Below are 71873 nucleotides of genomic sequence, written 5' to 3'. Positions count from 1 at the left end.
AAGTCCTGAGATAAATGTGCAGGACGTGCAGGCTTGTTACACAGGTAAACATGTGCCATGGTGGTTTGCTGCCCCACTGTTGTGTCTCTCTCTCAAAATATATCCTAGGACCCTCTAGCCATCTTCTCGTATTTCTTTGGCCAAGGCAGTTTTTCCCACTCTTTCATACTCATTCGGCAGTTATATGAAAGAAGAATAGGAACAACTACAATTTATTCTAGGCCACTTACAATCAAACCCAATTTCCAGATCCACATTCAGAAAAATGGGAAATTGAATAGATTGGTATTGTGTTCCAGACAGGCACTAGGAGTAGAAGGGGTTGTGAGTCATCTAGTCAGTAATATCTACTATAAAGCCGGGAGACTCTCTGTGTGAGATTTTTATTTTTGTTACAGAAGAAATAGTTTGCTGTGCTTTAATGAACACTGTCAAGAGAAGAAACTATAGCTATCACTTATCTCCACATGTTCAGAAGCTTTTCATCAACCCAGACCCCAAAATGACATGTTGCTCTTTCTTCCTCAGAAACATGAGTTCTGGAATCTCTCAAGTCTTCCAGAGGGAACTCACCTGCCCCATCTGCCTGAACTACTTCATAGACCCGGTCACCATAGACTGTGGGCACAGCTTTTGCAGGCCCTGTTTCTACCTCAACTGGCAAGACATCCCAATTCTTACTCAGTGCTTTGAATGCCTAAAGACAACACAGCAGAGAAACCTCAAAACTAACATTCGATTGAAGAAGATGGCTTCCCGTGCCAGAAAAGCCAGTCTCTGGCTATTCCTGAGCTCTGAGGAGCAAATGTGTGGCACTCACAGGGAGACAAAGAAGATATACTGTGAAGTGGACAGGAGCCTGCTCTGTTGGCTGTGCTCCAGCTCTCAGGAGCACCGGTATCACAGACACTGTCCCGCTGAGTGGGCTGCTGAGGAACACCGGGTAAGTGATGCCTCTGAAGATGTATTTCTATAAAGGACACGTGAAATTCCTGTGGGCCTATTTTCTCGGAGATTGGGTAAAGCCAACTCTGAGTCCCTTTAAGCAACTCTCTTTTGGGCTTTCTTAGCTTCAAACCTCTGAGTTTTGACGAAGCAGAAGGGAAACAGAAGAAATGCCATTTACTAGGGACTTATTTGTCTCTCATTCTGGGCCCCCTCCCTATGAAACGGTCTGCATGTTACTTTATTGTCCTCACTGGTGCTTCAATTTATGGCTCTTTTGCAGGAGAAGCTTTTAAAGAAAATGCAGTCTTTATGGGAAAAAGCTTGTGAAAATCAGAGAAACCTGAACGTGGAAACCACCAGAATCAGCCACTGGAAGGTTAGTCCTGTACTAGTCTACCTTCTCCAGGAACTTATGGTGGGCAAATGGGTGACTCTTAGAATAGGAACTTGATATCAAACCGTAGTGTTTCTGGGAGTCAAAAAAAAAAAAGAAAGAAAAGAAAACATTGAGAAAAAGTGGCCTCATTTCTTATGTAGAATAGTGTGACTGTTAGATGGGATTTCTAACAAAACCGTTGATGTTACCCAAAGCATGCTGGTTTGTTTTCATACAAACCTGTAGCTATACACCAACAGATACAAGATACTGGGCCATCTCACAGCATTCTATATGTGCTGGTTGGATAAATGCTGGGCATGAGAGTTATTTGGCAGTCATGGAAAGCTCAAGTGAACCTTCTGAGCCTGGGTCAGCATTACTCTGAATGCTGGTGGACAAGTAGTATTTGGAATTGCATGGAAAATTTGAGGCAGAAAGAGTGACAGGGGAAATCTAGGGCAACCATGAAATTAAGAATCTCAACTAATTAATATTGAATACTACATAACTTATGATGAGAAAAGTGGTGAGAAATATGGATTTGTGTCTTGAGGGAGACATGCAAACATGCCCGAAATATGGGAACTAGTATCTAAATATAAGGAGAACTCTGAGGACTTGAGAAAAATATTAAAAATGATTTTCTCTTTGTGGATGTATACTCTGAGGGTATGATAGCTAATAGTAGTGTGTTGAAAAGTATTTCATAAGAACCTAGTCTATGTTGAATATTAAATTAGAAAATTTGCCAGTATAGAAGAAAGAAAGCATCTTTGTCCTCACAAAACGTATAATCCAAATGAGAGGCAAAAATGGTCAACGTGCAAATATGTGCAATACATGATGTGTTCGAGTGTGGTAGGTTCTTTGTTGGAGAATAATCAAGCAGGGAAGTAGAAAAGGACAATAGAGGCCAGAAACTGGAGATTAGTGTCTGATTTTTAAATAGGGTGGTCAGAAAAAAGACTCACTGAAAAATTCAAATTGAACAAAGTCTCGAAGCGGAAGGGGAGCACGAAAGTGTGTATGGATATATGTGTGGACCATGAGTGTGTATACATGTATATGTATATGTGTGTTTGTGTGTTTGTGTGTGTGTGTGTGTGTGTGTGTAAAATTCCAGTTGGAGAGAACAGTATATGCAGTAATTTTGAGTTTGTGTATATTTGGAGGCCTGGGGAACCACAAAGAAGTCTATGTTTCAGATTGGGTTGACTTAGAAAAAGAATGGAAGGAAATGAATTCAGGCAGACAAAGATGGCCAAATCATAAATGCAGCCTTATTAGGATAGGTTTTCCTGGGCGAAATGCATTTAGCTGGACATGTTAGTCTAAGGTCATTTCACATATAATGAGTTTAAGCAACTTGTTACGTATCTCAGAAATAGAAATAATTATTTCCTTTCTAGTAACTATAGCTCTATACTCCAACTCTTAAGCATGAACTGTTCTTACTTTTCCATAAATATGGGTTGGAATAGAGAAATTCAAATTGTGGTTTTTTTTTTTATTTCCAGCTATCTTAGAACACTCATTATCTTGAATAAATTTAATGTAATTGGTCAGATACGTCTATGTTGATCTTTATGCAGAAAGAAAGGAAAGGAAAAAAATTTGTGGATTCTAAGAACTGGCAAGACTGAGGTTTAAACTATTGGATGTTCGAGAGACAAAAGGAATCAGTGAGATTTAATAGGAGATGGATATATACATTTCTCTCTTGACTAACCCATTATAACTGCAGGATTATGTGAATGTAAGGCTAGAAGCTATTAGAGCTGAGTATCAGAAGATGCCTGCATTTCATCATGAAGAAGAAAAACATAATTTGGAGATGCTGAAGAAGAAGGGGAAAGATATTTTTCATCAACTTCATTTAAGTAAAACCAAAATGGCTCACAGGAGGGAGATTTTAAGAGGAACGTATGCGGAGCTGATGAAAATGTGCCATAAACCAGATGTGGAGCTACTTCAGGTACAAACTCACAATGTGGTTTCAGGTTTTTGAATATTCACATGTATAAGTATTTTCCTCATGGGTGAAATCCATCTCCCTACCTTTATTTCCATGATGTGTTTCCAAAAACACATTCGCATAGCTAATGCTACTTTATTGGGAGAGTATAGCCCCGCCAAGACATTCTACCAGGCCAAAGATCCCTCCTACTTTATCCACCAGCCACAAAACTTTGTGGAATGGTCAAGGTAACAGCCCCAATAACTATTCCCCAACTAAGTCAATAATACATTTCGGGTTGTCAAACATGTATAAAATAGTGAGTGATTCATTTACATTTAGGTTAATTTGAGGATATGGCAAGATCAGAAGTTTTGGGAATCTAGGCTCACATTAATATTATTTTGGGATCCACTCATTTGGGTAATAGGTTCTGGGAAAGATGACTGAGTAGGTTATTCGAGGTTACCATGGAGCATAGACTCTCTGGGCCTCTTCTCCCTTCACTTCTTTAGAGAATGTCTTCAAGACTCAGACTTTCCCAGGACATTAATTAGTGACAATACGACTGACTGGGTTTTTCGTTACAGAAGAAATAGAAAATGCTTTGCAGAAGAGAAGATGGTAGGGAAATAATATCTTGAGGAACTGACTCCAAATTTCACACTGAACTTAATGAAAGATGCATCTTGTGAACTGCACTAAATCTTTCTATTTTTTTTTTTTTTACAGGCTTTTGGAGACATATTATACAGGTGAGAGTGTACCTGGATTTTAGCATATGTTCTTTCACTTTCCACGAATATCAAAGCAGGCTCTACCAAAGTCATGGCATAAATGATTAAGATATTGATACTACTTTATTTCTTTTTTGCATCTACTTTTGTTCTCACACCAGAAAATACAAAACCACTAAGTAAATAAATACATAAATAAATAAATAAATAGTGAAGTAAAATTTAAAAAAACATGTTTATTCCTGACTTTGTTTTATTGCTTAAAAGCCTGCATAGGTGAAAGATGAAGTTTTGTTTTGTGGATGGTGAGAAAGTCACCAGAGGAAGCAGGAGAGAAGTGGGAGAAGTATTTTAGCAGTGAAAAAGTTGATGATTTGTTGTTCATACCTATACACATATCAGTTAACAGTTCTGAAAAACAGATTGAAAAAACTGTGGAGTGTTAGAACTGTATAAGTCTCTAGGGAAGCTTGTTTCTAAAAGGCAGGTCTAGCTGCCTAGAACAAGTTTCACATTCTTTATCTTGAAAAGGAAGCAGCAGATGCAGCAGTCTCCCCAGAACCCCGCTATTTCAGACAAAGGTGTCAGGGGAGTCTGCCAAGAAGTGGAACTCAGAATTTCATTTCTAAATATTCTCAAGGCCATAAGGCTAAGGAACCTTAAACATTTGGGGCAAAAAATAGGAAAGATCAGACTGAATTCTGACTCAGACTCTCCCACTGTGCTTTACAATTCTGAAACTGTAAATCGAAATTAATTTCAAAAAGGAAGGAATAATTTTTGAATTATCAAATTTGTGGGTTCAAAGGATTCTCATGAAATGTCTTTTAAACACAAGTAGTGATTTTTATTTATTTTATGGCTGTAGATGTTGTAACTGCAGGTTTTTCCTTGCAGGAGTGAGTCCGTGCTGCTGCACATGCCCCAGCCTCTGAATCTAGAGCTCAGTGCAGGGCCCATCACTGGACTGAGGGACAGGCTCAACCAATTCCGAGGTAAGTCTCCACCCACAGGCAGCACTCCCACTATCTAAATTTTCTTATTGTTAGGATCACATAGGTAATAGTTCACCCTTTATCAAATATTTTACTACTTTATAGACATAAGTGAACAATATAATCATGCAACCCTTTTGTATCTGTGTCTGTAGAGTCAGATTTATAGCATTAAGATTAAAAGATAATGAAAAACAAATACATTATGGCCTCATATGTACTGAGTAATGTAATGGGAAAAAGGAGTAGTGTAGCAAATCTAAAAAGGAGCAAATGGAACAATGCTCAGAATGAAGGTGAGTTATTTAATGTTAAATACAAAATTTTACATTTCTTTGGTGTATTCATTTGAGTAGCTAAGAACTGTTCTTTTGGGGAATATAGTTCACTGGAGATTCTTGGGGTTTTTAAATTTTTTTAATGGATATATATTATGTATTTCCAAGAACATTAGTTAATGGGTAAAAATAAAAAGAAATCATTTTGTGAATACAAGTAAAATTACAAACAAAAAGAACTTCAGTTTAATTGCAATATGAAAAGCTACATGTTAAGTCTAAAATCCAGCTTCAGCCCCAAGCTAGCATGGAGGGCCACAGAGAGACTGGTAAAAGATTTTGCAGAAATCTGCTTTAAATGATCACTTATGACATGTACTTATGGATTTTTATCCAGTTATCTAGAGCAGTTCTTGAGTAACTGAAAATCTTCACATTCTTTCCAAAATGATAGCACTAGTTTTTAAGAATAAGAAACATTTCTAAATAATGATCTTGATAACAGCATAGCATTTAGGGCACATAATGTGCAAATTTTGCTTTGAAAATTGGATTGAAAGAAGTTGGTCTTACATTTGGCTCTCAGTATGTAAGTTTTCAAAACATCTTTAATATCTGTAGTTAGCATTTTGTTTGTCTTGTAGATAATATTAATCATCTCTATACTTTATTAGAAGTTACAAGCAAAAGTGTCCTTGTGACTTTACGTTTCCTGGTAAATTAACTGCTTGATAGAACAATTTTTGCTTATCTACACATGCCTATGCATGTTTTCTTTCTTTCTTTCTTTCTTTTTTCTTTCTTTCTATTTATTTATTTATTTATTTATTTATTTATTTATTTATTTTGCAGTGGATATTACTCTGCCTCATAATGAAGCCAACAGTCATATCTTCCGACGTGGAGATTTGAGAAGCATTTGTATTGGATGTGACCGTCAAAATGTGCCCCATATCACTGCAACACCTACAAGTTTTCTTGCGTGGGGTGCTCAGACTTTCACCTCCGGCAAATATTACTGGGAGGTCCATGTGGGGGACTCTTGGAATTGGGCCTTTGGTGTCTGTAATAAGTATTGGAAAGGGACGAATCAGAATGGCAATATACATGGAGAGGAGGGACTCTTTAGTCTTGGGTGTTTTAAGAATGACATTCAGTGCAGCCTCTTTACCACCTCCCCACTTACACTGCAGTATGTCCCAAGACCTACCAACCATGTAGGACTATTCCTGGATTGTGAAGCTAGAACTGTGAGCTTCGTTGATGTTAATCAAAGCTCCCCTATATACACCATCCCTAATTGCTCCTTCTCACCTCCTCTCAGGCCTATCTTTTGCTGTATTCACCTCTGACCAGAGATAGATCAGATATGTGTTCATCTGCTGTGGGAACCCCTTCATCCCAGAAAGCCCTCTTCCTTGTGCCTTATCAAACAGGACAAATAGGTTCTGTTTTATGTCTTGAATTGCATTCTGTTATTAAAACTCATTTATTGTGTTACTATTAAAGGTGGTAAAAACACTAAAAGTATATGTATTGGTTCTTTATTAATTAATTTTTGAAAAATCATTATTCATGATCATGGCATGAAATATATTCTCTGTTTTTTTTCCTTTATTTCTGACTGCCACTGAGTGAAATAATAGTTGACAGACATGTCTGAATGGAGTTAAAATCAGTGGAAGAGAGTCGGGATCTTTAGCTTCATGCAAAAACTTGGAATGAAGTGTTAATGATAACTGGGAAATGTTGTTTTTCTTTCTCTTTATCTAACTATATTGCACTTATCCATCATGTTTCATTGTACTAATCTATCCTTTGAGTTAATATCATTTGACCTTCCATGCTGGGCTTCATTTTGGAATTCTCGCCACATATATAAATAATCCCGCATTATTAGTGTGCTCTTCTACATTGAAATACACAAGGTGATCAGAACAATGCTGGATTAATTGAATTTTTTTTAAAAAAGTAACTAAATATTGACTCCTACCTCAAAACACACAGTCAATTCCAAATAGATTCAAGTCCTGAAGATTCAAGTCCTGATACAATATTCTCATAAGGATTTCTTAACCAGGACAAAAATTAACAATTAAAAAAAATTAGTTGGTTTATATTCATGAGAACTTCTGTGTTTCAAAAAACATGATACAAGAATTGAAATGCAAACAATTAGTGGAGAAAGATATTCACCCGAACATATATAAAATAAAATGCAATACATGTGCATGATGAATACTTAAAATGTATTCTAAGTATTTTTCCAGATTCTTCCAGAGTGGCCTAGAAGAAACTCGGATGGCAGAGTCAATGATGAGATTAGCTGTGGAAATGGGAAACCGTTTTTTGGAGGACAGTAGTAATGCTGTGAACTTATGAAAACAACCAAGTATTCAGTAGCAAGTAAAATGTGTCTCCATAATGTTATTTTACAGACGCGTATCTGAAATCTGAAATTTGGGAGAACATTCTACTACTGTTCTCTAGTGAGAAAATACAGCTGGAAGGAAGAAGGGAGGGAAGATGAAGGAGAGAGAAACAATGCATTTGAGAGAAAATGCTATGTAGACTAAAATCGAATACTGCAGATACCACGACAAAGTGGTTAAATTGTGTCTTATGGAGCAGAAGTGGCAGAAAATACCACAGTGAAGAGATTTACTATTGGATTGTTAGTTCTGGCTTTTATCCTATCAATGTTGTGGCTTCTAAACACCTCAGTGCTCTCCTTTGATCCATGTGCTAATTAACAACCAACACTCTGCCCCCTCTCCCAGATTCTTTCATCATTTTAAACCTAATCTAATTCTAATCCAGCTGGTCACTGTAACAAATGTAATCATCTAAGAATTTAAAAAATATTTTTGATGAACTAGTGAATATACCTCATTCTCAACAAAAATACTGTTTGAGAGGAAAAGTCGATGGTATTTGCAACCATTTAAGTGCATCCACACATGGAGACATATACATATATATGTATGTATTTATGTATCTGAATTAATTGCATTAATTAGAGTGGCTACCTGGTTTAGGATTACACTGGGCTTTGCTGATGAAAGAATTTGGAATCTTGTTTGGTTACCCTGTAATACCTATATGAATATATTAACCCTGTAATTTTACTACCGCCGAAGCTCCCTTAGATGTAATCAAGGATGATTGTATAGGGATGTATATTGTTGCACTCTTTCCAATCATGAAAGAGAGAAAAATAAATATACAGTAACGTGGAAATTGTTTAGAAAATTAGAATGTATTTTACTAAACCCTGTAAGAACCAACACCACCTATATGTGTTAATATATTGATACTAACAGATTTTCTTTTATCTCTTACGTGACTATAATTCCTACTTTTTTGTGGAATTTGTGATATTATTCGTACTATCCTAGGGGATGTTACTCCAAATGTCACAAAAGGTGTAAATGCTGTGATATTACTGGAAATGTGTCAGGGAAATGTACTTGTAATGTCAAAGGGCATGTACATCATGTGTGCACAGCCCCTGTGATGTTCTTTGTGATATTCTCCAGGGATGTTAATCCTAATATTACATATGTTGTTAACTATGTGTGAACACCTTTGTGGTATTATTCCTAACATACTGGAAGGATGTAACTCCTAACATCACATGGGGTATACGCCATGTGTGTACACATTCTGTGATATTATTCATAATATCTTAGTGAGATGCTCGTAAGTTTACAATTATTCACGTAATATTTTAGCGAGATGATACTCCTAAAGTCACAGGAGGTGTAAACCCTGTGATATTATTCAGAATATTCCAGGGGGATGTTACTCCTAATGTCACAGGTGTGTATACCCTGTGATATTATTCACACTTTACTCGTGCGATATTACTACTAATGTCACAATGTGTGTACACCTTCTGATATTATTCGTAATATCCTGGGAGGATGTTACTCCTAACGTCACAAGGGAGTACACCCTGTGTTATTATTAGTAATATTCCTGGGGGATTTTAATTTTAAAATCACATAGGGTGTCAACCGTGTGATCTCATTCGTAATATCCAAGGAAGATGTTACTCCTAATGTCACACGTGGTGTACAAACAGTGATTTTATTTGTAAGGTTTTTTGGATATGTTACTCCTAATATCACAGGGGCCGTACACCCTGTCATATTATTCGTAATATCCTAAAGAAATATCACTACTAATGTCACAGGCAGTGTATACCGTGTGGTATTATTCCCAATATTGTAGGGTGATGTTACCCCTAATGTCACAGAAGGTGTTCACACTCTGATAATATTAGTAATATGCTAAAGGGATGTTACTACTGATGTCACAACGCGTGTACACAATGTGATATTATTTCTTATATCTTAGGGCGATGTTACTTCTTATGTCACAGGGGGTGTACTCCCTGTGATATTATTCATAATATCCTAGGTGGATGTTACTTCTAATGTCACATGGGGTATATCTTTTGCGATATTATTCATAATATTTTAGAATGATGTTACTCCTAATGTCACAGACGGTGTACACCCTGTGAAGTTATTCCTAATAGGTTTGGGGGCTGTTACTCCTAATGTCACCCATGGTGTACACGCAGTGATATTATTCGTGATATTTTATGGAAATGTTACTCCTAATATCACAGGGGCTGTACATTTTGTAATATTATTCATAATATCCTAAAGAAATGTTACCTCGAATGTCACAGGGAATATACACCATGTGATATTGTTCCCAATATTGTAGGGGGATGTTACTCCTAATGTCACAGGGGGTGTTCACAGTGTGATAATTTTCATAATATCCTAAATGGATGTTACTGCTAATGTCACAACACATGTACATCCTCTGCATTTGTTCGTTATATCCTTGGGGGAGGTTACTCCTACTGTCACACGGAGTATACTTCCTGTGATATTATTCATAATATCCTAGGTGGATGTTACTCCTAATGTCACAGGGGCTGTATATTTTGTGATATTATTTGCATTATCCAAGAAAGATGTTGCTCCTCAGGTCACAGGGGATGTACACCCTATGATATTATTCGTACTATCCAGGGGACATTACTCGAAATGTCACAGAAGGTGTACACTCTCTGATATTACTTGTAATGTGTCAGGGAAATGTACTCCTAATGTCACAGGGCATGTACGTTATGTGTGCACACCCCCTGTGATGTTATTTGTAATATTTTTGAGGCATGTTAATCCTGATATTACATATGCCGTTATCCATGTGTGAACAATTTTGTGGTATTATTCCTAACATACTAGAAGGATGTAACTCCTAACATCATATGGGGTATAAGCCATGTGTGTACACATTCTGTGATACTATTAATAATATCTTAGGGAGATGCTACTCCTAATTTTACAAGGTATGTACATTATGTGTGTACACCCCCTCTGATATTATTTGTAATATTCTAGGGGAATGTTGCTGCTAATGTCACAGGGGGAAGACACCATGTGTCTTACATATATATTACATTTTTACACTACTTTCCAGGAGTCAATCAATTTTGTCAATCAATTCATTATTCTTGTTGCCCAAAAGGGTAGAGATAATTACAGATCACAGATCTGTCTAGCATTAGCTAAGGACGTTTTATTACAGCGACAGATGCATGTGTGTGCCTGCACGTGTGTGTGTGTGTGTGTGTGTAATTCAATCATAAATCGAAGGTTTAAACGTTGTGTGGGTGGTAGATAATTCGTTCTGACTCCTGGCTTCAGAGTCCCATGTTTATTGGGAGAAAAGAGAGTCAAGCTGGGAAGAATAGTAGCCCTGTGCCCTCCAGAACTGCAGCATGCTTGGGAATTGTGAGGCTTCCTGCTTTCCAGGAGATTCTGGAACTAGGAGGATGTCACCAGTGACTAGCACAGTACCACCTTCCTTACATCTGCCTGTCATCCCTCCTCAGGGCATCCAAATGTGGCCCTCTCCTTAACTCCTTCCTCTGCTTCTCTTCTCACAACCCCGGGATCTGAGCTCTCTCTTTACCTGTGCACAGTATCTACTTAGGGAAGCCCTAGCACCTGCTGCAGTCAGGGCTGCAACCCTGAGCTGAGTCTAGTAGAAATTTTGTGAACTAAAGATAGAGCAAGAAATGTAAATTAGTGCACCCACTATGGAAAACATTCTGGAGATTTCTCAAAGAACTTAACACGGAGCTACCTTTTGATACAATTATCTCATTACTGAGTACATACTCAAAAGAAAATACATCGTTCTAACAAAAAGACACATACTCTCCTATGTTCATGGCTGCACTATTCAAAATAGCAAAGACATAATCAACCCAGGAGTCCATCAATGGTAGACTGTATAAATAAAATATGGTACATATACACCATGGAATACTATACAGCCATAAAAAGAATGAAATCATGTCCTTTACAACAATGTGGGTGGAGCTGGAGGCCTTAATCCTAAGCAAATTCATGCAGGATAGAAAGCCAAATGCTGTATGTTCTCACTTACATGGGGAGCTAAATATTGAACACACATAGACATCAATATGGGAAAAATAGACTCTGTGGACTACTTGAGGGTGGCGGGAGAGGGATGGCTTGAAAAAATACCGACTGGGGGCGGTCTCTACAGCCTGCCTTGCCTGTCTGTCTCTGGGATCGCTCCTCCTCCTGCTCCTCTCCTGCTCCTGTTGGGCCTTGTGACCACCTGGTTACCTGTATGTAGGCCTCCATTTAGAGTAGCATTGCCACAGGGATGGATCCTGTCACTCCACACCCCACCCCCAACCCAGTTACCCACCCCTGAGCCCTAGTTCCCAGTTGAGGTCACACAGTGCAAGGAGACCTGCGACCTCGCGGCCCGCTCGCCCAACCCAGAGCCTCTGCCCTGGCATGTGAGGCACCACACCCTCCTCTGTCCTGTGCCGGGCCTGAAGGGGCCCCTTCAGATCACAGCTGCCACCACAGCCGCTGCCTCACGCCGGAGGGCATGACACAGGGGTGGCTTTCCCAGCTGGCTGCCACACAGGAGCTCTAGATGCTTAGCCAGCGCCGTGGAGAGACCTAAAATTAAGGCACGACTTAACAGCTTATTTTGTAAGAGAAAAGCTCAACCCAAAGGCAGATTGTTAGTTTGGACTTTATTGCAAGCAGAACTGCTATGATGTGCTTTTAGCACTGAAGTGAGTTCCACCCTAAGAACAGAAAGTGGCTTCTCTGCTTTCCGTCCCAAGCACAAGTGTATTCACCTTGCAGACTTGAATCACTGAAGATGTAAGTCAGCTGTTACTCTCATTTTGGGAGACATCCTGTGGACAGCATGAAGACTGTCCCTGATCAAAGTCTTTAGTAAGCAGGAAGGAGTCAAGGTTAAAGAATGTGTTTGCTTACCCTGGACTACAGTATTTTGGAAAACGAACCAAGGCTTGGGTTTTGCTCTGGAAGCCTGTCCTGCCTGCTTCTGTAATCTGGCGCTCCGCATCCAGATCTTGGCCCGTTATGGACACCACCGTCTGTTACTCTTACGATTCTCTGCTCTTTTGGGAGTTCAGACATGGCACCTTATTTCACTTTTGAGCTACCCTCTGCCGTCCAGAAACTTAGTGGACCTGTAGAACTATATTGTTCTGCTAAACCTGTGACCACTCACATCTCAAGGTCGCATAATGGAAAAAATAGAATAGAAACATGGAATATATTAAGATTCATCAGGGGACTTTGACAATTTTTTTCTCTTAACTCCTCCCTTTTGGGTTACTACCAATGCATTCTCAACAATAGGTCAGTGTTGTTGTAAGTGGCCCTGTAACAGTATCCACAGCAGTTCTTGGTGATTTTGATTCACCCACAAAGCATTTTATTACAGCAAAATAATAAAGGTGCTGGTTTCATTGGCTGCAGGGTACCAGAGAGTAACCCCAAAGCTGACGTGTGCGCTAAAATCCAGGGGAAGTGGCTGAAGCATTCCACAAAGAATTACTTAATCCCTCCACAAGAACATCTTTAGATTTTGAATGTATCCTCAGAGGACAAGGGATCACACAAATGTGCAGCTTATAATCCGGCCACACATGAATTAAGAGTTGAACCCATTGGCCAAAAGCTCCTTGTGAGTCACCTTTCTTCAGATGATTTTGGCATTCTTCCCCTGCTCGTTCACAGGTATTAGCTGTTCATTCACATAGCCCTGTAACTTTGGAGTGTGTGTTTAGTGGGGTCCTGGCTCCTCAAGTGTGTTGGCTAAAGAACAGGCAGGATATTGCCCTGGGAAGCAACTGGAGAAGGTTGTGTTCTCATCTTGCCATAGATAGCATTGACCCAGTGGACTCTGGAAACAATTCCTGCATGGTGGGAAACAACTCTGGAGATGTAAAATATGTGGCATACATGGTTAATGTACTTGAACACGCTCCTACTCTAAGGGACTACAGGATCAGATAGTGTCTCTATTTTCCACAGTACACTTTATCTCTGATGTTTGTAGGAACCCACCTGCCAACCATAACTGGTTTCATAATTCACAGCCTAATCATCCTTCCTCAAGACATCGAACTGCAGGAAATTGACTGAAATTCAGTGGGGTTATTATGCAAGATAGTAGGCTACATCAGTGTTTAGCAGATAATGAGGCTGGATTTATGCAGTCTACTGGAAGACTTGAAATAGAAAAAGGGAATGGATTCAAGCAAGTTATAATTATGGCACCGGCAAGCATAGAAGTGGTAGATGGAGACTTTGTTTACTCTGTCCTACAGTGCTACCAGGCTGCTGGGTCCAGTCATTTGTTGGTATGACATCCACGGATTGATAACCAGCCATCTGTCTTAAGTCCTTAGATCTAAATCCCAAAAGTCACACTTATCAAGACCTGGAATCTTGGACCCAGACCCTGTCTATTTCATCATGTCCCAAGCTGGCTTGAGCTCTCTCCATACTCAGGCTGTGATGCAGGAGCATGTGGAGAAATACATCTGCGAAACTACAAATGAACATGGTACCATGCAGGCAGAACCACCTCTCATGGTTGTTCCTTTTGAAACAAACAAAAGCAGAAACAGTTGCACTTTTTGATGTTACTCAGAAAAATGAAAAAAATAAGAGATGGTTCAGAAAGTGGATTATTCAGCTCATTTCCAGAGAAAGTACATCTCAGTGCAGTGGAATCACCATCAGAGAAAAATGCTGGTGGCATCTCTGTTTCTGAGGTCCCCATCAAATTGAAACCCTACAGACCCCCATAGCAGATACATACAACCTGGTGTGGAGGGCAGGCAAGGAAAGTGGACTGCCCATCAATGCCTATTTTGTGAAGTATCAAAATCTGGAGTATGAAGTTGGTGTGGTGGGAAGTTGGCACAGGGTTTGAATCCCAGGAGGTGAAAGTGAGCTTCATTTAGCTGAAATAGAGCCATCTAGTCTTTATGAACTCTTGATGGTAGCAAGAAGTGCTGCAGGTGAAAACCCACCTGCCATGCTTACCTTCTGAACCAGCAAAGAAAAAACAGCGTCATCAAAAAACACCCAGGCATCCTCTCAACCCACAGGCACCCCCGAGTATCCTGTTGTTTCAGAAGCTTCAAACAACAATTTTGGAGTGGTGCTTACAGATTCATCTAGGCACAGTGGTGCTCCAGAGGCACCAGATCACCTGATTATCTCCACTGTGTCAGAGAGGTTGGTCTATGTCACTTGAATTCCTTGGGCAGATGGGAATTCTTCAATCCCTGGCTTTGAGGTCAGATATAAATGGATGAGGACCAGTGACTGGCTGGTGGCAGCTGAAGATATCCTTCCTTCCAAAATTTCTGTGGAAGTTTGTAGTGTAGAAACAGGTTCAACATACAAATTTAGGGTCGTTGCTATCAACCATTATGAAGAGAGTTTTCAGAGTTCAGCGTCTCATCCTTATCTGGTGACTGGGTTCCCCAAACTTTTTTCCAACTGTCCAATAATGGACCTCACATTGTGTACACAGAGGCGGTCAGCATTACTCAGATTGTGCTAAAGCGGACATACATTCCGTGAAATAATAACGCTTCCATTCTTTTATATCTATTACCGACCCACAGATAATGACAATGACAATGTTTATAAGAGGGATGTTACAGAAGGTTCAAAGGAGTGGCACATGATTGGCCATCTGCTGTCAGAAACTTCCTATGGCATTAAAATGCAGTGCTTCTGTGAAGGAGAAGAAAGTGAGTTTAGCAGTATGATGATCTGCGAGACTAAAGTAAAATGCGTTCCTGGAGCTTCTGAGTATCCGAAAGACTTGAGTACCCGTCTGAATTCCTCAGGAAGTGAAGGAAATGTGAGGCCAGCAACCAGCCCTGACAGAAGCAGTGACCTGTTCTATCTGATCCTTGGCTGTATGCTGGGTGTCTTGGGCCTCATTCTTATGGTTTTCATTGAAATGTGCCTGCGGAGGAATCGCCAGCAGAATATCATACAGAAATATGACCCTCCAGGATACCTCTATCAAGGATCAGATATTAATGGGCAGATGATGTAATACACCACTCTCTCAGGAGCAAATGAGATAAATGGAAGTGTTCATGGAGGTTTACTGAGCCATGTCGGTATCAGCAGTGGCTGTTCCCACCTTCACCATAAGGTTCTCAACGGAGTCAGTGTAATTGTGAATGGGGGCTTAAATGGAGGACTTTACTCTGGGCACACCAACTCTCTTACAGCAATGGGAATGGAGCTGGAGGTTGTAATCCTAGGCAAATTAATGCAGGATCAGAAAATGAAATGCTGTTATGTTCTCACTTATAATTGGGAGCTAAGCATTGAACGCACAGAGACATCAGTATGGGCAAAATAGACTCTGTGGTCTACTTGTGAGTGGAGGGAGAGGGATGGGTTTAAAAAACTACTTATGGGAGGCGGCCTCTACAGCTGGCCTCGCTTGTCTCTCACAGGATCCCTCCTCTTGCTCCTGGCATGCTCCGGGCAGCCCTGAACACGCCCGGTTACATGTCCACTCCCCTCCGCCTGGAGGAGCGCTGCCGCGGGGGCGCGCCCCAGGTCCCATATCCAGAGCCCTGATGCCGGGCTCCAGAGTCAAGGCGCCAGAAGAACCAGGACCCAGCCCCCGCCTGACTTATCCAGCGCCTGCGTCATGGCCTGCAAGACACCGCGCCGTCCTCTGCCCTGCGTGGCGCATGGAGGGGCCCCTTCGGATCGCAGCCGCTGCCACCATAGCCGCTTCCATAGTAGCCGTCGTGGCGTCGGAGGGAAGGACCTGAGGGTGGCTTTCCCAGCCGGCTGCCCCACAGGAACTCCGGATGCTTAGCCTGCCCAGCCGAGAGATCTAAAATCAAGGCATGACTTAACAGCTTATCTTGTAGGAGAACAGCTCAACCCAAAGGCAGATTGCTAGTCTGGACTTTATTACAAGCAGGGTTGCGGTGATGTTTGTAGCACTGAAGTGAACTCCGTTGTAAGTACAGAAAGTGGCTTCTCTGCTTTCCCCCCGAAGCACAATCATATACACCTTGCAGACTTGAATCACTGAAGATGTAAGCCAACTGTTACTCTGAGTTTTGGAGACTCCCTATGGACAGCATGAAGACTGATCAAAGTCTTTAGTAAGCAGTAAGGAGTCAAGGTTAAGGAATGCGTCTGATTACCCTGAATTGTAGTACCTTGGAAAGTGAACCAAGGCCTGGGTTTTGCTCTGGAAGCGTGCCTTGCCTGCTTCTGTAATCTGGCACTCTGCATGTGAATCTTGGACCCATATGGACTCTGCTGTATGTTACTGTCATGATTCTCTGCTCTTCCATGAGTTCCGACGTGGCACCTTATTTTACTTCCGAGCCACTCTCTACCGTCCAGAAACATGGTGGACCTGCAGAACTACATTGTTCTGCCAAACCTGTGACCACTCATAGCTCATGGTTGCATAATGGAAAAAAGTGGGGTAGAAACATGGAACATATACAGATTCATCAGGGGACTTTGACAATTCTTTCTCTTAACTCCTCTCTTTTGGGTTTCTACCAATCCCTTGCCAACAATAGCGTTGGTATTATTTTGAGTGGCCCTGTAACAGTATCCGTGGCAGTTTTTGGTGATTTTGGTTCATCCACAAAGTGTGTTATTACAGAGGAGGAAAAAAGTGCTGTCAGGATAATAGAAACGATGTCAGCTGTGATCGCACAGAAAATCCAGAAGAGTTCACTAGAGGAGACAGCTGTGTCTATTCAGAAACAGACAGCAACAATTTACATTGGAATCCTCTTATTTTGCCACCTATCTCAGAGGACGGTGCTGAAAAGACAACATGGCCTCCGCCTGGTGTTCCTTTGGACAGCCCCTCAGGGGTCCTCCAGCAGCCCCAGGAAACCGGAGGATGTGCAAACAACCAGTCATCTTCTGACTTCAAGCCTGTAACCAACTGCACAAAACAGGCCTGGGAGTGAACTGTGTGAAGGATCTTAATTCAAATCAGAGAAAATCATTCTTTTTTTTTTTTTTTTTTGCAGTATAATGTCATGTGAATGTGTCCTAAAAATGTGTGCCCTTTTGTATTATTTATGCCTTAAAAGTTTTCTTACCCATTGCTTCCTTGCGCTCAGTAAGAAACAACCTTGTTTTGCCTAGCTTTCAATCACCTGGAGGGCAGAGGGATCATTCCATATTTTCTAACAACTGTAGTGGCAGTAAGAACTCCTCATGCAAACGATTCCATCCCTTGGCTGCTTCAGCTCAGAGGAAATGCAGGGGCCAATTGAAGGTTGCCACCAGTCAGGTTTTCAGATGGAAAACTGTCTTTTAATAGTGTATTATCAAACTTTCTGAGAACACTTTGAAGTCAACCACGGTTTTGACCCAGTGTTTATAATAGCAGACCTGGCTGATGAATTTTAAAAGAGTGCCTTCCACTAAAGTGGTAATGTGACCAGACAACATTCTCCCTATCTGCACGTGGGCACAAGTGATGTTCAGTCTTCTATTCTAGTCATAAGCAGTGACGTGGACATGGTGGAGTGTAAGATGTAGTTGAATGATTGCAGTATGCGGAAAAGGAACCAAGGCCAGAGAGACAAATAATGCTTTACTATCCCTCTGCGTTAAAATTACATTGATTCATAAAATGGCCGGTACGGTATGGGGCTCTTTTTGACTGTTTCTAAGAGTAGGAACAAAATAAGACTTTAAGTCGTGGCTTGAAAAGAAAGACACACATTTTCAGAAGAAAAAAGGGGAGGGCTGCAGGGAGCCTCTCTTGGAGGGAGCTCTTCTGTCTGCTCCATTAGCCTAGGAGCATGTTCATGGTGTCACACTGCCAGAAACTAGTCATTCTCTCACTTCCAACAGGGGCAACAGCCTGAAGGTGTGAGTGTCAGAAAATACTTATTCTGGAAGAAAAGGTGTTTGTTGTTCTTGTTGTTTATTTTATGAAGTTTCCTGACTTTTTTTTCCAGAATGTCTTCCTTTTAAACAGGCACCAAAAGCATTGGTCAGCAGAGCTCCTGACCACTGCTGCCTCTGTGTGACAAGGACATTGGAGCTGTCTTTGGAAGGATCTTCTCCACATTAATAAATGATTATGATATATTTTTTAAAAACTACCTATTGGGTACTATGCTGACTACTAAGGTGACAGGATCCATATTCCAATGACAAGGGTAATGGAAACATAACAATTCTATCGTCATTTATATTTTAATAGCATTATACTGTTTTAACCATCCTCATCTTGTATATAATCTCATTGTATATTAGAATACAGCTATTAGAGCAATAAGGAAGAATGGATAAATACAGTCAGCTTTTTGTTTTTGTTTTGTTTAGTTTTGTTTTTGAGACAGGCTCTCACTCTGTCGCCCAGGTTGGGGTGCAGTGGTAAGATCACGCCTCACTGCAGGGTCGACCTCCCCAGATCAAGCAGTCCTCCAACCTCAGCCTCCCAAATAGCTGGATAAAGGCTGAACTGTCATGCCTGAGTAATTTTGTTGTTGCTGTTGTTGGAGAGAGAGGGTCTCACCCTATTGCCCAGGCTTCTCTCCAACTCCTGGCTCAAGTGATCGTCCCACCTCAGCCTCTAAAAGTGCTGGGACTATATATATATATGAAAAATAGTGCTTGGAAAATTAGCTTACTAATTGAAAAATATACATATGAATGACTGCTTTGAAATATATATGTATATTATATATATGCACACACATATATATGTATATATATATGCAACCTTCATCTGAGAGTAGCTATGCTTTTGGCTTCTGAGATGAACCTATTCACGATGATAAATATTTACTATGAATTCAGCTAAACATGAAACTCAGCAATCTTTGTATCTATTTATCTCTATTTCTACCTAAATCTGTATTTCGAAAGTTGTGGCTAAGCCTTCCTAGTTAGTTAGATTTTTATCCTTTACCATTCAATGTGTGTGTGGCGTGGAGACTGTTTTCACAGATCAGGAAGTTGACAATTATGTCCCACATTCAGTGGACTAACAGCTCAGAGATCCTCTCTCTGGTTACTGCAATGACAGTGCATGGTCAATCTTCCAGATCACCGGAGATGATTGTGATTTTATTTTTAAGTCTAGCTTCTAGGAATCACTCCCTGGAACAGAATAATTTATTGTTCACCCAGTGTTCACTCAGAATTTGTGCTTTAGCTCTTCAGCCAGTAGGGCTAAAGGCTCTTTATTGATGAATCAGTGGTTAGCTTGGGGAGTGCTTACAAATTTGTCCGCATTCCACCTTGATTGCTCTTGAGTGGGTGCAGGCTAGCACAGATACACAGCCTTCCAGATCTCCAGAAATTAGAGATCCTAAGACACTTTTTCTTGGCTTTCTCTTTGCCTGGTTTTCTCTGGTAAACTTCTGGCTGGCTGTCAGAAGTTTATTTCTTGCTACAAAGCATGCTAAAGATTCCAAGCTCCTCTTTAATGTTCCCAACCAAGGTCTCCATTGTTTTTGACAATGCCCTTGGGAATGTACCTCTTCATGACCGATTCAAAATCAATCATTACTGTGAGGCATTGAGCAAAGCTCTCAGTTTTTACAGCCTGTCAGTCCTCCTAGATGAATCTCTGCATCACTGCAAAGGAGTTGACAGGGGCTTCTCTAGCACTCACACACGCTCTACAAGTCTGTGCTGGGGTAGGTAGGGGGATGGTGTCTCCCGGTGTTTTGTCTTATCCCTTGAGGGACGGAAGATACAGCCAGTGGGAAACTTGGGCATAGCAACCCTAGACCTGCTTTTCCGGGGTGGAGATTCTACCCTATCAGTGGAGGTTGTATCTGCATTATTTCATCCAGTCCTCACAATTATAAGAGAAACATATTTCTCTCAAAAACTTATAAGAACAGCCAATTAAACTGAAGTTTAAATTATTGGCCATATTTATGCCAGGCATGGTGGCTCATGCCTATAATTCCCAGTACTTTGAGAGGCTGAGGTTGGAGGATCACTTTCTCTTACAATTGTAGGACAGAATAAGATAATTCACTTAAAATTTGATTATCCACTGCCTGTATCTAGTATTCCTTCTATTAATTCAAGTCATTCTTTATGAAGGAATTTTCATATTTTTGTGAATTATTCTTAAACATTAAGAACTATTCTTATGAAGGGGCAATCATAAAGTAATTCATGTTCAAGAACACATTTTAAGACACAGATCATTCTTATAATGAAAGAGAGTGAAACACAAATAATGTAAACTTCAGTTGAATTGGCTGTATTTAGGCCTGGCATAGTGGCTTAGGCCTATAGTCCCAGCACTGTTAGAGGCTGAGGTGGGAGGATGACTTGAGCTAGGAGCTTGAGAGAAGCCTGGGCAACAGGGTGAGACCCTGTCTCTCCAACAACAGCAAGAACAAAGTTACTTGGGCATGACAGTTCAGCCTGTAGTCCAGCTATTTGGGAGGCTGAGGTTGGAGGATTGCTTGATCTGGGGAGGTCGAGGCTGCAGTGAGCCGTGATCTCACCAGTGCACTCCAACCTGGGTGACAGAGTGAGAGCCTGTCTCAAAAACAAAAGAAAACAAAAGCAAAAAGCTGACCGTATTTATCCATTCTTCTTTACTGCTCTAATAGTAGTATTCTAATATACAATGAGATTATATACAAGATGAGGATGGTTAAAACAGTATAATGCTATTAAAATATAAATGACTACAGAACTGTATGTTTGCATTACTCCTATCATTGAAATAACCCATTATGCAACCCATCTGTCATTAAACTTTTGGATCAGAGTTACTCCTTATAAATGGAGTCAGCCTTTTTTAGACTTTGTTCTCAGCAATCCTCATTAAAGGAGGCATTCCCGGATTGCTTTAAATAAATTCAAAAAACACATTTCAGAAACTTTTGATATGTTTGTTGTGTGCCATATTGCCAGTAATTAAATTAAATACTAGAAAATACACCATTAAATATGATATTTGATATACAGTTGGACCTCCATATAAATGGGTTCTGCACCTATGGATTCAACTCATCATGGATTAAAAAATTTCAGGAAAAAAAATTGAATGATTACATTTTCACTGAACATGTGCAGACTTTTTTTGCTTGTGGTTATTCCCTAAATAATACAGGGTAACAACTACTTACACTTAATGCATTTACATTGCATTAAGTATTTTAAGTAATCTAGAGATTATTAAAGTACATTGGAGGATGTGCTTAGGCTACATGTAAATACTTCCCCAACTTATGTAAGGACATCTGAGGATTATTAGCATCTAAGGATTTTGGTATCTGTGGGGAGTCCTGGAACCAATTTCCAGTCGATACTTAAGGAAAGGCTTCATACAAAATTAACATGATCAAAATATAGGTATTTCTGATAATAAGGATATTTTACTGCACATGTATTTTAAAAACTTCAAAGACCTAAATAAATTTGGAGTTTTATTAAAATGTAATGAGGCTTCTGAGTATTCTGTATTTTCTGAAGCAAAAAGTGAGTCTTACTTTCTATTCTGGTAATGACATGTTCCCAGGTAACTGTCTGCAGGATGCCATCGGTGAAATTACTAAAGTCTTACAGATTTTCAGTCTTTTTATCTGTATCATTGTCACTCTCTTAAGATCTGTGTCCATCGATAGTTTGTTCTTGAGCTAAAGAAAATGGACTGAGCCTATCAATTTGATAAGCAGTCCAATTTATAACTTTATTAAATAATATTTCTCAGTATCCCTGTTGATTTTGGTTACATTCAGTAGCCAAAATCAGTAGGAATATAGGGGTAAATTTGGTAGCCTTTTAAACAGTTGCATCATATGTTTTTATCAATTATTTTGTGCATTTATTCTTTTATTCAAACAGACAATTAATGAATATCAGTTATATTTTAAGCATTGTGTACTTTCTTGGAATATACCTGTGTGTAGTACAAACACAGTTCTTTTCTTGTAATTTGAGAAGCAGAAAAGATGCCTACTATTACACTGTGAGTTTTACAAAGAAAAGTATAAGGCTTTCTGAGTCTTTAAAACAAATAGCCTAATCTAGTCCAGGAGTTAAAGAAAGAATTCCCTGAAGAAATGTTGGAACTTACACTTGATGAAATGGGACTTAGCAGATGTGGAACAGAGAAAAGAAAATTCCAGTTCAGGGGGAAGAAACCTGTGCTCTTGCATTAACCCATCAGTTTGGATAAACACACTCAGGTATTCATATACCTGGGCTGGCTTGGAAATCAAGGGAAAGAAAAGATACAGCATATAAGAGAAGACATGCGCAGTATTCTAAGAGACAGTAGTTTAATGAAAATCAAAACAAATGTATACCTCCACACTTTTAAAAATGTACAAACTTTCATAGAAAAAGATAAAGAATGTCAAGTAGTCAGTATTTAGCATTCTCAGAAGTTGGTGTTTCTGATACCTTTAGTCACGTTACTGACCTATCTCTGATTCTGTGAGTGCAAAGCAAAGCAAAACAAAGCAAAGTTGTAAGAGGGTAAGGGAAAGAACCAGAGAGGCTACAGATGAGAAAACTGTTGGCCACATTAACAAAGCTTACCATGCCACATTCATAATCTAGAAACACCCCCATCTGGCCTAGAGACCTTTCTGTATACTGAGATAATAGTGGGGAAGAGGTCTTGAGATGACACCAGTAGCCTTCTTGACACAAAAAAGTAGAACAAATTTCTTGGAGTTAACCAGCATGTCATTTCTCATTGTCCAAGAATCATTGCAAAATCCAACAGCCCAGTTCCAGCACTGCCCAATGTCCACCTCTCAGTAATATCTTCCAAAAGTGAATGGCAGGGCTCGCCATCAAGAAAACACTTAGATTTTGTTGGAGTTGGGGCAATGTTGAGATCAACAGAACCGAAGAGTAGCTGTCTCAGAACTTCAAACAAGGGGAATGTACCAAGTGGTTATTTTATTATCCCAGGAAATATGCACTGCAGGAACAAGAAAACAGTCACATGAAAACATAGTGTTATAAACTTCTAATGGATGTGTGCTTTACATAGTGTCTACGTATGCCAGGTTATCCCTGGAAATATGGGTCAGGACAGCAGGCACATAAAAGAAGAAATATGTCCTTAGATTTAAACATTGTGCTATTCTTCCTTATCCAGGAGTCCTTACAGACTCCCAGAGCCCAGTCCCAAGAGTTGTCCACATCCAGCTCCCAGTAGTGTTTGCCAGAGGAGAAGACCCAGGCTCCCCATGCAGCAAAATAGTCAGATCTGTCAGAATGCAAAGATTCACGTCTCAACATCAAACTTCTCACATCCTCAAACAGCCTGATATTGTAATTGGTTACTTCCCAAGTGAAGGAAATTTCCACTGTAGAAACAAGAGAATGTTCCAGTGAAAAGCAGTTTATAAATTATTATGTTCAGATAAGAAAGAGATTCTCACTAGAAAACACAGGTCAAGATTAGAAAGAAACTTCTGCCTGGAAAAATGTTGGAATCAAAGGGTGTTAGGATATCTGCACAAGTAAATGGCTCAACTTCAATGATCACAATTTCTATAAACTCAAAATTATAAAGGGGAGGAAGGTCATGTCTATGTCTAGTTAGCGACCTTTCATAACAACTGAAAAACTGGAACCTCTTGCACTGCAGCCAAGTCCACAGCAATAAAATTAACCTTCATTGTCTCTTCTCTGTCAGGGCAGAGCAGGAGGCTGGGGACAGGAGATGAGGTGGGGAGCCATCCTTAGACCCAAATAAAAAAGTTATCACTTTGCCAGAAATATTATAATCTGCCACTTAAACTAGTCAATTCATACTTAAAGAGAAAATCTGAATCTGCCTTCTGAAAAGTGCGGCTTCCTTGCAAGAATTATCTGACTTTCATGCCAGATTCAGGCACAGACTTCTTTTATTTGCTGGATTTATCATGATCTGTCCTGGAGTTCTATCTAAGGCCTCAGCAACCAAAAAATCACATTCCTACTGTTCACAGATTCTCAGTTTTTGCATTGTTATATAAGTTATTCGTGTATGCTTTGGTTGATTAAAATGCACATGATTAAAATTATAAATGCTATGAAACTTCACCTGAAATGTATTTTAAAAAACACTGTCACTCCAATCAGTCATTAACTGCACTGAATTTGAAATTGAAATGTCCTGAATTAATTCAGTTCTGTATACTTCATGTAATAATTGTATACATGAAATTGTATCACGTTTGAACCATACATGAATGGTTCTACATCCTAAAAAGCCCTTCTGCATGTTTTACTTTTCTGATAAATTTGCTATATGGCTGATTCCACCATCTTTTTTTTAGTTTTGTCTGTTTGATGATAGTGAAACTATAAATATAAATACCTATTCACAGACTATTTTCTTCTAGATGAAAGATCGTTACACTGGGAAGGCTGCCCATAGAAAACCAGAATTGAAGGCATTGCATGTTGATCCCACCAGGAGGGTGACACTCACCCAGAAAGCGGTTGAACCTATCCACCAGTCCAGTGATGGGCCCTGTAGTGAGCTCTGGATTCACAGGCTGGGGCATGTGCAGCAGCACGGATTCACTCCTGCAAGGAAGTAGGTTGAGTTGGTTAAGTTTCTGATGTCTGTGTTTAAGAAATAGATTCCAACAGAAAATGCTTCATTCAAACCCACTTCTGATATTGTAATGTACCTCCACAATCCTAGGATGGGTTTGTGGCTCTTAGGGAATCTTTCTAACTCTTCACTCCGTTTGTAACCTACTGCCACTGAAAGATAAATGCCCCTCTCCCTATCTGCCGCCAAATGGTTGATCTCTAATTATGATTCTGAATCCTAAAAAGAGGAAATTGTATTCTAGCAACTTCTGCATTGAACTCTTCAAAACATAACCCCCTGAGTCACTTGGAAAAGTAAGAAAAGGTTAATGTCTGATAAAAGGCATAGGTAACATTCAACATACAACACAAACACATGAGTACACACACAATCACACTGACACATTATGGTGTTAGTAAATTATGTTTTCACTTTGTTGGAAACAGCTTGATGTTTTTCATAGCGTGCCTTGTGCTCCAGCTTGCACTGATGGCCAATAACATACCTTGCCACCATGTCTCCCAAATCCTGTAGCGAGAGAGAGAGAAAAAAAAATGGCTTCTTTAGAAAGTTGTTATTCTTGTTGGGTGAGGTGGCTCACACCTGTAATCCCAGCACTTTGGGAGGCCAAGGTGGGTGGATCACCTGAGGTCAGGAGTTCCAGACTAGCCTGGACAACATGGCAAAGAAATTCCATGTCTTAAGAAAACATAATAAAATACATTACTGAAGGAAAGAACCCCATGTATATAAGGCCAACTTTTTATTTTTAAAGATGGTAAACTTTATTTTGCCAAATTATTTTTTTCAAACTTATCTTTTTAAATATTAGTATTGCATACAGAAAATGATTTTGTTAGAAATATCACAAAGTAGGAAGGACATAAATCCAGAAAACAGGCTTTTAAGTGAGTAAATTTATTTCTATGGAACAAACCTCAACAATTATTTTTCCTTTAGCTTTGATATGTTAGAACTTTTTTCACAGAATGATACTCATTACATGAGCTTGACTCTGAGAACCTCAGATGTGGCCAATAAAGAACTAATGAAAAATGTAAAGTAAGAAAATTATGAATGTTTTTCCAAAAAACAAAACAAAATAAAGCAAAACTGTTACGTCCCACTGGGACTCTTAGCCATGTTTTTCAGAAATATTTTGTTTTCTATTATTGCCTACTTCATTGTCTTAACAATATGAAGACCAGGATGTCAAAGGGCATTAAGCATGTGGTGAGTTATATTACGGCCAGTTAACCCAAGGGAGGTCAGATGTGGCTTCAGATTCCACGTAGGCAGCTACCTTTCCTCACTGAGGCAGAGCAAGGTAATCCAGAAAGTCTTTTCAGACTCTGAGAATGCTGTACTTATATTATTTGGAAAATCACTTGAAAAGATGAAATATTAAATAATTTATACTAAAATCTGGATTATTATTCTGATAAATCAATTTGATTTGTTTAGTGGTTTTTTCACATTCAGCTTGTTAATTCCACAGAAGAGGGGTCCTGCTTTTCATGTATATGTGTCTTTTCTGCAGGACTTGAGTATGCACAAATTTTGGTATCTATCAGTGTCCTGGAACCAGTCCCCAGAGCTGACTGATTAAGTTCAGTTTTGTTCTGACATTTTTATTTTGTGTTTAGAAATACATTTTCATGAAGTTATTACTATATTCATTTTATTTCTCATTCCAATACTATTGAGAATCATGAATAATCAACCAATGTTTCTGTAATGAGCATTTATTGATCCTTAGGGTTACCAGATAGATGTTTTTATAGGTAGGAAAAGAAAAAATGATTCCCTGTTATAATATCGCTTTTTCCTTTTTTTTTTGTACTGTGGAAAAATATCATAGTTGATTTCTTGCAAGCCAATAGAAAATTTCAAGATATATGTAGTAAATGATAAATGTAATATTCTCTCATATGATGTAATATAATTTTTGCATATCTTTATTTTCAGTATCTTTTTGTTTCTTATTTTAAAGTAATGTTTATTTTAGAAACTGTAAAGATCAAGAAAGCCATGGCAGAAAATAAATATCTGCCTAATTCCATCAGAAAAATATAAAATCATGGTTATATTCTTGTGTGTGCAATTCTACCCCTTTCCTATTTTAAATGTATTTTTGTTTACATATACACAAAACCCAGTAAACCTCTCTATATGTAAGGTATATAATAAACACATACTTATTCGTTCTTTTTCATATTTTTGATATTTAGAGTTTTTTTTTTAATTCCTAAATCTTGACTATTGCCAAACATTGACTATCCCCAGGTTGATCTTATATGTTTTGAAAGGGGTTAGGTCATCGGACAGCCAGAAATGGCTCCATCTTTCTGTCCAGGGATTATCAAAGTGTCTGGCTTGGGAGTAAGAGTATGTTTTAAACAGTTTGATTGGTTGGCCAATGGCAGCATATTTTTAACTTACCCATCGCCCCAGCTTATTTTGTTGTTGTTCTTAAGAGACGGGTTCTCACACTGTCTCCCGAGCTGGAGTTCAGTGGGCAATCTTAGCTCACTGCAGCCTCAAACTCCTGGGCTTGATCAATCTTTCCACCTCAGCCTCCGAAATCGCTAGGACTACAGTTACGTGCCACAGTGCCCAGCTAATATTTGTACTTTTATTTGTTGAGACAGGGTGTAACCTATGTTGCCCAGGATGGTCTCAAACTCCTGGCCTCAAGCAATTCTCCCACTTAAGCCTCCCAAATTTATGGAATTACAGTAATGAGCCACCGCTCCTGGCCTTATTTATCACTTCAGAGTTTGTCCTTCCTTTCTAGGTCTATGACGTGAAATGTCTTTGCCCGTTCTGTAAAACATTCATCTGTCGTGGTCATATGAAGCATTACAAAATTGTTTTTGATATTTCTTCATGTTTTATGTTAAGTACTCCAACATGGTAGTGTGGCATTTTTAAAAATGACAAGAAAAAACACAACAGATGGTTGACTAATCACAAACAGGACTTTAACGATCACAGTCGTGCTATCATTTATTATGATATATTAAAAAGTCAGCACTTACTTGTAATGTGCCTTGAGACAAATCGTTTAGCAACTTGATTTCTCAGACCTCAGTTTCCTCCTCTGGGAAATACTAATATCAATTGCGTGTAGTGTATCTTGAAGAATTAGAAAAATTGTAAGTAAATACTTTATTACCAAGCATGATTGCTGTGGTTACTTAATCGTTGTTACTGTTGTAGCATCGAACCACTTACCACTTGGGTTATTTGTTCGAAGTCAAATATTATTAATTAATACATATTTCATAAACTAGTCTTTTCCATTTTATTTATTTATTTTTTTTAAAAGGATGGAGCCTTGCTTTCTATCCCAGCCTGGATTGCAGGGTGTGGCACGATCTCAGCTCACTGTGACCTCTGCCTGCCGGGTTCAAGCAATTCTCCTGCCTCAGCCTCCTGAGCACCTGGGACAACAGACACGTGCCACCATGCCCGGCTAATTTTTTGTGTTTTTAGTAGAGACGGGGTTTCACCATGCTTTCCAGGCTAGTCTCGAACTCCTAACCTCGTGATCCGCCAACCTTGGCCTCCCAAAATGCTGGGGTTACAGGCTTGAGCCACTGCGCCTGGCCATACTAGTCCTTAGAGTTGATTGAATGTGGAAGTTTAGTTGACAAGTGGCTGGTTCAAATTGTTAAATTAGAAATAGTCAATGTTAGAATTGTAGAGTGCCCTTGTGTTTCTCTTCCATATCATTTGGGCAACTAGTAAACAGTATACTGTTTTATCAACAGGTATGTCATTTATGCTCCAAGCAGCCACAGCAAGTATTCAGGGGAGTCATTTCCAGGAATTTCTAACGCTCTGTTTGATATTGAAAGGAAAGTGGACCCATGCAAGGCTAAGGGAGAAGTGAAGAGAAAGCTTTGTTGCAACCTTCACTGTGCAGGCAGCTTCAGAGGCTTTGAAACAAGAAGCCTAAGAGGATTCCTTAGAGAACCTATATTGAATTTGTGTGGTATGTCACTCAGAAAGAGTCATGATGGGTATATTGATGTATTTTAAAATTAGTATATTAGAAATAAAGATGGATAGTATATACAGTTATGTGAGTGTTCATATATTTGTCTGTGTATATATTTTTTCTTTTATTTTCTCGTTGTGGATTAAAAATAAATCAAAATTTATAATTATACAAGGTTATTCTGAAGTGGAAGAATCAAAGTCAGTATTAAATCCAAGGGGAATGGACAAATATCGTAAAACTCTCATCTGGCATTTTCGGGGAATCAAGTCTAATGTGTTCATGTCACTTCACACATGGGAAATCATCAGTTTGTCATAGAGCACACTGCAGAATATGCACAACTGCTCCAAGCCAGAGGTCTCACGCCCTGCCTGGCCTTCCAAGGCTGAGAGGATCGCTATCTCAGCGCGCTAGTGGGGACACTGATTAAATTACACTTTTAGTATATGCAATCACTCTATAGCATAAGAAATCATTATTTTTTATTAAAATATGTTATTTATGTAAAAGACTATAATATAACACACAAGTATAGAGAAAAATAGTAATGAAATGAACATTTGTGAACCTACTAGCCATGTTAAGAAAATAACATTTCCAATATCATTGGGTTCCCCATGCACTAATGACAGCTGTGCTCTTTCACTTTCTTGAATTTTGTGTTTATCTTTATTTCCTCTGTTACTCTTTATAATTTTATCACACATGGCTACATTATTTACATGTTTTATGGTTTGGCTTTAGGTAGTTTTGAACTTTTTTAAGTAAAATCATACCATGTGTAGTTTTATGGTACTTGATTTTTTTCCACTGGTCCTTAAGTGTTCAGATAGATAGATAGGTAAGTAGATAGATAGATAGATGGATAGCATTTATTCAAATGAAAGGAAGATTCAGGGTCCGTCAAGACAGAGAAAACATATAATAATGTGAATAGGGAAAGTTAATATAAAGAATGATTAATTATAACAATATTTGAGCAAGGAAATATTGTCTAGTAGAATGTAAGGAGAAGTCTAAATAATACGTGATGAGCACATATAAGGAATTGCCATTGTTTCCAGGGTGAAGTTGGAGTCGCCAATGAAGAGTCCCCTCACCCCTTGGCCTCACTAAATGTTAAGAAGTTGTTGTGCTGTTGCGCTTGAAAAACTTGCTTTAAATCCACACTTCAGAGCTCCCCAGAAACTTGGCTTCTGGGCCACTTGTAAAGCTGTTTACGAAGAAATGTCACGCCAGACAGGCTCCACTGCAAATTTGGCAAAGGGCAGTATCAGGAGAAGCTCATGGCTGCTGAGTTCTCCTGGCCACCATGAACTTCAGGAAGTGGGTGCTATAGCAGCTGCCTGAAGTACACAATCTGGGCATTGGTGTATCCCTGTATGCCCTCCGGGCCAGACACTGGAGGTGTCATTTCCAAAGCAAATTGGAAGCGCTTTTTTGGAATTTCTCTCCAATGCTTTCTACTCACAAAGACTGACATCTTAACATGTGGCAAAGAAAAAAATATTTAAAGGGTCCAGATCTATTTATGTAAACAATCAAGAGTGAGTTTGTAGTGGAAAACCCAAAGTTGGATAAATGGTGCATAATAAAATATATTTGTTCATTTTCTGCTGTTGTACATTTGGAATGATTTTTGTATTTTGATTTTGTGAACATGTCTCCTAATGTAAATAGCCAATAGATTCTCTTTTCGGACAGTATCTTCCGATAGCTGGAATGTCTGGGTTATAAAATTTGTGATCGTCAATTCTACTGGGCAATGCCACAGCGCTTCAAAGTAATTTTATTTATTTATATTTCCACTGACAAGGTAATCACGTTATACAAAATGATAGAAGTATGGATGATTGTGGCAAGTTAAAGAAATACAAGGAACTCACCCTTACTAGAAACCAAGGCATTTGTGGGAAGAACAATTCATACATTGAGCACCAAATACATCAAGTACGTTTTGGAAGACATCGAGAGGAGTGTAACTACTTTCTTGTAGTTTATCAAAATCCCATAATAAGGTAAAGCAGGTAGGGATATAGGCACATTTCCATTTCAGAAAGCATTCTGGCCTAGATAGAATAGAAGGATATCAACCCAGGAAGAGAACAGAACTAATATTTTGTGTGTGTGTGTGAGACAGGGTCTCACTCTGTCACCCAGACTAGAGTCAGTGGCACAATCCCTGCTCAATGCAACCTCTGCCTCCTGGGCTGAGGCAATCATCCAGCCTAAGACTTAGCTGAGATTACAGGTGTGCGCCCTCATGCCTGTCTAATTTTTGTATTTTTTGTGGAGATGGAGTTTCACCATGTTGCCTAGCCTGGTGTCGAACTTCTCAGCTTGACTGGTCAAGCCACCTAGGCCTCCCAAAGTGCTGGGATTACAGGCATGAGCCACCATGCCAGGCCCCAAAATCTTTTCTCATGACAACTGCTGTCACTTAGACTTTACTATCAGAAAAGATAAGACTACCTGCATCCTTTGGGTTTCAGCTTAGGTGTCATTTCTTTTAGGAAGACTTTTAGGATGACTGTCCCTTCCTTTGTATCAACTACTAGACCATGAGCTCCTTAAGGACTTAGTCTTGGTTTTTTTCACACATTTTAAAAAAATTTTACCTTAATTTTTGGATACATGTGCAGAACGTGCAGGTTTGTTACAATTTTGGCTCCAATCTCTACCAGTAAGGAGAGTCCATAGCAGACATTTGTTTTGTGAGTAATCAGAGTAGCGCACATAAGAGACCCTCTGAGACATTCTGTGCTTTGAAAAGAAGAGCTGCGCTGCACACTAGGATTTCCACAATGCCTTTGTTATGGGGTTTGGCTGAGCATGCTCACAGGCTTTTTGTAATGTCATTGATAGAGAGTTGGACAGTATGGTAGATGTAGGACAGTGTACATATTACTATTCAAAAAAGTGGACCAAAACCTGCACAATACTTGAAAGCTTTGTCAACTTTCAATCAATTCGGCCAGCATGCAAGAAGCATCCCCCCGAAATATTGTATGTAATTTGGTGGCTTAGGAACATACTTTGGCAACATATTTAATGTCACTGAAAGGAAAACAGTTTTCAGAGACAGACTGCCTGGTTTCAAACCCTAGTTCTCCTACTTAATTAGAGTATGCCTATGGGCAAATTATTAAAGTTTCCTGTTCTTATGTTTCTTAATCTTTAAATGAGTATAAAATATTATTTATCTTATGGGGTTGCTGTAACAATTAAGTAAGCTAGAACATGTGAAGCACTTAGAACAGTTTTTAGCATAGAATTGGTAATCAATAAATGTCTGATATTTTCACTTGAATGACAGAGTATTTTTTAGTTAGGTAAGGAAATACTACTTTTTCTCTCTTACCTATCCTGCATGATAACACAGTTGTAGTAAAATAGATAATAACTTTTTCAGCTTCCAGCACTAAAATTTGCAACTATTTTTTATTCTTTTATATGCATCTCATAAGTTGCTTATTGTTTGTTTCTGTCTAATACAGGGCAGTCTACAAAATGTAGAATTGAATTTTTACTGAGAAGTCAGAATACCAGAAAGTCTTTCTTCTCTACACTTAGTAGATAATATGAAACATTTTAAGAAGTGTTTGAATCTGTTTTCAAAGAACAACATTTGTGGGAAAGTCTGCATATATGTATATCTATGATTACCTTTTCTTAACTTTATTGGATATATTTTTTGAAGCATAATGCTGATCAAATGACACTTCAGAAAACATACTAATTTGCAATGTCATGGACTGATTAAAAAGACAGCCACTTCATCTTTTTCTAGGATATGCTGGCTTTTATGAATTTTATAATTTTTAAAATGTCTATTAATATGTAAATGGTGACTTTATATAGATTTTTACTTTTTCAACTTCTAGCAAGGTTTGTTAATTTTAAGTTTACAGAAATGACCTAACTCCCCAAACATTAGATAATTTATGAATACAACTATGTATTAACATTGGTGATTTATTAAATCATGGTAAACGACAACAAAATCTGTTAGTATGGCAACCATGTTAAAAATAACTTTCAGGCACCATTAAAGATAATTATGCACATAATTATTGTGTAAATAGCAGCCAGGTGCCATGGCTCATGCCTGTAATCCCAGCACTTTGGGAGGCCAAGATGGGCGGATCACCTGAGGTCAGGAGTTCGAGACCAGCCTGGCCAACTTGGTGAAACCTTATCTCTACTAAAAATACCAAAATTAGCCGGTCACAGTGGCAGACACCTGTAATCCCAGCTACTCGGGAGGCTGAGGCAGGAGAATCACTTGAACCTGGGAGGCAGAGGTTGCAGTGAGCCGAGATCGTGCCATTGCACTCCAGCCTGGGTGACAGAGGGAGACTGCATGTCAAAAAAAAACTAATAATAATTATTATTATTGTGTAAATAATTATTATATGATTTTAAAAATATGAATACATAACATTGTTATAGATAGTTATGTACATATATATGTAAAGTTTCAGTTTTAAAATTATTCAAAAGGGTGGATAAATAAAAAACAGATTTTATTTTCATATAAATCCATCATTAGGAAATAGTCATAAAATAGTAAAAATAAGTTAAACAGGCCGATGCAGCTAATTATGTCAACCATTATATATACAATTTTGTGAAACACAATTGAGTTCCTTGTTATACTTTTTTAAACAAGAGAGTTACACACCACAGGTATGTTGGTAATCCCAGTTAATGTTTTATCTTTGAACATATTCAAACAAATAACGGCTAGGCACTTAAGCAATTATAATTTTAAAACAGAGTGAGAAACAAAATTTTAAAGTTAGCATGTGGCCCGGTGCAGTGGCTCACGCTTGTAATCCCATCACTTTGGGAGGCCAAGGTGGGCAGATTACCTGACATCAGGAATTTGAGACCAGCCTGAGCAACATGGTGAAACCCCGTCTCTACTAAAAACACAAAAATTAGTTGGGGGTAGTGGCGGGCGACTGTAATCCCAGCTACTTGGGAGGGTGAGGCAGGAGAATCGCTTGAACTCGAGAGGCAGAGGTTGCAGTGAGCTGAGACCGAGCCATTGCACTCCAGCCTTGGCGACAGAGCGAGATACCGTCTCAAAAAAAAAAAAAAAAAAAAAAAATTGCATGTGATAATATTTAGTGAAATAATTGTTATACTTAAAATAGTTCTTTAAATAAACTGTGTTAAGTCAACTTTCTTGCATCTCATTCCAAACTTGTCTGTTGAGCTTTGAGCCGTCAAGTCTGGTTTTCAATACTTTATAAACCTAATCAGCCAATTTACCCCTTTCTACGCAATCTAATCAACCTCAGGAAGTGGGTGTGGTCTTTCGTGGGCCCATACGCTTTAAAAGGATGCTTGTCCAGAGATTTCTCTCTCCTTCAGTGAGCCCCCACTGGATTTGTGGCTGCTGGGCTTTGAAGAGCCAGGAGTGACTTCTAATCTGGATATCTACAGAGCTTCTAGACTGAGACCATTCATAGTAGCCTTGTGAGTATACAGTGTGCAGCAAAACCATCATGCTCACTTTTACTCTTAAACATACTTTAAATTTACCTGGCAGCATGCTTGGGTCTTTTCTAAGCAAACAAATAACTGTCTTAGTGATTTTACAGAAAATCAATATAAAGTATCTTCAATTTGTAAGATATGGTTTGTGTTCCCTTGCTATTTGATTCTTTTTATGTGACTGTTTTCTGTATTGTTAGATTTTTCTTAAGTGTGAAAAGATATATTTCCATAGTTTAATGCAATGATAGAACCCATAAAATATCTAAAATGTTCACCAGAATGTGGGCATGTAGTAGTGGTTATAATGTACGCCAAAGCGAACGTTAAAAATGTTGAATTACTTTGAAAATTCTCGTTGCAAAGGTCTTATTTGCTGTGTCTTCAAAATTTGCAGTTTGCAGACTAGATTTGCAAGCTGTTGAAAATAGATTTAACCGGCTGGGCATGATGGCTCATGTTTGCAGCCTAGCACTTTGAGAGGCCAAGGCAGGCAGATCACTTGAGGTCTACAGTTAGACACCAGCCTGGCCAACATGGTGAAACCCGGTCTCTACTAAAAATCCAAAAAAATCATCCTGGCATGGTGGTGGGCACCTGTAATACCAGCTACTCGGGAGGCTGCGGCAGGAGAATTGCTTGAACCTGGGAGGTGGAGCTTGCAGTAAGCTGAGATCGCGCCACTGCACTCCAGCCTGCGAAACAGAGTGAGACTGCATCTCAACAACAGCAACAAAAAAAAAAAAAAAGAAAAAAAGAAAAAGAAAGAAAATAGATCAATAGATCTAACCAACTAGCAAGGGCTCCCAAGAAGCTGCAACTTCCAAGTCACTAAGGGGAAAGGTGAATTGGCGGCCATGCTTCCATTAACTGCATTTCTGGATTTTCTAGTGTAGAGTGGAAAACCTAACACATATCTTCACTTTTTTTGTTATTTTAGAAGATAATTAGTTGTTGATTAATTCTTGTTAATTAGAGTTGAAATATTGGCTATTTCAGAATGTGAAAGTGTTCTCTCTAATCATCAGAATTGACTGTGGGAAAAAACTTTCCTAATTAAAAATAATAGATATTATTTACATTTAATGTATTGAAAGGAAGAGTTTTGATATTAAAGTTAAAAGGACAAATTTAATGATTGATAATTTTAGGAGTTGACAGTCCACTCTGATTACTCAATCTTAGATAAAAGCTACTTTATTTATAATTGTCTGAGCAAACTTCATAGGTGAGTTTGGAGGCAGGGAGTATAGAATAATACCATAGATACTAAGTGTCTTTCGTATATTATCATCATGGAATTATTGAGAGAGATAGAATGACAGAGACAGGATGACATTCAGAATGTGCTTCTTCGTTAATTAGCTTACATAAGTGACTCAGAAATCATCCCAGCTTTTACCCTCCACCCAGGCTTTAAGCTTGTCTAGGTAACTGGGAATGACTGAGAGCACGGCTTGTTTAACAAAAATGCCATGAGGACTGTTGTCTCATTTTCTTATTTGCATCACGGTTGTTCATATCCATAAGTTTCATACCCGTGGATTCAACTAATCTCAGATAAAAAATATTTACAGAGAGAAAAAAGCAGCTGTACTGAACATGTACTTTTTTTTTTTTGAGACAGAGTCTCACTCCATTACCCATGCTGGAGTGCAGTGGTGCAATCTCGGCTCACTGCAACCTCCACCTCCTGGGTTCAAGTGATTCTCCTGCCTCAGCCTCCCAAATAGCTGGGACTACAGGCACGTGCCACCATGCCCTGCTAATTTTTTGTATTTTTAGTAGAAACAGGATTTCACCCTGTTAGCCAGGATGGTCTCGATCTCCTGACCTCGTGACGTGCCCGCCTCGGCCTCCCGAAGTGCTGGGATTACAGGCATGAGTACTGCGCCCTGCCAAACATGTACATATTTTTAATCTTCTTGCTGTTCCTAAACAGTATGGCATTACAAGTATTTATACAGCATTTACATTGTATTAGGCATTCAAAGTAATCTAGACATAAAGTATTCAGGAGGATAGGTTTAGGTTACATACAAATTCACACCATTTACTAATAAGAGACTTGAACATCTTAGGATCTTGGTACTCAGGGAGTCCTTGACCGAATCTTCAATGGCTATTGAGGGAAAACTTTATAAATCCAGCATGTTTGAATTTACTATGTCTCAGTTTGTGCTGGAGCTAACTTATTAGACATATTGGACAGAGCTCAAGTAGACAAGGAAAATTGTCCACTGGCCTTTTTTTCCTTTCATCGGGGCAAATAAAAATAAGAGAAAGAAATTCTCACTTTTTTTTTTTTTTTTAATTTCCAGAAACATGGATTCAGACGACCTGCAAGTCTTCCAGAATGAGCTCATTTGCTGCATTTGCATGAACTACTTCATAGACCCGGTCACCATTGACTGTGGGCACAGCTTTTGCAGGCCCTGCCTCTGCCTCTGCTCAGAAGAAGGCAGAGCACCAATGCGCTGCCCTTCGTGCAGAAAAATCTCAGAGAAGCCCAACTTCAACACCAATGTGGTACTCAAAAAGCTGGCTTCCCTAGCCAGACAGACCAGACCTCAGAACATCAAGAGCTCAGACAGTATCTGTGTGCTCCATGAGGAGACTAAGGAGCTTTTCTGTGAGGCTGACAAGAGATTGCTCTGTGGGCCCTGCTCTGAGTCACCAGAGCACATGGCTCACAGCCACAGCCCAATAGGATGGGCTGCTGAGGAATGCAGGGTACGTGATGCCTCTAAGGCAGTTTGAATTATACAGAATCCCAAATAAGAATGATGAGGGCCTGTGATAATGATGGTGATGAGAATGCAGATGGTGGAGGTGGTGATTATTCCATGTCAATCATAACACATAAATGTGTCCTTTCAATGTTGCTGGCTAATTTGGCACTCTAATCACAGCTGTGTTGAGACTTCACTAAAGGAGGTTTCCTTAAAAACATTGCTCAAACATATAGAATGGAGCTGTGGAGCTGGTGGCCAGCACCAAGAACACTTTTCAAAGTCAGGTTATGTAAAAGCCAGTTTCTCAGAAAATTGATGATATTATCTGAAGGGTCCCTTAAAACTCTCTATTATGTTTCTATCACTTTTCACATCCAAATTATTAGAATCATATTCGTTTAACTTGGAAAAATCTGACCACTTCACTCCAACTTAATTTATGTTTCTTTCAATTACAGCCTCTTTTTTTTAATTGATAAGGGTATGAAATCTGCTATACTGTCTTCATTATTGCTAAGTGTCTTGCTTCTTTTGCAGGAGAAACTTATAAAGGAAATGGACTATTTATGGAAAATCAATCAAGAGACACGAAACAATCTAAATCAGGAAACTAGCACATTTCATTCGTTAAAGGTAAGAATGAAAATGTTTTCTTTGTTTTCATGCAAATAAACACAATGTTAGCTTATACTTTTTAGCTAAATTCAAACTACCCGTTGAAAGATAGTGATTTTATCCCAAGAAAATGTAGTGATTTCAATTGATATAATACGAGTTGCAAACAGAGAAGCCCACACAAGCTAGCCAAATGAATTCTAGTATATTGGATAAACGGCATGATGTGTATCCTAGTTCAAATTTGAAGGTTGGTATACACCTTTTCAGACACTTTAGATGAGACAACATTTCACTAAGATTGGGTGTGAGGAAGACGAAAGAAATAGAATAGTATATAGAGTAAAAATATGGTAAAAGTAAAAAAAACTGCATAATATGGTGTATGGCTAAATGTTTTTTAACATGTAGGCGAAGCAGACATGGAAAAATCCTAAAAGAGAGATTAATAGAGGAAACAATTGACTCAGTAACAACTGTGAAGAAGCATCACAGTGACAGAAACCAGGAGTCTTTATATAGGTTTGATTTGAAGAGGGAGAGAGAATAGGAACATTGAAAAAGATGGACAGAAGAAGATAGCAAATATTCAAGACTCCTTGCAAGAGTGAGGCAGAAAGTTTATAACTTGCTTGATTACACCCAGCATATAATTATTTGAAGTTTTCTATTGAGAGTGAGAACATGTAATCCTTTTAACCAAACGTCTCTGCAGGACTATGTGTCAGTAAGGGAGAGGATAATCACTATTCAATATCAAAAGATGCCTATATTTCTCGATGAGGAGGAGCAACGGCATCTGCAGGCACTGGAAAGAGAAGCAGAAGAGCTTTTCCAACAACTACAAGACAGTCAAGTGAGAATGACCCAACATTTAGAAAGGATGAAAGACATGTACAGAGAGCTGTGGGAGACATGCCACATGGCTGACGTGGAGCTGCTCCAGGTGAGGAGGGAGGGTCCGTCCTCAGAGACAGGAAGCCTTTGCTGGACAGTGCTGCCAGGACATGCAAATATCACCTGCATATGTCACTGCTGTAAGCTAAGGGACACATGCTGTCTGACTTCCACCATTACATTTCTCCATTCACGTATTACTGCATACTTTGGTAATCTTTGGGAAATTTTTGCCATTTTAGCAGATAACATATAACAAAGTTCTCTTCAATATAATTTGGAGTACTATCCACACAGAGAGATCAACTAAAATCGTTAGAACTCTAGGCCAGGGGAAGGTTAATAATACTCCATTTATATGCCCTAGTTCCTCCTCTCTCTGATGTCCCACACAGCAGTGATTTGCTGAAGACATTGAGGGGTTTCCCCTTGCCTGGGCAAGGTTTGTCAAAGCTGCTCATCAATGTCCATGTACTCTGTTTCTCATATGGTTCTCTGTTTTGTTTTAATCATTGTCATGTGTGGTCAGACCTTTCCTTGGAAGTAAGATTAGGAAATTAATGACACCGGAAACCTAGATCTCTTTGCTTTACTCCACTGTCTCTTGCTGAGCTCCTTTCTTCTTAATGCCCACTGATGAAGCTTTTTATTGTTTAGTTGAGGTTCTGTTATTAATGTAGCCTTGAATGATTCCTTCGCAGGAAATAAAAAGATATACATTATTAAAACAGAAAGAAACAAGAGTATGAGAAAAGATGCAGAAGGAAAAATCTCTCATAATTAACATTATCTTTTATTTTTTTTCAGGATGTGAGAAATGTATCAGCAAGGTGAGTTTACACTAAAAAAATGCTATTTCTGAGAAGTTTGTTCTCTTGTGAATGAAGGGGATGCATACATTTTGAGTATTAACATCGTTGTCGGTGGCTATTTCCAATTTTGTTTCAAAAGAGGGCCTGAGGTCTTCTTCTCTTTGGTCTGGAAAGTTTTCATCTTAAAATTTGTATGAATTAAAATACACATAAAAACAATTTGCCATTCGGAAGTTTGTTCTTCCCAATCCATCCATCCTGACCAACCATACCCCACAGATCTTAATACAAAATTACTCTGAGGAATCATAGAGGCATCTTCTACTCTAGAGGGGTGGGAGGTTAAAAAAAAAAAAAAAAAAAAACAGAGCGAAGAGAGACATTCCCTAAGGATGGGCTGAGGAGGGATGTTTTGTTCCTAAAAGCATCAATGACCCGGGCCTCCTCCATCACCATACACTCAGTTCTAGGAAAGACCTCAGGGAAATGGTTGCCTCGGGCCCCTCAGCAGCAGGGTTCTCAGGCTGGAATTAGACTCCTTTATTTTGCACAAAAGATTAAAGCTTTTTGTCCCAGTGAACATTCTCTGTTAGACACTGACTAGCATTAGTGACAACTGCAGGCTGAGGTCCCAAAGGTTTTTGTCTGAGTTTTCTGCTCTCTGAAATATTTCCAGGATTTCCGCATACCCTCAAGGGGTGTGATGGGCAGAGGGAGGCAATGACTTTTAATGACTTTAGAAGTTGTATAATGTCTGAGAATAACGTATCTGGGGAAATTGGGTTTTTATGGAAGTAAAGTTTAGAAAAAGTAACATCCTTATTGCCCCTAGAGTGTAGAATAAAATGTACACCCAGTTAACCAAAACTGGCAGAATTGTGAGGAAACATCTTACATGAAAATGTGATATCTTTGTATGACTGTGTGATTAGCTCTGGGCCTGGAAATATAACTGAGGCCATTTTTTTTGCAGAACTGATTTGGCACAGATGCAAAAGCCCCAGCCAGTGAACCCAGAGCTCACTTCATGGTGCATAACTGGAGTCCTAGACATGCTCAACAACTTCAGAGGTAAGAGCCAGCTGCTTGGCAGTCCAGCCTCAAATTATTTCCTTATTGGGTCCCTTGGTTGAGGCTTTCCCCATTTAAGTTTTATTAGTTTTGACATATAGGTAATACATAGTTTTCCAAAACATGTGCATCTTCTCTACCTGCATAGTAATATTACAATGATCAAAATTCAATTTCCTGACTTACCGTTTGATGAAAATGTAAAGCAAGATACATAATTTACTGCAGAGTAAGAGGACAAAATATTCAGATCATGTAGTTATGAAGACACTAGTTCTCATGGCGGCATCAGTATTTCATGTTTATTCAATTTAATTCAACTTTGAACGCTTAGATTTGGCATAATGGTTTTTAATTGTTTCTATTCTATGTGCATTTACATGCATTCTACAAGTAACCTTTATTATTTACAAAATCAGAACATTTTGATCAACAAAAGAAAATGACTAAAATATCCATAATCAGGACAATTCTAATGCCATCAGATACATCTCGTAACAAGTGAAAGGTGAGGGATCTGTGAACATGGCTTAACCATGTTAGGCCCATTCTAGAGAGCAGGTCTAGGTAGCAGAGGGCAGGAACCCAGACTAGATTGAATCAGGAGCTAAACAGATAATATAAAGCCAGAGTATTCTTTTCAGAAACTTATAAATTTTACATGTGTTAATTTCTACCAAATTTTTGATGTTTGAGACTATAACAGGCGTAACTTACATTCCAATAAATAATCACATCACAGCAAATTGATGTCTACCTGTTGATGATCTTAAAGACAAATAATACAAGAAGAGTTTTCTATTGAAGAAAAAAAAACATTTTGCATATGTCCTGAAACAAACTATGCGGACGTAGACATTAAATCATTATTTCCCCAGTGATATGGTCACATTTTTTCTCTATTACTTAAGGAATAATACATAATTGTATGTGCTGTAGAGGTGTAATAACATTTCATCTTCATGGATGCATGGGGCTGAACTCTCTTGGCTTCCTTTTTTCTGTATTTTCTTGGAAGAAGAGCAAATGAAGTGAATAATTGGGCCACAGAGCCTCTGTCCCTCATAACACTCACTAATATAATATTTTTTTCCTTGTCAGTGGATAATGCTCTGAGCACGGAAATGATTCCTTGTTATATAAGCCTTTCTGAGGATGTGAGATATGTGATATTTGGAGATGAGCATCTCAGTGCTCCCACGGATCCCCAGGGAGTGGACAGCTTTGCTGTGTGGGGAGCGCAAGCATTCACCTCCGGCAAGCATTACTGGGAGGTGGATGTGACCCTCTCCTCCAACTGGATTCTGGGAGTCTGTCGAGATTCCAGGACTGCAGATGCCAATTTCGTTATTGATTCTGATGAAAGATTTTTTTTAATTTCCTCAAAAACGAGCAATCACTATAGTCTCTCCACCAACTCTCCACCTTTAATTCAGTATGTGCAAAGGCCTCTGGGTCGGGTTGGGGTGTTTCTGGATTATGATAATGGATCTGTGAGTTTTTTTGATGTTTCTAAAGGTTCTCTTATCTATGGTTTTCCTCCTTCCTCCTTCTCGTCCCCTCTGAGGCCTTTCTTTTGCTTTGGTTGTACATGAAAAGTTGGTTTCATGATGATTTATCGTGACCTCCCACATATAAGGTAAATACTGTCCTAAGACACTATGTGTGAGAGCCTGTGAGCTCATTGTAACTTCACGGAATGTAATTACTATATGGTTGTAAATGGGATAACCACCTTGAATGTGTACTTTTGTTAATTAAATTATTTTAATTAATAAGTGATTGTGGAATCTTTACTAGAATATCAATAATGGTTTTTTTTTTGTACTAGTTTTGTTGAGATTCATTCATTTACTGTGAAAGTCATGTTCTAATGTATTTAATTCAGAGATTGTTAGTATATCACACTTGAGCAGTCATCAGAGCTCTACTGCCTGTGCACTTTTATCACTTCCAGAAGAATCCCAATACACATTAACATTAATTCTCCTTTCACCCTCCCCCATTCCTTGACAGCACTTAATCTACTTTTTATGTTTTTTCATTCAGGTAAATAAAATCATACAATGTACGTTCTTTTTTTAATCTGATTTCTTTTTCAGAGAGTATGTTTTCAGTTTGTACACGCTGTAAATCATTTGTCTTAGTTGTATATTTGAACCAGGCTGGGGTAGAATAATGAAGTGGTGGATATCTTATCTTACAAAGAATAAAAAGAGCGCTTATTTTCTTTTTAAGTCTGAGCAAGTTAAGTTGACCTCACAGACTTTATTATTTCTCAACATTCTAGTTATTAATCACATTTCAGCTCATACAACAGTTTTTCAGTGCTGGGTTGCTCTGCTATTACATCTTCTCTGAATATATTATATCAGGTTATAATACTGAGAAAACTCTTATACTTATTACTACCAGATTGAAAATTCCAAGGGGGCAATGGCAGTATTTGTCTTCTTTGCTAATATATTACAATTATTCAATGCAATTTTTATAATAGATTACACAGTAAATAAGATAAGTAAATGGATAAGTAGAGGAGTTAATATGTATAAATACTATTCTAACATTAAGAAACTTTTCCAAAATATAAGTAACAAAATAGGACAGAACATACTAATGAATATCTATCAAAAGATAAGAAATAAATTGATTTTCAGATTCATATCAAAGATAACACTATTATGTTAGGGTTTAAAATAATTGTAGCATAATTTTTGCAGGGTTGATTTCAATTGTCTTAGGTTTTTTAATATAGACTATCGAAAGAGGAAGGTTCCTATATAAGATGATGGGGAACAGGAACAGGACTTAGAATAATAGAGGCTGTCCTTATTTAAACTGACATATAAATTTAATTACTTGCTAAGCATAAAGTGGTATAAACCTTCTTATGCAGTAGAAAGAACAAACTTTGGTTACATTTTAAATAAGAATCCAGATGATAGAGAATGGAAAATTCTATAATAGAATGTAATAGCTACATCTCCTAGCGCACCGGCTTATGTGCTCTAACAAAGACCACGAATTTGAAATGATTCAGAAGGTGCATTTCTCTCACATGTTTGTACCAATATAGGAGTTGGTCAAGAAGAAGACTGACATCTTCAACAAGTGAATTTTATCTCTGTGTGCAGGAAACTCCCATTTATTGCCATGTCCCATGCAGCAGGAAAGCCGGGAGAAAAGTAGGAGGGACAAGAGTATTTGGCTTTAAGGAAAGCACCTGGTGTTCCTCACAATGCTTTTATTCCCGTCCTATAGCTCCAAAATTAGGCAGATGGGACACCAAGTTGTAATGTATCTGGGAATGCTGTTTACACTCTAAACCATATTTATTCTTATCATTTGATTCAGAAAACAAATTAAATGACTGGCACAACTGAAAATAAGCCAAGAGATTTGTTCAATGAAACAAAGCTGAACCTCAACCAAATAGATAAGCTGCTGCCTAAGGTTAGCACCAGTTCTTAGTTATTCAAGAGTGAGTAAACCCTGCTTTTTACCACTGTCGAGGTGTCCAGTGTTGTCCTTTTTAGAGCCTGGCTAGCTGAGTGTTATGTGGCAAGAAACATCTTATTTGTATTTTAGTCCCTTAAATGAATGATTTGGATAGGAATGATTCTCCAAATTTTGAAAATACTTATCAGAAATATTCTCTTATTCCTTCACTCTATACCACGTAGACTATAATAAACTGTCTCTCTTCTGCCTCCACATATTTCATGCAGAACATTAGGGGTTAGCAGACAGAAAGCTTATCACCAGCTTCTTTTGGACTCGCTGCTTTTTTCCAAGTGATCTGAGATGATAAAATTACTCACCTTAGGGCTCCAACCCAGCACTCCTTTTTGATTTTCACCTATGTTTTGTGAGCTTTTCTGTTGATGCTAAAACTCTATGCAACAGTCAAAGCCTCATAATTTAATTACATTATTTGTTGCTAGATTTCAAGGAAAAATTATTCCTGACATTCTTCTAATTTAGCTCAGATTCACTTTGGCAGAAAGACAGAATTAGCTACTTTATGATCACTTAGTATTTGACTCTGATTTTGGATAATGAAACAGTTTTTGTGTCTATTTACCATATTTTCTTAGCCATTTAACCAAGATAATCTTATTGTATTGATTCTCCTAGAGATACTTACTTTATTTATTCTCTTCACCTGTCAGAATTTATGTTAGAATATCAGCAAGAATTACTTACAATTGAAATAAATCAAAGAGAGACCACTAAGAACATTGTCAATCATTAATACATAAATCTTGAACTTCCTGAGATTTTTATCCCTAAAGGAAGTTATTTATCAATAGCCTGGTTACAGTTTTTTTTAATACAAGAATTTTCACTCTTCTATAATACAAGAAGTAAAAATTGATAAAGAGGATAACTTGGAAAAAAATTAATCTAACAAAACGGAGACACATTCTTGACTAGCACTTTATTTCTGTACTAAATTTAGGAGACATGTAAATGGTAGGTTTCCTAAGTGAAATAAGACAGACACACAGAGAAAAATACTTCATGGTCCCACTCATATTTGAAATCTATTTTTATAAGTTTAATACATTAAAAAAGGTGGTTACATTGGTGGGAAGAAAATAGGTAAATGAAGGGCAAAAGTTGTAAAGGTGCAGTAATGTAGAATAAATGAATCTGATGTACAACCTGTAGGTATAATAGATAATCTTGTATTGTTTTTGGGAAATATTCTGAGGGACTAGATTTTTGATGTTCTTATCATAAAAAAGAAGCAGAGCTAAGTGATATGATCGATTTGTTAATTTTCTTCATTATAGTAATCATTTCCTTATGCACATGTATCTCAAAACAACATATTGTGCACCTTGAAAATATAAAATAAAACAAATTTAAAAATAAAGGTAATTTTGTTCCTGCATGTAAGCTGAAAATAAGTGAAGACTGGGTCAGTAATAACATTGCTTTGCTGAATTAAGAGAATTCTAATAAAATATTTTTAATTGGGAAGCTATCTGTATTAAATAAAATTGATCTAAAGCTGGTTACAGTGGCCATACTTATAATCCCAGTGCTTTGGCAAGCCAAGGCAGAAAAATCACTGGAGGCCAGGAGTTTGAGATCAGCCTGGGCAATATAGTAAGACCTTATCTCTACCAAAAAATAAACAGAAAATTAGCCTTGAGTGGTGGTGTGCACCTGTTGTCCCAGCTTCTCAGGAGGCTGAGTTGGGAGGATTGCTTGAGTCCAGGACTATAAAACTGCAGTGAGTTCTGATTGTGCCATTGCACTCCAGCCTGGGTGACAGAGTGAGAACTTGTCTCAAAAACAGCAACTAATTATTTTTTGTAGCCATTTTACCTGAAAGGTATAATTCTTTCTTCTACAACTAATGAATCTGCATATGTCTAGGCCAGCCATATCAGGTAGAGCTTGTCCTCTAGTGCTTATATCTATAAAACAAGTAAGACAATTATAAGGAGGCTCTAAGCAAAACAATTTTTTCTCATTCTGGACTTTGAGGTCTTAATTCTTTAGACTCATTTTCTGTCTCAATAGTGGATATCACCCTGAAACTTAATTTGTCCAAACACCTCACATAACCTGAGATTTTACAAAACATACAGTTCATAGGATCAGTACGTTCTTATGCCTTAAAAGTCTCCAGGCATTCAAGGATACCACTATGTGGAAACTCAGGCCTTCTACTGCATTATTGAAGGAGCACATTTGAGACTCACAGCTCTGGTTCCAGGAGTCTGTTAACAGGTCTGGACAATGAGTAATGTCAGTCCAGATAATTCTGAGGAAGGCTTTCTGCCTTGTTATGAGGAGGATAATCAATGGAGACTCTAGACAAGTTCCCAGTCACCTTTCCAGCATTTAGTTGCTGTTTTTGTAATCCCAGCATTTTGGGAGGCCTAGGCAGGTGGCTCACTTGAGGTCAAGAGTTCAAGACTGGCCTGTTCAACATGGTAAAACTTTGTCTTTACTTAAAATACAAAATTAGCAGGGGGCGGGGGGGTGGGGAATATGCATTAGAAGGGAAGGAGAACATACTTAACATGCCATTGGAAGGTGAAATTCCTAATACTTGAGAATATTTTTGAGAACTATGTTTAATTCTCACTATAGAAAGATGTACCCTTTGAATGACATTAAAAATTCGGTAGAAGAGTGAAGAATAATAGTTAAAATGTCACCTAAGTAACAAGAGTCTCAAAACATAAAGTGTTCTAAAAGGTTAAAGTACGTATTTGAGATAGAGGAGAGAATAAATAATAGTTAATTACTTAGACTTTATTATGTGAAAAGACTTTCCTAAAATTCTTCCCTAATAATTGAAGATATAAATTACAATAATTAAAATATACAAAAAATAAAAGTATTAAAATAGTGAAACATTTTAAAAAGGGTAAACTTGAAAATTATTTAATTTTTAATCTCAAAAATCTGAAAGTGATTTTATCAATGTCCTAAAAAATTGAAATAAAAACAAACTTAACAATGTAAAAGAAGGGAGGTTTCCACCGGGCTGGGGGCGGGAGCTAGGGCTTCCCTGGGGACGCAGAAGCAAGAAGCAGGGACCTTGGCGCGCACCAGGCTTTCCGGGACAGAGCCTCGGCCTCCCGCCCACGCCTCCGGCCCCCGGCGTGGTGCTGCTGGCTGGGACCCAGCTGCAGGGTGGCGGGGCGCGCTGCATGACCCCGCCACCGCCGTCCCCACTCCTAGGCACACAGGTCGAGGAGGACCGCGCTGACTACAAAGAGTTCCAGGACTTCTCCAGTCTGCCCGACATCCGCAGCATCGCCTGGGACGACTCTTTTCTACCCTTTCCAGGAGGAGGAGGAGCACGGCGTCGAGGGCGTGGAGAGCGTCCTGGAGGAGGGCGTCCTGGAGGCGTGAGACTGCTGCAGACGTTGGTGCGGCGGGGGGTGAGCGTTGAGAAGGCGCAGGAGACTGACCACAATGGCTAGACCGGCCTTAATGTCGCCTGCTACCACGGCTTTGTGGATATACCGTGGTGGCCTTAGCTGAGTGCCCCCACATTAAAGTCAACTGGCAGGACAGGGAGGGGAACGCAACCCTAATCATAGCTGCACAGGCAGGAGCTGCCCCTGGCCCCATGGACACAGTTGCCTTAGACACTGACTCTCAGCCTTGAGCTTCCTGCGTCAGCATCACCTGGGCTGGTTCATTTGAGCTTTAACACAGATCTGGTGGAAACACAGGCTGCCAAGCCCTGCCCTGGAGTCTTTCTTTGAATAGGCCTGGGGTGGGGCCCAAGAATGAGCAGAAGAACAGGTTTCCTGGTGAGGCTGATGCCGCTGGCCCAGGGATCCCACGTTGAGGAAGGAGGGCTTTGAGGTTTTCATGCCTGATGATGGCCAGGAACCCTTCTCAGTAGGCACTGAAGACCAGCAGAGTCCCAGACCCCAGGAGAGATGTCGTCAGACGGACACAGAGGCATCACGGAATTAAAGTGAAAATGAAGAAAGGAGCTGAGCATCTGTTTCATGACTTTCCTGCGCTGTTTTACTAAAGAGGCTGTTCTGGCCCAGTCAGGGAACGCTATCATCACCAACTACTTGCTCAACTATGTCCTGGGTCTTGACCTTGAAGGATGGACGCGTTCGGGTTGAAAGCCGCCATGCAGGGTCGAACCGATCGCATCCGAGCCCTGAAATAGCAGGGGCGGGTGTCCACGCGAGGGCCCCCGCCGTGGGATGTCGCCAGAGGAGTGGCCACTTACACGTCCGTCTCATGCAGAGGCTCCTGGAGCGCCCCTGCCAGGAGCGGCTGGGGAAAAAGTACCAGCTTGAGCTGCCTCCGCTCCACGAGAGGGTGCGGAAGCCCGAGGGCTCGAAGAACTGCCTGCAGAGGCTCGGGGACTGCGAGCTGTCCAGGCTGACGCCGCGCTCCGTGCGTGGCCCGGAGGACCAGGGCGCCCTGGACCACATGGTCAGGATGACCACCAGCCTCTAACAGCCCCGCCGTGGCCCTCGCGTGCCAGACCGTGTGTCCCCAGAGCTCCCTGTGCGTGGGGAAGAGGCGGCTGGCGGTGCAGGAAATCCTGGCGGCTCAGGAAGTTCTGGCGGCGCGGCTGGGGGTGGGGAGGCAGGCGCAGGAGGCGGGCGAAGCGGAGAGCGCAGAGCAGCACAAGCCGCCCTGCCCAGAGGCCGCGGGCTCTCGGGAGGGCTCCCTAAGAGCCGGCCTCCCACCTGCCCCGCTGCCACGGTTCTGGGGCTCTGGCGACCCCGCCCCGCGGAAGGCCAGCCTCCTGCCCCTGCAGCCCCTGCGGCGGAGCAGTTTGCGGCCCGGCGTGGTAGTGCCCCGGGTCCGCCTCAGCAAGTCGCCCGCGCCCACCTTCCAGCCCCAGAGGCCGGCTGTTCAAATATTTTCCCAATTTTATATTGGGTTCATTTTCTTTTGTTTATTACATTCATTGATCACATGTATTGTATTTTATTGCATATATGTTGGGATAAATATTTTTCTCCACTCTTGGTTTGCATTTGAATTCTTGGATGGTGTATTTTGAAACACAGAAGTCGTCATTTTTGATACAAACTAACTAAATTTTTCTTCTTAATTGTTACTTTTTTGTCCTGGTTAGGAAATCTTTCTGTGTGAGAATATTTTATTGTGTTCCCTTCACCTTCAGAACATGAATCCATGTGGAAATGCACTGTGTATGGTTTGAGGTAGGGGTCAGTATTCAGTATGTCCATTTGAGTATTTAATTGATCCAGCATTGTCCTGATCCCCTTGTAAATTTCACTGTAGAACAGCACTCTAATAATGCATGAGCATTTTGTATATAAGATGAGATTTACAAAGATAAGCACAGCATAGGAGGTCAAATAAGATTACCTCAAAGTATAGGTTCATAAATAAAACACATGGATAAGTATAATATTGTTAGATGAAGAGAAAGAAAATATTTCCAGGTTACCATTGAGTCTTTTTACTCCAAGTTTTTTCATGAAGCCCAAGATCTCTACTTTCTTCCATTGGTTTTAACTTCATTTAGACAACTCTGTCATCTATTATTTCACTTTGTGACATTCAGAAATAATTAAAAACCAGAGAATATATTCTATGCCATACATCATGGGTAATGATTTTCCAAAAATGATTTAAAAAGGAACCAATACACATGGTTTTAGTGTTTTCACCATATTTAATAGAAACACTATAAATGAGTTTTGATGACATTAGAATGCAACTAAAGACATTAAATGTAACTTATTTGTCCTGTTTGATGAGGTGCGAAAAAGAGGGCTTTCTGGGATAAACAGGTTCCCAGAGCATATAGACACATTTCTGACTTTTCTCTGGTCGGAAGTGACTACAGCAAAAGATAGGCCTGAGAGGAGGTGAGAAGGAGCAATTAGGGATGGTGTATATCAGGGAACTTTGATCAACATCAACAAAGCTCATGGTTCTACTTTCACAATCCAGGAATAATCCTACTGTGCTGGTAGGTCTTGGAACATATTGCACCACAAGTGGGGAGGTGGTAAAGAGACTGCAATGAGTGTCCTCCTTAACACATCCAAGAAGAAAGAGTCCCTCCTCTCCATCTATCTTGTCATTCTGTCTCTTCTCTTTCCAATAATTGTTACAGACACCAAAAGCCCAATTCCAAGAGTCCCCCACGTGAACTTCCCAATAATATTTCCCAGATGTGAAAGCCTGAGCCCCCCATTCAAGAAAACATTCAGATTTTGCAGTGATATCGGGATCATCTTGAGGGTCACATCCAACATTCATGCTTCTCAAATCTCCATACAGGAAGATATGACTATTGGTTCTTTCAGGCTGCAGAGTAAAATCAACTGCAAAAATAATTTTTAAAAACTATAGATACATGTAATTAATAGAAATTAGAATTCTTGAGGGAAAAGTTGTTCTACCAAGAGTTTACTTTACCAAGAAATCTGAAGTTACAAGGACAGGAGAATTGTGACTACAACATTTAATAAAGTATAAGGATGATTAATATTCTCTATAGGAAGAACAAAACCCTAAAAACAGACATTGAAAATTTATTGAAAACTTAAAAATTGAGAGTCGAATACAAGACCAGCCTGTTTTAATCCAATCTCCAATGTAAAAGTGAAATATTTTATGCCCTGAATGCCCTTTAGCTATCAAGGTCATTATTATTAAAATATTTCTTGTTCTTAAATACTAGCGATATAATTTTGGCAAGAATGGGAAGATTTTAGCTTCCTCAAGCACCGCTCTAGATAACTGGATAAAAGTCCATATGTTCAAATTATAAGTGGTAATTTAAGGCAGATTTTTGCAAAATCTTTTACCAGTCACTTTGCGGACATCCCTGCTAGCTCTAGACTGAAACCGAATTTTAGATTTTACACGTAGCTCTTCATGTTGTAACTAAACTGAAATTATCATTTCCATTTTTACTTCCTATTTACATTATAATGTCTTCTTTCTTTTTACATGTTAAGTCAACATTTTACATTATATCAATAATATATATTTATTGTAAGAAAGTACAAATACTCCAACAAACTGCAGTGAACTCTATTCTCCAATGAAATGTGTTTAACAATTCAAATGAAATACAGTAAAGAAATGTAAAATTTTTATGTAACCTTGGATTATTACGCTTCCTTCTGAGCATTGTTCCATTTATTCAATTTTTTATTTCTTATGTCATTCCATTTACCCAATATATAACTCTATACATGTGAGCCCAGAACATATTTGTTTTTCACTATGTTTTACTCTTCATGTTATAAATTGGACTATAAATAGAAACACAGATATAAAAGGGTTGCATAGTCATACGGTTCACTTCCTGCTGAAGTGAAATAAAGATTTGATGAAGGGTAAAATGTTACCCCCATGATTCTAACAAGAAGTAATACACCGTGGGAATTCTGTCAATGGGCTGACACTCACCTCTGAATCCACTGAGCCTGTCCAGCAGTCCAGTGATGGGCCCTGCACTGAGCTCTGGATTCACAGGCTCAGACACTTGCAGCAGCAGGGACTCATACCTGCAAGGAGAAAGATACAGTTACCACATCTACAGCCAAAAAAAAAAAAAAAAAATACATAAAAATCACCACTTTTATTTAAAAGACATTTCATGAGAATCCCTTTAACCCACACATTTGCTAATTCCAAAATTATCATTTTCTTTTTCAAATTCATTCTTATTCACAGTTCCTGATTTTCAAGCACGATGGAAAAGTCTATCTGACTGAGAATTCATTCGGATCTTTCTTCGTATTGCTCCAAATTAGTAAGGATCATTAGTCTTAAGACTGGGAGAATATTGAAAAATGAAATTCTGGGTTCCAGACCTCACCAGAAATTCCGGAAATCACTGTCTGGAAAAGTGGGGTTATTTTTAAGACTGCTGCATCTGTTGCTTCCTTCTCAAGGCCAGGGTGTTGAAACTTGCTCCAGGCAGGGAGATCTGCCTTTTATAGTTGAGGTTCTCTGGAGGCCTACACAGTTCAAACATTCCAAATAGTTTGTTTCATCCATTTTTCAGAATTATATATTTAAATATAAACTAGAAATCATCAACACTTTTCACTGCTAAAATACTTTCCCCTTTTCTCTCTGGCTTCCCCTGGTTGACTTTGTAGCCATGTAGTCAATGTAATATTTTCTCTTTCAAATATGAAGGCTTTTGAGCAATAAAAAGGAAATTAGGAATAGAGATGCTCACTTCCTTCATTTTTCTTTCATTTATTTATTTTTTGTTTTATTTATGTATTTATTTATTTTTTGGTTTTGCAGAACTTTCATTGAGCTGCTTAATAAAGTCACTGAGTATGGCAACAAAATAGATGACTACATGGGGGTGGGGGATGGAGAAAGTACAACCAGCACAAGGCAGTATCACTCTCTGAATCCATTATACCGTCAATATCAAAGTTCCTGCTTGATATTTGTGGAAACTGAAAGCATCTGCTAAAATCTTGGTATGCACTTACCTGTGTAATATGTCTCCAAAAGCCTGTAAAAAAAAAAAAAATAGAAAGGCTTAGTGCTTTCCACAAGATGCATCTTCCACTAAGTTCAGTGTGAGATTTGGAGACAGTTTCTGAAGATATTTTCCTACAATGTTCCCTCCTGGAAAGCATTTTCTGTTTCTTTTCTCATGAAAATCCCAGTCTATCATACGTCATGAATTAATGTCCTGATAAAGTCTAAGTCTTGAAGACATTCTCTTTACAAGTGAAGGGAGAGGAGGGAGGCCCACAGAGTCTATGCTCTGTGGTAACCATAAAGAAGCTACTCAGTCATCTTCCCTAAGCCCTGTTACCAAAATGAGCGGACCCCAAAATAATATTAGTGTGATCCTAGATTCCCCAACTTCTCCATCATGCCATGTCTCCAAATTAGCCTAAATGCCAATGAATCACTTCTCATTTTATCCACTTTCAAAAATCCTAAATAAATCACTGACTTTTGATGGGAAATATTTCTTGGGGCTGTCTGTTACCTTAGCCATTCTGCAAAGTTTTGTTGCTGGTGGATAAAGTAGGAGGGACCTTCGGTCTAGTAGAATCACTAGGAGAGGCTATACCTTCCCAACCAAGTAGCATTAGTTATCGAATTGTGTTTTTGGAAACAAATAATGGAAGTGAAGGGGGAGACGGATTTCATGAGAGAGGAAAAACACCCATGTATGTGAATGTTCAACATCATGATACCCCATGGTCAGTCCGTACCTGGAGTAGCTCCACATCTGCTTTATGGTACATTTGCTTCAGATCCTCATACATTCCTCTTAAAAGCTCCCTGGAATGTTCCATTCTGGCTTGGCTTTCATTGAGTTGCTGAAAAATGTCCTCGCCCTCCTTTCGCAGCCTCTCCAAGTGATGTTGCTCTTCTTCATGGAGAAATGCAGGCATCTTCTGATATTCAGCTCTGATTGCTTCTATCCTAAAACTCACATAATCCTGCAGTGACAATTAGTCAAAATAGAAATGTTTTATCCATCTTCTCTTGAATTTCACTGATTCCTCTTAGCATTCTGAACACCCAATATTTTAATCCTCAATCTTGTCAATTCTCAGATTCCACAAAATTTTATTCCTTTCCTTTTTTTTCTGTACTAATATCAACATAGTTGTTTCTGCCCAGTTACTTTTACTTGATTAATGATAAAATGCTTTCTAAGATAGTTATATAAAAATGGATTTCTCTCTTCCACACCACATTTATAGAAAGAAAACACAGTTCTTGCTTAAGAATCAAACTATCGAGTTATATTGACTAGGTAAGAAACCATTATTTCTACTTTGGAGAATTGGGGCAAGTTATGTAAAACCATTATATGACAAATGATGACATGACCCAGACTACCATTGTCAACTCAACGCATTTCACCCAGCATAACATATTCTAATAAGGTTTCATTTATTCTCTTCCAAACTCACACTAATCGGCAACATGGACTTCTTTGTGGTTCCTCAAACCCCCAAATAAATGCAAATTAAATATTACTGCACATGCTGTTTTCTATACCTAGAATTATTTTCATATATAGATATACATATTTCTCATATATGTACTCATATATATATTTCTCAAATATAGGTATATATGGATATATGAGGAATATATACGTGTATCTGTGTGTGTATATATATATTCCTCAAATATATCCATATATATATATATATACCAACACCCAGATACACGTATATATTCATATATTTATGAGGAAGAGGAAGGCAAACAGGAGGATATGTATATTTCCTCCTGATCAAGATTTTGTTTCAGTGCGAATTTTTCCATGAGCCTTTTTTCTGACCACCCTATTTAAAACTCAAACCCTCAGCCCCAGTCCCTGGCCTCTGTGCTCCTTTTCTACTTTCCTGCTTGATTATTCTCCAAAGACACTACTACACTCTAACACATCATGTACTTCACATATCTGCATGGTGACCATTTGCTTTTCCCATTTCCATTGCAAGATTTGTGTGTTTTCTTTCTTCTTTACTCCTTAATTTTCTAAGTTGATATTTGACATAGACTAGGTACTCATAAAATATCTTTCAATGAATTAATATTAGAATAAATTAATGAATTAATATTAGATATCATACCCTCAATATAAACATCCACAAAGAGAAAATCATTTCTAGAATTTTTCTCAAGTCCTTAGAGTTCTCCTTATATTAAATACTAGTTCCCATATTTCTCACATATTTATGTCTTCATCAAGACACAAGTCTACATTTCTCGCCACTTTTCCCATTATGTGTTATGACTTATTCAATATTAATTAGCGCTGATATTTAATTTCATGCTTTCCCTAAGGTTGCGCTCTTGCTCCTTCTGCCTGAAATTTAGCTCACATTTCAATATACTTGCCCACCAGGATTCAAATTCATACTGACTCAGCCTTAGAAGGGTCACCTGAAATTTCCATGACTGACAAATAACACTTGTATCCAGAATTTATCCAGGCAGCCCATTGGGAACAGTGTGAAATGGCCCAGTTTCTTGTATTTGTTGGGGTATTGCTATAGGTTTGTATGGAAACAGATGAGCATGCTTGGGTAACATCTGTGGTCTGATTAGACATCCTACCAAAGAGTCACACTAACTTATATAAAAAATTACGGTGTTTTTTTTCTCAAGTGTTTTTTCCTTGTTTATTGAATTCCAGAAACATTATGGGTTGAGATCAAGTTCCTATTTTAAGAGTCACCCATTTGTTCACTATAAGTTCCTGCAGAAGGTAGAGTAATACGGTACTAACCTTCCAGCATCTGGTTCTGGTGGTTTCTGTGTTCAGGTTTCTGAGATTTTCACAAGCTTTTTGCCATAAAGACTGCATTTTTTTTAGGAGCTCCTCCTGCAAAAGAGCCATGAATTGAAGCACAAGTGAGGACAATAAAGTATCACTCACACTCTGATATACGAAGGACCCAAAATGAGAGACAAATTAGCCCACAGAAAATAGAGTTTGCTTTGTTTCCCCTCATGTTTGTCAAATCTGAGAGGTGTGAAGTCAAGGAAGCTCATAACAGACATGCTTAAGGGGACACAGAGATGGCATCATCCAATCTCCAAGGAAATAGACTTACAAGAATTTCATGTGTCCTGTATAGAAATAGATCTTCAGAGGCATCACTTACCCGGCGTTCCTCAGCAGCCCACTCAATGGGACAGTGTCTGTGATTCCGGTGCTCCTGAGAGTTGGAGCACAGCCAACAGAGCCGGCTCTTGTCCACTTCACAGAACATCTTCTTTGCCTCTCTGTGCATCCCACATATTTGCTCCTCAGAGCTAAGGAATTGCCGGAGGCTGGCTTTTCTGGCAGTGGAAGCCATGTTCTTCAAACAAATGTCAGTTTTGAGGTTTCTCTGCCGTATTGTCTTCTTGCATTTAGAGCACTGAGCAAGAACTGCCATGTCTTGCCAGTTGAGGTAGAAACAGGGCCGGCAAAAGCTGTGCCCACAGTCTATGGTGACTGGGTGTATGAAGTAGTTCATGCAGATGGGACAGGTGAGTGCCCTCTGGAAGACTTGCAAGATTCCAGAATTCATGTTTCTGAAGAAGAAAGAGCAGCATGTCATTTTGGGGTCTGGGTTGGTGAAAATCTGTGAACATGTGGTGATATGTGGTAGCTGTATTTTCTTCTTGACAGTGCTCATTAAAGTGGAACAAACTATTTCCTCTGTAACAAAAATGAAAAATTCATACACAAAGAGAGTCCTTAGGCTTCTTAGCAGACACTACTGACTAGATGACTCACAACCTCTTCTACTCCTAGTTCCTGCCCATAACATAATGCAAATCTGTTCAAAAACCTATTCCCTGGATGTCGATATGAAACTCGGGTTTTAATCTTAAGTGGTCTAGAATAAAACATGCTTCTCCCTATTTCTCTTTCAAATAACTACTAAATGACTATGGGAGAGGAGTAGAAAACCTACATTGGGTAACAAAACATGAGAAGATGGTCAGAGGGCGCTATGACATATTTTTAGAGAGAGGGACCCAGAAGCCGGCTCTTTAAAACAAAAACAACCCCAGAACAAACCAACCGACCAGATAAACAAAAAGACAGCAATTAAACCAGTCTAGGATCACTAGGAGATAAAACAAATAATGAAAAATATTGGGTTTATTTTTCTTATGGCTTAAATTAACTTCTTCTTTGGGCTACTCCAACTATGAACTGACATACAGTCAGTTTTTTAAAAACTGAAATATATATAATTATATTACTATGGTATTATGGTTAATTTTAGGTGTTGACTTGACTGGATTAAATAATACATGGAGAATTGGTAAAGCATTATCTCTGGGTGAGTCTGTGAAGGTGTTTCCAGAGAGACATGTAAGTTTGTGAGCTGAGTGGGGAACAGCAGCCCTCAATGTGGGTGTACACTATCCAATCAGCTGGTAGCTCAGACTGAAGATAAAGGGCAGAGAGAGGGCCGTTTCCTCTCTTTCTCCTGAAGCTTATTCTAACTCAGCCAGGATATTGGTATCTCCAGGATACTACCTTAATGACAGCCTATGTTCAACTTCTCAGACTCCATAATCAAGGGAACAAATTTCCCTAGTGGACTTCCTCTCCTGTACAGTGTCATGTGTAGAGTGAGGACAGATATATGATCTGAGGGACGCATTAGACAGTCTCCTTATTGTTTGAACATCATAGGGTACACTTACACAAACCTAGATGGTATAGCCTACTACACACCAATGTTATACAGTATAGCATATTGTTCCTAGGCTATAAACCTGTATGGTATACGATAGGCAGTTGTACCACAATTGTAAGTATTTCTGGTATATATATATAGTTATGTACACAACCTATGTTTCTGTCTCTCTGGAGAACCCTGACCAATAAAAACTGTAATCTTTGCCTTGGCAGTTTGAAGTCCTTTACCTTACTCTCTTTTACTAAACACTGCTGAATTTAAGTGCCAACAGTGAAAATTTAAGAATTGCAAATCTTTTTCAGAGGTCATCTGAGCCATTTCAAGGAATTTTTCATAGTTTCATCTGAGGTAAGCCTCAATTAAAATGACAACTAGTATCAAGGATCAAATCATTCCTTATACAGTTATCTGCTAAACAATTGTGTTTTGATTTCTAAGCTAGGGCATTTTGGAGAGCATTCTTATTTCCTTTAGTATCACCATTTTTAACTCATCATTGCCTCAGTAACTTAAAATCATGTCTAAAAGCTTAAGGTTATGAAAGTACAACATTTACAGTATTCAATAATTATCCTTTTTTACTTAATTAAGTGTACCAATATTAGTACATGCAGTACACATATATATGCTTTAATGTGAATTCCATATATTCATGATGCATGCAAATCTATTGCAGCAAACACTAGATATCTAAAATTTTTCAAAAATATATTAAACACTTTTGGAACACATAAAATGACAACAATTAATAACCTCATGTCATAAAATGAATAGCAATACTATGAATTACAAATAAGATCATTAAGTAAGTTTAGTCAGTTAGATATTTTTATCACTGTAATTTACTATTTTAAAGGAAGAGAGAAATAATTTTCTCCATATAAGTTTCACTTACCCCAAAGTTCTATGAATGTTTCCTGCAGTAATTCTTCCAAGAAAAAATTCTTTTAAGTACTCCCCAAGATCAGGAGCTCATTCCTTGCAGAGTTGACTTTCAGAGGTCACCTGAATGCAGTTAACTCTAAGTGCTGTCCTCCTCTGGAGAAATAGGAGCTTGTCTCTTCTACTTCCTCTTATGTGAATCTTTGAAAACCACACCCACCTCTTTAGTGATATTTAGGGTATTAAGAAAGGTGGAGACAGCAGAGATGATTAGGTTTATGCAATATTTAGTACATGCCTTTTCATCACTGATTAAATTAGCGTCACACTATCATTGTAAAAACCACTGCCTGAATGAGGCATATCTATCATCAATCTTATCAGAGTAAACATATGCTAGAAATTACCTAAAATTGATTAATACTGTTTCTTGAGTTTCTTCCCAAGGCACAAGCATTCCTCTAAGTGCACATTTATTTATTTATACCAAAGAAAGTTTCACCCTCTGGAGTGCAGTGGCACAATCTTAGCTCACCACAGCCTTGAATTCCAGGGCTCAAGTAATCCTCCCACTTCAGCTTTCAAAGTAAAAAAGACTAGAGGTTTATGCCATTGAACCTAGCTAATTTTTCATTTACTCATCAAAAATATTTTTAAAATTCTTAGGTGATTACATGTGTTACAATGACCAGCTGGATTAGAATTAGATTAGGTATAAAACGATGAAAGAATCTGGGAGAGGGGGCAGAGTGTTGGTTGTTAATTAGCACATGGATCAAAGGAGAGCACTGAGGTGTTTAGAAGCCACAACATTGATAGGATAAAAGCCAGAACTAACAATCCAATTGTAAATCTCTTTACTGTGGTATTTTCTGCCATTTCTGCTCCATAAGACACACCTTAACCACTTTGTCATGGTATCTGCAGTATTCTATTTTAGTCTACATAGCATTTTCTCTCAAATGCATTCTATTTCTCTCTCCTTCATCTTCCCTCCCTTCTTCCTTCCAGCTGTATTTTTTCACTAGAGAACACTAGTAGAATGTTCTCCCAAATTTCAGATTTCAGATACGCATCTGTAAAATAATCTTATGGAGACACATTTTAGTTGCTACTGAATACTTGGTTGTTTTCATAAGTTCACAGCATTATTACTGTCCTCCAAAAAACGGTTTCCCATTTCCACAGCTAATCTCATCATTGACTCTGCCATCCAAGTTTATTCTAGGCCACTCTGGAAGAATCTGGAAAAATACTTAAAATACATTTTAAGTATTCATCATGCACATGTATTGTATTTTATTTTATATATGTTCGGGTGAATATCTTTCTCCACTAATTGTTTGCATTTCAATTCTTGTATCATGTTTTTTGAAACACAGAAGTCGTCATTAATATAAACCAACTAATTTTTTTAATTGTTAATTTTTGTCCTGGTTAAGAAATCCTTATGAGAATATTGTGTCATGTTCCCCTTACCTTCAGGACTTGAATCTATTTGGAAATGATTGTGTGTGTTTTGAGGTAGGAGTCAATATTTAGTTATTTTAAAAAATTCAATTAATCCAGCATTGTTCTGACCACCTTGTGTATTTCAATGTAGAAGAGCACACTAATAATGCAGGATTATTTATCTATGTGGTGAGAATTCCAAAATGAAGCCAAGCATGGAAGGTCAAATAATATTAACTCAAAGGATAGATTAGTAAAATGAAATGTGATGGATAAGCGCAATATAGTTAGGTAAAGAGAAAGAAAAACATTTCCCAGCTATCATTAAGACTTCACTCCAAGCTTTTGCATGAAGCAAAAGATCCCGACTCTCTTCCATTGATTTTAACTCCATTCAGACATGTCTGTCATCTATTATTTCACTCAGTGGCAGTCAGAAATAAAGAAAAAAAAAACAATATATTTTATGCCATGATCATGAATAATGATTTTTCAAAAATTAATAAAGAACCAATACATATACTTTTAGTGTTTTTACCATTTTTAATAGTAACACAATAAATGAGTTTTAATAACATTAGGAGGCAATTCAAGACATAAAACAGAACCTATTTGTCCTGTTTGATAAGGCACAAGGAAAACGGCTTTCTGGGATAAAGGGATTCTCACAGCAGATGAACACATTTCTGATTTATCTCTGGTCAGAGGTGAATACACCGAAAGATAGGCCTGAGAGGAGGTGAGAAGGAGCAATTAGGGATGGTGTATATAAGGCTCCTTTGATTATCATCAACGAAGCTCACAGTTCTAGCTTCACAATCCAGGAATAATCCTATGCGGCTGGTAGTTCTTGGGATATATTGCAGTGTAAGTGGGGAGGTGGTAAAGAGACTGCACTGAATGTCATTCTTGACACATCCAAGACTAAAGAGTCCCTCCTCTCCATATATATTGTCATTCTGATTCTTCCCTTTCCAATACTTATTACAGACACCAAAAGCCCAATTCCAAGAGTCCCCCACATGGACCTCCCAGTAATATTTGCCGGAGGTGAAAGTCTGAGCACCCCATGCAAGAAAACTTGTAGGTGTTGCAGTGATATGGGGCGCATTTTGACGGTCACATCCAATACACATGCTTCTCAAATCTCCACATCGGAAGATATGACTGTTGGCTTCATTATGATGCAGAGTAATATCCACTGCAAAATAAATAAATAAATAAATAAATAAAAGAGAAAGAAACAAAACATGCATAGACATGTGTCAATAAGCAAAAATTGTTCTATCAAGAAGTTAATTTACCAGGAAACGTAAAGTCACAAGGACACTTTTGCTTGTAACTTCTAATAAAGCGTAGAGATGATTAACTACAAGACAAACAAAACACTAACCACAGGTATTAAAAATGTTTTGAAAACTTACTTATTGAGAGCCAAATGTAAGACCAACTTCTTTCAATCCAATTTTCAAAGCAAAATTTGCACATTATATGCCCTAAATGCTATGCTATTATCAAGATCATTATTTAGAAATGTTTCTTATTCTTAAAAACTAGTGCTATCATTTTGGAAAGAATGTGAAGATTTTCAGTTACTCAAGAACTGCTCTTGATGACTGGATAAAAATCCGTAAGTACATGTCATAAGTAACAATTTAAAGCAGATTTCTGTAAAATCTTTTACCAGTCTCTCTGTGGTCCTCTATGCTAGCTTGGGGCTGAAGCTGGATTTTAAACTTAACATGTAGCTCTTCATATTGCAATTAAACTGAAGTTCTTTTTGTTTGTAATTTTACTTGTATTCACAAAATGGTTGCTTCTTTTTATGTTTACCCATTAACTAATTTTTTTTGCAATACATGATACATATCCACTTAAAAAATTAAAAACCCTCAGCAATCCCCAGTAAACCATAATCCCAAAAGAACAGTTCTTAGCTGTTCAAATGAATACACTAAGGAATTGTAAAATTTTGTATTTAACATTAAATAACTCACCTTCATTCTGAGCATTGTTCCATTTGCTCCTTTTTTAAATTTGCTACACTACTCCTTTTTCCCATTACATTACTCAGTACCTATGATGCCAAAATGTATTTGTTTTTCACTATCTTTCAAACATAATGCTATAAATCTGACTATACAGACACAGATACAAAAAGGTTGCATGATTATATTGTTCACTTATGTCTATAAAGAAGTAAAATATTTGATAAAGGGTGAAATATTACCCATCTGGTCCTAACAATAATAATATTTAGATAGTGGGAGTGCTGCCTGTGGGTGGAGACTTACCTCAGAATTGGATGAGCTTGTCCCTCAGTCCAGTGATGGGCCCTGCACTGAGCTCTAGATTCAGAGGCTGGGGCATGTGCAGCAGCACGGACTCGCTCCTGGAAGGAACAACTTGCAGTTACAACATCTACAGCCATAAAATAAATAAAAACCACTATTTCTATTTAAAAGACAGTCCATGAGAATCCTTTGAATCCACAAATTTGATTACTCAAAAATTATTACTTCCTTTTTGGAATTAATTTCTATTTACAGTTTCCAAATTTTAAAGCATAGTGGGAGAGTCTGAGTCAGAATTCAGTCTGATCTTTCTTTTTTCTCTGCCCCACATGTGTAAGGTTCCTTAGCCTTATGGCCTTGAGCATATTTGGAAATGAAATTCTGAGTTCCACTTCTTGGCAGACTCCCCTGACATCTTTGTCTGAAATAGCGGGGTTCTGGGGAGACTGCTGCATCTGCTGCTTCCTTTTCAAGATAAAGAATGTGAAACTTGTTCTAGGCAGCTAGATCTGCCTTTTAGAAACAAGCTTCCCTAGAGACTTATACAGTTCTAATACTCCACAGTTTTTTCAACCTATTTTTCAGGACTGTTAACTGATATGTATGTAGGTATGAACAACAAATCAACTTTTTCACTGCTGAAATACTTCTCCCACTTCTCTCCTGCTTCCTCTGGTGACTTTCTCACCATCCACAAAACAAAACTTTATCTTTCACCTATGCAGGCTTTTAAGCAATAAAACAAAATCAGGAATAAACATTTTTTTATTTCACTATTTATTTATTTATTTATTTATTTATTTAGTGTTCTTGTCTTTTCTGGTGTGAGAGTGAAAGCAGATGCAAAAAAAGAAAGGTAGTATCAATATCTTAATCATTTATGCCATGACTTTGGTAGAGCCTGCTTTGATATTCATGGAAACTGAAAGAATATATACTAAAATTTAGGTAAACACTCACCTGTGTAATATGTCTCCAAAACCCTGTAAAAAAAATAGAAATATGTAGGACATTTCACAAGATGCACCTTTCACTAAGTTCAGTGTGAAATTTGGAGTCAGTATCTAAAGATATTATTTCCCTACCATCTGGAAAGCATTTTCTGTTTCTTCTGTAATGAAAATCCCAGTTAGTCATTTTGTCATTAATTAATGTCCTGGTAAAGTCTGAGTCTTGAAGACATTCTCTCCAGAAGTGAAGGGAGAAGAGGCCCAGAGAGTCTATGCTCTGTGGTAACTTCAAATAACCTACTCAGTCATCTTTCCCAGAACCTATGACCCAAATGAGTGGACCTCAAAATAATATTAATGTGAGCCTAGATTCCCAAAACTTCTGATCTTGCCATGTCCTCAAATTAACCTAAATGTAAATGAATCACTCACTATTTTATAAATGTTAAACAGCCCAAAATATATTATTGACTTAGATGGGGAATAGTTATTGGGGCTGTCACCTTGACCATTCCACAAAGTTTTGTGGCTGGTGGATAAAATAGGAGGGACCATTGGCCTGGTAGAATCCCTTGGCGGGGCTATACTCTCCCAATAAAGTAGCATTAGTTATGTGAATGTGTTTTTGGAAACACATCATGGAAATAAAGGTAGGGAGATGGATTTCAGCCATGAGGAATATACTTACACATGTGAATATTCAAAAACCTGAAACCACATTGTGAGTTTGTACCTGAAGTAGCTCCACATCTGGTTTATGGCACATTTCCTTCAGCTCCTCATACATTCCTCTTAAAATCTCCCTCCTATGAGCCATTTTGGCTTTACTTAAATGAAGTTGATGAAAAATATCTTTCCCCTTCTTTTTCAGCATCGCCAAATTATGTTTTTCTTCTTCATGGTGAAATGCAGCCGTCTTCTGATACTCAGCTCTCATAGCTTCTAGCCTTAAATTCACATAATCCTGCAGTGATAATGGGTTAGTCAAAAGAGAAATGTATTTATCCATGTCCTCTTAAATCTCACTGATTCTGTTTGTCACTCGAACACTCAATAATTTAAACCTCAGTCTTGCTAGTTCTTAGAATCCACAAAATTTTGTTCATTTCCTTTCTTTCTGTATAAAAATCAACATAGATGTATCTGACCAATTACATTAAATTTATTCAAGATAATGTGTTTTCTAAGATAGTTGAAAATAAAAAAATACAATTTGAATTTTGCTATTCCAGCCAATATTTATGGAAAAGTAAGAACAGTTCATGCTTAAGAGTTGGAGTATAGAGCTATAGTTACTAGAAAGGAAATAATTATTTCTATTTCTGAGATACGTAACAAGTTGCTTAAACTCATTATATGTGAAATGAGCTTAGACTAGCATGTCCAGCTAAATGCATTTCACCCAGCAAAACCTATCTTAATAAGGCTGCATTTATGATTTGGCCATCTTTGTCTCTCTGAATTCATTTCCTTCCATTCTTTTTCTAAGTTATCCCATTCTGAAACATAGACTTCTTTGTGGTTCCTCAGGCCTCCAAATATACACAAACTCAAAATTACTGCATATGCTGTTCTCTCCAACTAGAATTTTATACACACACACACACACACACACACACATACATATATACACATTCATGGTCCACATATATGTATATACATACACACATTCGTGTTCCCTCTCCTCTTCAAAATTTCGTTCAAATTGAATTTTTCAGTGAGTCTTTTTTCTGACCACCCTATTTAAAAATCAGACACTAATCTCCAGTTTCTGGCCTCTATTGTCCTTTTCTACTTCCCTGCTTGATTATTCTCCAACAAAGAACCTACCACACTCGAACACATCATGTATTGCACACATTTGCATGTTGACCATTTTTGCCTCTCTCATTTGGATTGTACGATTTGTGAGGACAAAGATGCTTTCTTTCTTCTATACTGGCAAATTTTCTAATTTAATATTCAACATAGACTAGGTTCTTATGAAATACTTTTCAAAACACTAATATTAGCTATCATACCCTCAAAGTATACATCCACAAAGAGAAAATCATTTTTAATATTTCTCTGAAGTCCTCAGAGTTTTCCTTATATTTAGATACTAGTTCCCATATTTTGAGCATGTTTGCATGTCTCCCTCAAGACACAAATCCATATTTCTCACCACTTTTCTCATCATATGTTATGTAGTATTCAATGTTAATTAGTTGAGATTCTTAATTTCATGGTTGCCCTAGATTTCCCGTCACTCTTTCTGCCTCAAATTTTCCATACAATTCCAAATACTACTTGTCCACCAGCATTCAGATTAATGCTGACCCAGGCTCAGAAGGTTCACTTGAGCTTTCCATGACTGCCAAATGAATCTTGTGCCCAGCATTTATCCAACCAGCACATATAGAATGCTGCGAGATGGCCCAGTTTCTTGTATCTGTTGGTGTATAGCTACAGGTTTGTATGAAAACAAACCAGCATGCTTTGGGTGACTTCAGTAGTTTTCTTAGAAATCCTATCTAACAGTCATACTATTCTATATAAGAAATGAGGTCACTTTTTCTCAGTGTTTTCTTTTTTTTTTTATTGACTCCCAGAAACATTAGAGTTTGATAACAAGTTCCTATTTTAAGAGTCACCCATTTGCCCACCATAAGTTCCTGGAGAAGGTAGAAGGTAGAGTAGTACAGAACTAACCTTCCAGTGGCTGATTCTGGTGGTTTCCACATTCAGGTTTCTCTGATTTTCACAAGCTTTTTCCCATAAAGACTGCATTTTCTTTAAAAGCTTCTCCTGCAAAAGAGCCATGAATTGAAGCACCAGTGAAAACAATAAAGTAACATGCAGACCATTTCATAGGGAGCGGGCACAGAATGAGAGACAAATAAGTCCCTAGGAAATGGCATTTCTTCTATTTCCCTTCTTCTTCATCAAATCTCAGAGGTTTGAAGCTAAGAAAGCTCAAAAGTGAGCTGCTTAAAGGGACTCAGATTTGGCTTTACCCAATCTCCAAGAAAATAGACCCACAGGAATTTCATGTGTCATTTATAGAAATAGATCTTCAGAGGCATCACTTACCCGGTGTTCCTCAGCAGCCCACTCAATGGGACGATGTCTGTGATACTGGTGCTCCTGAGAGCTGGAGCACAGCAAACAGAGCAGGCTCTTGTCCACTTCACAGAACATCTTCTTTGTCTCCCTGTGAGTGCCACACATTTGCTCCTCAGAGCTCAGGAATAGCCAGAGACTGACTTTTCTGGCAAGGAAAGCCATCTGCTTCAAATGAATGTTAGTTTTGAGGTTTCTCTGCCATGTTGTCTTCATGCATTCAAAGCACTGAGTAAGAATTGGGATGTCTTGCCAGTTGAAGTAGAAACAGGGCCTGCAAAAGCTGTGCCCACAGTCTATGGTGACCGGGTCTATGAAGTAATTCATGCAGATGGGGCAGGTAATTTCCATCTGGAAGTCTTGCGAGATTCCAGAATTCATGTTTCTGAGGAAGAAAGAGCAACATGTCCTTTTGGGGTCTGGGTTGATGAAAAGTTTCGGAACATGTGGAGATACCTGAGAGCCCTATTTTCTTCTCTTGACAGTATTCATTAAAACACAGCACACTATTTATTCTGTAACAAAAATAAAAATCTCACACAGAGAGAGTCTCTCGGCTTTATAGTAGATATTACTGACTAGATGACTCACAACCCTTTATACTCTTATTTCCTGTCTGTAACACAATACCAATCTATTCAATTTCCCGTTTTCTGAATGTTGATCTGGAAATTGGGTTTGATTCTAAGTGGCCTAGAATAAATTGTAGTTGTTCCTATTCTTCTTTCATGTAACTGCTGAGTATGAAAGACTGGGAAAAACTGCCTTGGCCAAGGAAATATGAGAAGATGGCTAGAGGGTTCTATGGCATATTTTTAGAGACACAACAGTGGGACAGCAAACCACCATGGCACATGTTTACCTGTGTAACAAGCCTGCACGTCCTGCACATTTATCTTAGGACTTAAAATAATATGAAATTAAAGTAAAATAAAAAACCAAACCAAAACAAAATAGAAAAACCAATCAACCAACCAAAAAAACAGCAATTAAACCAATTTTGGTTTAATAGAAGAGAAAAACATAGTTAAAGATATTGGGCCTTTTTATTTTCTCGTGGATTAAATTAACTTCTCCTAGGGATACCCAAACTCTAAACTAACATATAGTAGGATTTTTGTTAAACTCAGAGAGGTGTAATTACATCTCTATGGTGTGATGGCGAATTTTAGATACCAGTGTGACTGGATTAACCAATACCTAGGGAACTGGTGCAGCATTGTTTCTGGGTGAGTCTGTGAAGGTGTTTCCAGAGGAGAGAGACATGTGAGTTGGTGAGCTGAGTGGGACCATCATCCCTCAATGTGAGTGGGCGCCATTCAATCAGCTGGTAGCTCAGATAAAAGGAAAAAGCCAGAGAAAAGGCAATTTCCTCTTTTTTTCTCCTGAAGCTGGTTCTGAGGCTTTCAGCCTTGAGCTCAGTCAAGATACCGGTATCCTCAGGACATCAGCTTAAAGACAGCCTATATTAGAACTGCTCAGACTCTATAATCAAGCAAACAAATTTTCCTGATGAATTCCCTCTCAGGTAGAGTCATGTGTAGCTTGATGACAGATATATGTTCTGAGAAATGTGTAAGGAGGTTTTATTTATTTACTTTTTGAGATGGAGTCTCACTCTATCATCCATGCTGGAGTGCAGTGGTGCAGTCTCGGCTCACTGCAACCTCTGCCTCCAGGGTCAAAGTGAGTCTCCTGCCTTAGCCTCCTGAGTACCTGGGATTACCAGAACACCTCACTACACCTGGTAAATTTTTTCATTTTTTTTCCTTTTTTTAGTAGAGACGAAGTTTCACCATATTGCCCAGGCTGGACTCGAACACCTGGTCTCAAGTGATGTGCCTGCCACAGCCTCCCAAAGTGCTGGGATTAGAGGCGTGAGCCACTGTGCCCAGCCAGGCGGTTTTATTGTTTCGACATTATAGACTATACTTACACAAACCTAGATGGTATAGCCTGCTACGCACCTATGGTATACAGTACAGCCTGTTGCTCCTAGGCTACAAAACTGTACAGCATGTTCTGTAGTGTATACTGTAGGCAATTGTAACACAGTGGTAATTATTTAGTATGTAAACATATTTAAATACAGAAATGGTACAGTTAACATACTGGTATTATAATCTTATGTGACCACCATGTATGGTTTGTGGTTGACTGAAATGGCTCATGAATGTATCTCTACATGTATACATATACACCCTATCATTCTGTCTGCCTGGAGAGCTCTGACTAATATATAAACTATGGTCTTTGGCAATTTTAAGTCCTTTTCTTTACCCTCCCGTATTTGATAACACTGCTGAATTTTAGTGAAAGAAATGAAAAATCTTAGAATAGTAAATAGTCTCCAGAGGTCATCTAAGTCATTTTAAGGAACTTTTCATAGTTTAATAAAATTAAGACTCAAGTGAGATGGCAACCACCATCACGTATCAAATTATATCTTATAAATTTATTTGGTCAAAAAATTGTGTTTTGATTTCCAAACTAGGATGTTTTAGGGAGCTTTCTCATTTTTTTCAGTTTCACTGTTTTGCATCTCTCATCATTACCTTGCTAATTTAAAGTTATGTCTAAAAGCTGAATGAATGAATTAACATTCATTAATGTCTTCTCAATTCAATTGTTTAATATTAATGCACTCATTACACATATATTTACACACACTTATGTGCACATATAGGTATTAATATCAACTCCATATATTCATTTTGCATACATATCTGTTGCAGCAAACACTAGATATTTCCATTTTTTGAAAACTATATTGAAGAATGATAGAAAATGCAAAATAACAACAATTAGTATCCTTATAATTCATAAAATCTATAGTAAGAATATGAATTACAATGGTATCATTGTGTAGATTTAAGATAATGAGATATTTTTAACACTCTAATTTATTATTTTGTAAAGGAAAGAAGATATAATTTTATCAGTATAAGTTTTACTCACCGCTGGGTTCTTTGAATGGTTCCCACAGTGATTCTTCCAGAAATAATTCTGTTAAGTACTCCTCAAGGTTTGGAGCTCATTCACCGCAGTACTGACTTTTAGAGGTCACCAAAATACAGCTCCCTCTAAGTGTGCTCCTTCTCCTTTGGAGAAAACTGAGCTTGTCTCTTCTATGTCCTTTTATAAGAATCTGTGAAGGCCACACCCACCTCTTTAAGAGGGTGGAGTATTGAGAAAGGTAGAGAATAAGACGATTAGGTTTATGCAGTATTTAGAACACACCTTTGCACCACTGATTAAATTATCATCACTCCTTCATTCCAAAAAACCGTGACTGAAGTGAATCATATGTAACATAAATCCTATGAGATTAGATATACACTAGAAATTAACTAAGATACATTTTATACTGTTTATTGAGTTTCATCCAAGATGCAGTCATTCCTCTAAGGGCACATTTATTTATTCTAGAGAAACTCTCTCCTTGTGGAGTGCAGTGGTACAATCATAGCTCACTGCAGCCTTGAATTCCAAGGCTCAGGGGATCCTCTTGCTTCAGCCTCCCAAGTAGCTAGGACTACAGGCTCACACCATCCCACTTGGCTAATGTTTTTTAAAACTTTTCGTAGAGTCAGGGTATGGCTCTGTGGCTACTGTCTGGAGAAAGAAGTGGAAATGGAAGATTAGGTTACACAGAAGGGTGTAACATTGGGGAAGGGTGTAACATGGAGTGATCGGATTTATAAAGTACAGACAATCATGCCTAGGGGATTATAGCCCAACAGAAGGTAGAGGATTTTGGAGTGAGATGCAAGAATCTTAACCTGACATAGGTTGTTCACAGACATTACAACTGAAACAATTATTTCATTAAGTAATGTTTTGTTTCACAAACAATGCCCTCACAATTAAAAACAATTGCTTTATTATTTTAAACTGAAATGTATCATCTATATTTCCATGAAAGATTTTTTATTTATTCTTCAACAAGCATATACTAATGACAATAAACTAGGTATTAGAAATAAATTATATTAAACTATCATAGACAATTTCAGTCCTGCTAGAACATTCAGACTAGTGAATGAGATGTATCATAATTAAAGAATCACACAAGTAAATATACAATTAGAACTATAAGCTCAATAAATGAGCAGTACATGTTTTGAGGGTCGGTAGTAGGAGGGAGGTGCTGAATGCAAGCTTACACAAGGCTTTTATGAAGATATGAAAGCATTGAGATTTGAGGAATAGGAATACATTAACTTGGCAAAGAGAGATAGAGAGAAACTTTCTTTGCAGTGACAGCAGCAGATGCAAAAGCTTCCTGGATGGAGGAAGCCTGGTACAGTTGAGCTCCAGGCCATTGGAGCTAGAGTGACAAGAATGAGAGTGGTCTGATGGGAGATGAGGCTGCAGAGGCAGGTACAGGCATCAGAACATGGAAAAGATGAGTTTGCTATCTAGAAATTATGGGAAGCCAGTGAAGTGTCAGTCTAGTTTTAAAATATATCATTGCTAAATAAGTCTCCAGTCATTATTTATCTGAATATGTACAACTCTAAAATATTAAATGAAATAACTAACCCATCTATGGAGCTCTCATAAAAAAGTGCACCTAGGCACTTAATTGTATTTTAAGTACTATGATTCTATATACAACAGTTGGTGAATTTACTTGTCTAATTTTTTTGTTGTCTTCCCTATTTTATGACTATTTTCAATGGTGAATTTATGCAAAAATAAAATGTGTTTTTTTGATTTTACGCCATGGTGAATAATTTTAAATTAGATACTTTACATCAGTATATATGTATGGACATGTAGAAGATGTACAGCATGTATATTTATATTAAAATATGATACAATGTCATAAATAATTATTTAAACAATAATTATGTGTATAATTATCTTTAACAAAGTACATACAGAAAACTAATTTTGAATAGAGTTTGGTGACTCCTGTCTGTAATTCCAGCTAGTTGGACAGCTGGGTAAAAGGGTCACTTGACTCTAGGAATTCCAGGTTTCCCCAGGCAACATAGGGTGACACCTGTCTCTAAAAATAAATGTTTTTACCCAGGCCTGGAAGCAAGCACATGCAGTTCCAGCTAATCAGGAGGACCAGGCAGGAGGATCACTTGAGCCTAGGTGTTTGAGGCTGCAATGAGCTATGATCATGCACTGCACTTTGGTCTGAGTGACAGAGGGAGAACTTGTCTAAATAAAGGAAAGAAAAAAATGAAAGGAAAACAAAGTTATAAGTTAGAAAGTGTTGCTTTTTCTTTGTTCTCTAGAAGAATTTGCCTAAAAGTGTGTTATTTCTTTCTAAAATGCTTTGAAAATTTCGCTGAAAGAGATCACTGGAGTTTTCTTTGTGAGTTTTGTTTTTTAAATAATACACGGAATTTTAAGAATCCAAATCATATCTTTCATTTTTCTATGTTCTCTTCCGTCTGTTTTAGTCAGCTGTGTTTTTCAAGAAATTTTCTCATGTCATCAAAATTGTCAAATGTATAGGTATAAATTGTTCCTAAAATATTCATACTGGCTTATTGATATCTGGATGACCTATGAGTTTGCCTGTTTATTCTTGATTTGAACTCCCCCTCTCCATTGTTTAAATGAATCTCATTGGGAATTTACTAAT

At 38.3% G+C, this 71873-nt stretch overlaps 4 protein-coding genes and 2 pseudogenes across 4 annotated transcripts in view; 4 read left to right on the top strand and 2 right to left on the bottom strand.

Annotated features, from left to right (window-relative positions):
• LOC129136352 (tripartite motif-containing protein 49D-like) overlaps window positions 1–6724 on the top strand; it is a 9015-nt gene extending 2291 nt beyond the window's left edge. The window contains exons 2-7 of the mRNA XM_054661762.2: window positions 529–943; window positions 1229–1324; window positions 3072–3302; window positions 4017–4039; window positions 4919–5016; window positions 6147–6724. Of these exons, the coding sequence (XP_054517737.2) occupies window positions 533–943; window positions 1229–1324; window positions 3072–3302; window positions 4017–4039; window positions 4919–5016; window positions 6147–6646 (1359 nt within the window). The 5' untranslated portion in view covers window positions 529–532 and the 3' untranslated portion in view covers window positions 6647–6724. The remainder of the gene's footprint in view (window positions 1–528; window positions 944–1228; window positions 1325–3071; window positions 3303–4016; window positions 4040–4918; window positions 5017–6146) is intronic.
• Window positions 6725–12731: 6007 nt separating this feature from the next.
• LOC112204792 (cell adhesion molecule-related/down-regulated by oncogenes-like) lies at window positions 12732–29598 on the top strand (annotated as a pseudogene).
• A 5053-nt stretch (window positions 29599–34651) lies between these two features.
• LOC112204811 (putative tripartite motif-containing protein 64B) lies at window positions 34652–42693 on the top strand. Its single transcript, XM_024347548.3, has 7 exons — window positions 34652–34767; window positions 37107–37518; window positions 38058–38153; window positions 38851–39081; window positions 39840–39862; window positions 40818–40915; window positions 42017–42693. The coding sequence occupies exons 2-7, from the start codon at window positions 37111–37113 to the stop codon at window positions 42508–42510; spliced, it is 1350 nt and encodes a 449-aa protein (XP_024203316.3). The 5' UTR covers window positions 34652–34767; window positions 37107–37110; the 3' UTR covers window positions 42511–42693.
• Window positions 42694–47784: 5091 nt separating this feature from the next.
• LOC129136373 (ankyrin repeat domain-containing protein 33B-like) lies at window positions 47785–49436 on the top strand (annotated as a pseudogene).
• Window positions 49437–50058: 622 nt separating this feature from the next.
• Window positions 50059–58605, bottom strand: LOC129136460 (tripartite motif-containing protein 51). Its single transcript, XM_054662600.2, has 7 exons — window positions 58481–58605; window positions 56044–56458; window positions 55665–55760; window positions 53623–53853; window positions 52882–52904; window positions 51833–51930; window positions 50059–50736 (listed from the first exon to the last, which is right to left on the bottom strand). The coding sequence occupies exons 2-7, from the start codon at window positions 56452–56454 to the stop codon at window positions 50144–50146; spliced, it is 1452 nt and encodes a 483-aa protein (XP_054518575.2). The 5' UTR covers window positions 56455–56458; window positions 58481–58605; the 3' UTR covers window positions 50059–50143.
• Window positions 58606–60455: 1850 nt separating this feature from the next.
• On the bottom strand, window positions 60456–69422 carry LOC129136353 (tripartite motif-containing protein 49D-like). Its single transcript, XM_063784381.1, has 7 exons — window positions 69224–69422; window positions 66236–66650; window positions 65855–65950; window positions 63897–64127; window positions 63174–63196; window positions 62214–62311; window positions 60456–61120 (listed from the first exon to the last, which is right to left on the bottom strand). Exons 2-6 carry the CDS (start codon window positions 66644–66646, stop codon window positions 62215–62217), a joined length of 858 nt encoding a protein of 285 aa, XP_063640451.1. The 5' UTR covers window positions 66647–66650; window positions 69224–69422; the 3' UTR covers window positions 60456–61120; window position 62214.
• Window positions 69423–71873: the final 2451 nt, after the last annotated feature.

This window comes from Pan troglodytes, chromosome 9 (genome assembly GCF_028858775.2).
Source record: "Pan troglodytes isolate AG18354 chromosome 9, NHGRI_mPanTro3-v2.0_pri, whole genome shotgun sequence".
Lineage (NCBI taxonomy): Eukaryota > Metazoa > Chordata > Mammalia > Primates > Hominidae > Pan > Pan troglodytes.
The sequence above is the reverse complement of the archived record's forward strand: the minus strand, read 5'-3'. Positions and strand labels throughout refer to the sequence as shown.

Coding starts and splice junctions, on each gene's coding strand:
- LOC112204811 (XM_024347548.3), top strand. CDS start 37,111: ATGGATTCAGACGACCTGCAAGTCTTCCAGAATGAGCTCATTTGCTGC. Junction 37,519..38,057: donor GGGCTGCTGAGGAATGCAGG/GTACGTGATGCC, acceptor CTTCTTTTGCAG/GAGAAACTTATAAAGGAAAT. Junction 40,916..42,016: donor CATGCTCAACAACTTCAGAG/GTAAGAGCCAGC, acceptor TTTCCTTGTCAG/TGGATAATGCTCTGAGCACG.
- LOC129136460 (XM_054662600.2), bottom strand. CDS start 56,454: ATGAATTCTGGAATCTTGCAAGTCTTCCAGAGGGCACTCACCTGTCCC. Junction 53,854..55,664: donor CCAGAACCAGATGCTGGAAG/GTTAGTACCGTA, acceptor TTGTCACTGCAG/GATTATGTGAGTTTTAGGAT. Junction 50,737..51,832: donor CAGGCTCAGTGGATTCAGAG/GTGAGTGTCAGC, acceptor TTATTTTTGCAG/TTGATTTTACTCTGCAGCCT.
- LOC129136353 (XM_063784381.1), bottom strand. CDS start 66,646: ATGAATTCTGGAATCTCGCAAGACTTCCAGATGGAAATTACCTGCCCC. Junction 64,128..65,854: donor CCAGAATCAGCCACTGGAAG/GTTAGTTCTGTA, acceptor TTATCACTGCAG/GATTATGTGAATTTAAGGCT. Junction 62,312..63,173: donor TTTGGAGACATATTACACAG/GTGAGTGTTTAC, acceptor TGTTCCTTCCAG/GAGCGAGTCCGTGCTGCTGC.